At 35.1% G+C, this 72,089-nt stretch overlaps 3 protein-coding genes and 1 long non-coding RNA gene across 11 annotated transcripts; 2 read left to right on the top strand and 2 right to left on the bottom strand.

Annotated features, from left to right (window-relative positions):
- The first annotated feature begins 25,681 nt into the window (after window positions 1-25,681).
- LOC131609227 (uncharacterized) lies at window positions 25,682-27,703 on the top strand. 4 transcript variants are annotated; one of them, XR_009286031.1, is made up of 5 exons: window positions 25,682-25,967; window positions 26,079-26,197; window positions 26,514-26,804; window positions 26,889-27,488; window positions 27,575-27,703. It is a non-coding gene; the product is annotated as an uncharacterized LOC131609227 (long non-coding RNA). The 4 variants fall into 4 exon arrangements; XR_009286032.1 differs by having other exon boundaries at window positions 25,682-26,197; window positions 26,889-27,163; window positions 27,252-27,488; XR_009286030.1 differs by having other exon boundaries at window positions 25,684-26,197; window positions 26,889-27,034; window positions 27,245-27,488.
- A 4,237-nt stretch (window positions 27,704-31,940) lies between these two features.
- LOC131611662 (F-box/kelch-repeat protein At3g23880-like) lies at window positions 31,941-34,802 on the top strand. Its single transcript, XM_058883585.1, has 2 exons — window positions 31,941-33,290; window positions 34,411-34,802. Exons 1-2 carry the CDS (start codon window positions 32,023-32,025, stop codon window positions 34,454-34,456), a joined length of 1,314 nt encoding a protein of 437 aa, XP_058739568.1. The 5' UTR covers window positions 31,941-32,022; the 3' UTR covers window positions 34,457-34,802.
- Window positions 34,803-38,813: 4,011 nt separating this feature from the next.
- On the bottom strand, window positions 38,814-43,221 carry LOC131609225 (F-box/kelch-repeat protein At3g23880-like). Of its 3 annotated transcripts, none has more exons than XM_058880897.1 (2): window positions 41,708-43,221; window positions 38,814-39,871 (listed from the first exon to the last, which is right to left on the bottom strand). In XM_058880897.1, exons 1-2 carry the CDS (start codon window positions 42,961-42,963, stop codon window positions 39,862-39,864), a joined length of 1,266 nt encoding a protein of 421 aa, XP_058736880.1. In that variant the 5' UTR covers window positions 42,964-43,221; the 3' UTR covers window positions 38,814-39,861. The 3 variants fall into 3 exon arrangements, with proteins under 3 accessions (XP_058736880.1, XP_058736879.1, XP_058736881.1); XM_058880896.1 differs by lacking the exon at window positions 38,814-39,871 and adding an exon at window positions 40,370-40,529; XM_058880898.1 differs by lacking the exon at window positions 38,814-39,871 and adding an exon at window positions 40,370-40,529 and having other exon boundaries at window positions 41,847-43,221.
- Window positions 43,222-66,732: 23,511 nt separating this feature from the next.
- On the bottom strand, window positions 66,733-69,287 carry LOC131611661 (F-box/kelch-repeat protein At3g23880-like). 3 transcript variants are annotated; one of them, XR_009287078.1, is made up of 3 exons: window positions 67,892-69,287; window positions 67,240-67,297; window positions 66,733-67,151 (listed from the first exon to the last, which is right to left on the bottom strand). XR_009287078.1 is itself a non-coding variant. In XM_058883584.1 (2 exons), exons 1-2 carry the CDS (start codon window positions 69,157-69,159, stop codon window positions 67,109-67,111), a joined length of 1,311 nt encoding a protein of 436 aa, XP_058739567.1. In that variant the 5' UTR covers window positions 69,160-69,287; the 3' UTR covers window positions 66,733-67,108. The 3 variants fall into 3 exon arrangements, 1 of the variants encoding a protein (XP_058739567.1); XR_009287077.1 differs by having other exon boundaries at window positions 67,240-67,300; window positions 67,892-69,285; XM_058883584.1 differs by lacking the exon at window positions 67,240-67,297.
- Window positions 69,288-72,089: the final 2,802 nt, after the last annotated feature.

Genomic DNA, 72,089 nt, shown 5'->3' with positions numbered 1-72,089 from the left:
ACTAATATCTTTCTTTTGATTATTTTTTATGTCAAAAATTGGATTAAGAGTCTAAATATTAGAGAAGGAATTGGTTTAGTTACTAAAAGAAATTAGTAAAAAAACAATTAAAATTAAATTGAAAACAAGAGAACAGGGGGGTGCGGTGTGAAAATATGAGTGTGAAGAGAAGCTGGGGGCAGGCCCGCTGGTATTGGCCCGCAGAGTTTTTTTGCAGTATTTTGTTTGGCCAAAAGATGACGCTATGGGCCTGAATGGGGGTGTGGCAAGTAATACGGCCCAAGGACTTTTTATTGTTTTGATTCATTTCAGTGTTTCCAGACTTTAAAAAAAAAACAACGGAATGAATAAAACAGATAACGCAAGTAGAAGAGGAAATTAGGTTAAATTATGAGTGACCTCTGAACTTCCTCTTGCAGCCCTCGTCTCTTTCTTCGCCTCTATGGACTCGACGGCGGCTCTCTCTCTCCCTCAAACGTGAAACGGCGGCGGCTCTCTTTCTCCGGTGACCTTCTTCTCTCTCGCGGTCTTTTCCTCTTTTGATTTCTTCTGCTGATTAATGGCGATGATGTGCGAATGGAGGTTGTTATGAGGTCGATTGAAGGTGAAGAGTAAGAGTGACGCCGATGGTTGTGATGCTGAGATGAAAGTTGGATGAGGCTCGTTCTTGGAGAATTTGCAGTGATGTCGAGGCGATACGAAAGCGAGGTTGTGAGGAAGATTGAGGTCTGCGGACTTATGTATGGATCGTAGTATGATGGAGGATTCTTGAAGAGGCAGTGTGACTTGAATAACTGAGGTAGAGGGGGATCGAAGGATTGTGCTGATTATGGATTGACGATGATGAAATTTTCAGGTGTTGATCCTTTTCTTCTCCTTCTTTAATTTTCTTCTTCAATTCTGTTATGTGTGGATTTAGGATTTGGCTTGTGATAGTGATGATGATGAGGTGCAGGTTTGGAGTTAATTCGATGAAGATTTGAGGTTGCAGAGTTTGAAGATGAGTGAGAAGAAGATGAAGTTTGAGGAAGGTGAATGAAGGGATCCGAAAATGGCGAAGAGAATTTTGTGAGAAAGATGGAGTTGTGGTGGAGAAATGGCGTGAAGGAGGTTGAAGCTAGAGGTTCTGAGAATTGGCGAAGAGGATTGTGAAGATTTTGGGGCTCTACCCTTCTTCCTTCAAAGTCTGCAAGCGAGACAATGATGAAGACTGATAGTGCTTAGGTGTTGTAGGTGGGTGGAGCTGACTATTTATAGGAGCAATCATTGGGTGATCATTAGGAATCCTTAGATGTGGGACTCAGCATTATAGCTTGCAAGGTATTTTTTCAGTTTCTTGAATGTGGGACTCTGTTTTAAATTGTATATTTATGGACTAGTTTTGCTTGGCTACTGTTTTGGTTATGGACTGTAAATGGTTGAATGGTAGCATAGTGAATGGATGTGTGGTATAGATATTGCAGGGTTGATGATTAGAAACTATTTGAATGCTGTTTGGACTGATTTTTGTATGTATTGATGCAGGGTATGGATTGATAGGAGCATGGGTCAGTTAACTGCTGCTTGAAAGTTCTGCTAGGGACCATGTTTGAAAGTTAGGGAATTAGTTTTATACTGAATATAGATGGGCTGGACATCCTTTGCAAACTGACTTGTTGCTTTGATAAACCGTGTTGAACTTGAGTTGAATCATTGAATGCCTTGGTGATGCAGACAGATATCTTGTGAATGTGTGATGACATTGTATCATGGAATCGGTGTTATATATGATAGGTCTGGATGGTAGTCGTGTAGGGACTGGTTTGAAAAAGCCTGAATCTGAATGTGGTTTTCTTTTCTGAACTAATGCAGGGTTTTCCTTTTTTTTTTTTTTTTTTGCAGGATGCTATTAGCAGCAGGCTAAGTTTCATGGCGCAATTTGAACATGAGTGTAGCAAGACGCACAGTCGGATGGCGGACGACTTCGATGCAAATGAAGGGCTTGAATGGAAGTGTTTTGGTAATTGATGTAGAGGCACTGTTTTTTGGAAATGTGTGGATGGACTGTTGGTGTCTAGATGTAGATGTATGTTTAGAAATTTGGATTTTCCTTAATGATAATGCTGTATGTATGCACCTTGAACAGTATGGGCTGATGTTAGTTATAGGTTAGAAGGATTATTGGTTGGCTGTTGTATTATTTGAATATGGTATGTGATGGTTTGCAAGGCTGTAATGCCTTTACATTATTATTTTTTTTTTTTTTGAATTCACACTGGTTGTAAATTGATGAATACAGATGTTGATTTGTACTGGTTGTAGCAAAACAGACTCCACATCAGAAACTATTTTCTGGAGCTGCTGCCTCTATTTTTTGAGGGCAACATATATCTTAAAAAGGATGAGTCTGATTGAGTTGAGGAGGGGAGAGTGGAAGGCACGACGTAAGCATCCTTAGGAGAATCCTTCTTTCCTTGTAATGTGGCATGTAATGGAATTGTGATATGTAATCTCCTTGTAATGACTTTCTGTGTAACATAATTTGTAGATTTTTGTAGACATTTATAAACACAGTATTCTTCTCTTATCAATACTTTACAAATAGTCCAAAATAACTTAGCTGAACTAATTTGAATTGATGAAATGAATCCGAATAACTCCACTTCTTCCTCTGGCGTAAGCATTAAAACCAATTAATAATCCATGTAATCAAGCGATCAAGTGTCTTTCGTAGACCATGAAACCCACTTTGTCATTTATATCTCGAATCTTATTCAATAATTAATAGTGAAGAGTAACCTTTGAATCACCACAAATATGGGATATAAAACCTGGTTTTTTATAAACTTCAATGAAGGAGATTTTGCAACCTTGAGTGAAGATGAGAGTCTTAAAAAGAGAAGTCAAAACTATGACTCTTCAAGACCTTAGATCCCTCGCTCCAGATATTTATATGATTGATGGATGCATGAGTTTATTTATGACCTAAGATGTAGATGAAACGAGAAACATAAGCCAATTAGGAATAAAATTAGGAGGGCAAATTTTGGGGTGCAACACATTTGAGCACTTGTTATTCTTATAAATTGCATGATTGGTAGAGAAGATCAATCAAGTGATTGATACATTGTTCTTCTATTCAAACTCTTATACAAAATCAAATACTTGTTGTATTCTTGTTATCCAGGATTGTTGGAAACAAGTTAGACACTTTGAGAGGATTGTTCTCATAAGTGGTCTTAGTGAAAAATCCAAGAGGATTGTTCTTGGTCCAAGAGGATTGTTCTTGGTGTTTGGTTAGGCTTGTACAAGATACCAACTATATTGAAATCTCTTACTGCGTAAGGGGACTAGAGTACTCTCGGTTTGTGAGGGGAACCAGGATATATCCTTGTGTCATTTATTTTTCTGCACTTTACATCTTTTAGTAACATTACCATAAACCAGAAAAATAATCACTTTACACCATAAAATCGAAAAAGTTATAAAGTACCGAATTCACCCCCCCTCTTAGGCATATCTGATACTTACACCTAACTATTGTCCCATACACTCCTATTTATATGAGACTCCCAGGGGAATATTTACTAAACCAACTCCTATTTATTTGGTTTGGACTAAGGCCCAAACCAACATCCTAACACATATCACCTTCATTCCTTCCAAACAAGTAGCACAAGTCTCACAATTTATGTATTGCCCATGTACTTCAGTGTTTCCATAGTATTAGTCATTTTGGATTTGTCAACTGAGTCCATAAATTAGTATGATATAAATTTATATGTTCTATGGAGTATTTCTATTATGGTAAGAATTACGAACACTAAATCTAGATTTCAAATTTAGCATTTGATACTAATGCTCAAAACCCATGATCAATTATGACGGATCAAGGGGTTATAATTGCATGCAGAGGGGAGTTAATCTAGTGAAATAAGCTAAACAATGAAGTAGGCATAACCCAAATGATAACAACGGTTTAATTCGTGAATAATTCTTTGGGTTCATATCTGGATGCAATTAAAGAAGCAAAACAATTTAGTGTGTTATTAACCTACTGTCCAAGTTTGAGCCTGATCCAACGGTAGATGAAAGCTTATTCTCAATTGTATTGAGACAGGTTTGAGAAAAACGAGATTGATGGCTATCACGTTTCTCTTTCTATTTCCTCTCTATGTGTTTCTCCATAAGCAATTTTTTTTTCTTTTGAGCCATTGCATGCAATCCTAGCTTTACATTATCACCATACTATCTTGTAATTCAAGCTCACAACACCCCCAACATTTTCATCCATTCTCTCCTCTTGTTGTTACAATCCATCCTCATTAAGGAAGAGAAATGAACATCCTCAACTTTGGCCAAGTATTGATGTGTTAAAGGGTGTAGGAAGTTGGACAAAGAATGCCATAAATTTTGCATTTTGCAGTCCCAATAACTTGACCATGTGATTTTGTTCAGACCGTTATAATAATTACTCAAAAACATAGGGCAGATGAATCAAATCATATTTAAAGGGAAGGGATCATGATCTCCATAATTGATTATTTCGCCTTATTTCATGTTTTCTTATTCGTTTTATGTGACCTAATGACCTACTATGACCCTTGCCTCCAAAAAGCTTATAACCAATGAATTAACACTCCGTCCTAATTTGCATTTTTCAAAATTCAAAGGGATTAATTTATAATTTATGAAAATGAGTTTCAATAGTAAAGACAGCTACATGCATTACGATAAGCTGCACTCACATGCACCCACCCACCTCCAGTGTTAGGTTACACTAAGCTACCATAAATCTAAATTGCATAAGAAGATAAAAGCATATGAAATAACTTTTCAGATTTTCATTAAACAACCAACAAGATAGGTCATACAATATATAGCTAGGGTTTAGAGGAGTTATTGGGCCATGGGCCAATTAACCCAATACAATAAAAACTATAACTTAAGGCCTAATATTAATAATACTATTAATAATGATAAAAGTCTTTAAGTAAAATAGATTCTTTTCTTTCTCTAATGGGTTTGAATCAAGGGTTTTAATCTGTACAAGAAAGAAAATTTCTACACCTTAGGCTCAAAGGGGTTGACGAGGGATTACCATCCTTATATCTCCACTGTTTAGGAATTGAAACAACGCCTGCACATCGTTAGCATAGTCTGTTCAAAAGCATACTGTATGAGGTTGTGTTATCATTTTCGTCATCCTCCCTCAAAAGACTTACGGCTTATCAGGAGTTGAACATCACGACATAAGTAAAGACACGATTTAAATGAGTGAAAGCGAAGTAATTTATTCAAGACAAACATATGCAATGCACTAATGATGATTATTGAAACAGATAATGTCTATCATAAGTCGAATGTTTAAACAAACAGAAAAGAAAATTTGCAAATAAAAGTAAATCTAATGATTCGAAAGACATCCTTCTAGCCATCCACAACATCAGCAGTCTTGTTGTGATTAGGCATGGGAGCAGTGATCACGTTTGGGGTTGCAGGAGGTTCGAACTCAATTTCGCCTGCGTCGATCATATCTTGGATCTTATTCTTCAACGGCCAACAATTCTCTGTGTCATATCCAGGACTATTAGAATAATATGCGCACCTCGCATTGGGTTTGTAGCTAGGAGCAGAGGTGTTAGGATTCTTAGGAGGATCCCTCAGGGTAACCAAATTTGCCTTTAGCAGATGTTGTAAGGCTTGAGCTAGCGACATATTGATCTTTGTGAATTGACGCCTGGGTGTGTCTTGTTTGTTTTGACGACCTTGTTGAGGCGCCGGTGTGGAGATCAGAACTGTCCCAATAGATTGGTCATGGTTTCTCCTTTTCTGCCCATACACAACATTGGATTCTGACTTCCCATTGAAATGCTTCTTTGTAGCACCTGAGGATGGAGCCACTTGAACCTTACCACTTCGGATGCCACTCTCGACACGTTCCCTAGTCAGTATAAGTTCAGTGAATCCAGATGATGAACTTCCCAGCAAATGACTATAGAAAGGACCAGTCAGTGTACTCATAAACATATCTACCAACTCTCTGTCAGCTAAGGGAGGTTGAACTCTGCCGGCCAGGTCTCTCCATTTTTGAGCATACTCCTTGAAGCTTTCGTTAGGACCCATAGACATGCCTTGTAGTTGCATGCGGGTTGGCGCAAGATCAACATTGTATTGATATTGCTTATAGAAAGCACCGGCCAAGTCTTCCCATGTATGAATGTTGGCACCATCCAGTTGATAGTACCATTCGAGTTGGGTTCCAGATAAGCTCTCTTGGAAAAAGTGGATCCATAGCATCTTGTCAGCAGTATGAGGCTGAATCTTCCTCACATAGGACTTTAAGTGCAGTTTAGGACAGGAGACTCCATCATACTTAGCAAAGGTCGGAGTCTTGAATTTTGGAGGAATGATAACCCCTGAGATGAGTCCTCTTTAACAAAGTTGAATTCCACCACATCCCTCGAGATGAGAATCAGATGGCTGATGCATTAGCCACATTGTCCTCCATGTATAAGGTGAATTTCCATAATGAGGAGCCTCGGATTACAATCAGGCGTCTTGATAGACCTGCTCATGTGTTTGCAGTTGAGGAATTAACAGATGAAAAGCCTTGGTATTTTGATATTAAGCATTTCCTTCAGACCCAAAAGTACCCACTTGGGGCATCAAATAAGGATAAGAAAACTTTGAGGAGATTGGCTGGTAGTTTCTTCATCAATTCAGATGTTTTGTATAAGAGAAATTATGACATGGTTTTGCTCACATGTGTGGATAGACACGAAGCATACATGTTGATGCATGAAATTCATGAAGGTTCTTTTGGTACTCATGCCAATGGACATTTGATGGCTAAAAAGATGCTTAGAGCAGGTTACTATTGGCTGACAATGGAATCTGATTGCTACAAGTTTGTAAAGAAGTGTCACAAGTGTCAAGTGTATGCTGACAAAATTCATGTGCCTCCGACACTTCTCAATGTTATTTCCTCTCCCTGGCCTTTCTCTATGTGGGGTATTGATATGATTAGCATGATTGAACCCAAGGCTTCGAATGGACATCGATTCATCCTGGTAGCAATTGATTACTTTACCAAATGGGTAGAAGCTGCTTCATATGCTAATGTGACAAGGCAAGTTGTGGTCAGATTCATCAAGAACAACATCATCTGTCGATATGGTGTGCCAAGCAAGATCATTACTGATAACGGCTCAAATCTGAATAACAGTATGATGAGAGAACTGTGTGAAAGTTTCAAAATTGAACATCACAACTCTTCGCCTTATAGGCCAAAGATGAATGGAGCTGTTGAAGCAGCGAATAAGAATATTAAGAAGATTGTTCAAAAGATGGTTGTTACATATAAGGACTGGCATGAGATGCTCCCTTTTGTTTTGCATGGGTACCGTACATCTGTTCGTACTTCAACTGGGGCAACTCCCTTTTCTCTGGTTTATGGTATGGAAGCAGTGCTCCCTGTTGAGGTTGAGATTCCATCACTGAGAGTTTTAATGGAAACCAAGTTATCTGAGGCTGAATGGTGTCAGAGTAGGTTTGATCAATTGAATTTGATAGAAGAAAAGAGAATGACGGCTTTATGCCATGGTCAGCTATACCAGAAAAGAATGAAGAAAGCTTTTGATAAGAAGGTTCGACCTCGTGTGTTTAGAGAAGGCGACCTCGTGCTCAAAAGGATCTTGTCTTTCACCTCCGATTCAAGGGGCAAGTGGACTCCTAATTTTGAAGGACCATATGTTGTTAAGCAAGCCTTCTCTGGCGGTGCATTAATTCTTGCAACCATCGATGGAGAGGAGCTCCCACGTCCCGTGAATGCTGATGTAGTCAAGAAATACTTCGCCTAATAATAATAAAAGAACAGCTCGCTAAGTTGAAAACCCGAAAGGGCGACTTAGGCAAAAAAGAGCGTCTCGGTGGACTGAAAACCCGAAAGGGTGGTCCAGGCAAAAATTAGAGACATAAACAGAATAAAATACCCGGTGGATTGAAAACCCGAAAGGGCGGTCCAGGCAAAAGTTAGGGATTCATGGCAAGTAACTACATCAGACAAGAATTGATCATCAGCAGTCATCGGTTTATCATGAAAAGTTCAACACATTTCAACGGAAGCCTTAGATCAGGGATTCAAAGTTGAGAGAGAGGATGGGGTCATTACACTTCAATGTACCTTTTCCACAAAATTACCACTTTCCAAACTTTGTAATCATCCATGGGGTCTTGCCATTTGCAGGCTAACATTCTATTAATAAAGTTTGAGCCTTTACCCATTATTTGCAATCTTATTTCTTTCATATCTCTTAAATGTCATTTATTATTGATAGTAATTTTTGAAACAAAAAGAATGGTGATTTCAACAAAATCCTTTTTGAAAAATATAAAAGAAAGTTTATTTTGATTCATGAGTATATTACAAGGAATTGATATGTTGATGTATTCATGTGCAAAAGAGGAAGAATGTATTCCAGTTGGTGTACCTTTGGCCTGGTTCGAATATGATGTAGAACTCAGCTATCATGTTCTCTCAGCTCTGATGTTTCCTCAGTATTGAGTAGCATTTATTCCAAAGCCATCAAAAAGCTTGTTGTGACAACTCTCTGTTCATATTTGTGGATGATACCTCGAGTGTTCAGCTTGAGACATGCTTGATTATGTTATTCTTATACTCTATCTCTTGAGTTAATCCTTGTGCTAAGTTTTTGGCAGCATATGCATCATTAACATGCATCAAAAATAGTCATGCATTCACATTTGCTATCATGAAGTTTACTGTCAATCGGATTTCTCTTTCATTTAGAGTGTCTTTAGGCAGAAAATACTCACTTTCCTTGAAATCCCCACTGAATTTGTTTCTATGTGGATAATATGTTTCAGTTACTTTGTTCAAAATGCGTATGGACATAAATCCAGTGAGTTATTCCCTCACTTGATCCGGTCTTATTTGGTAGCTTCTTTCCATTTGGCCATGGATTGAATTTTGGTCGCTGGATGATGGATGTTGAGATTGTGCACTTGTGTTTGCACCCTCAATCCTTGAAAAGAAAAGCAAAATATTATTGATATACTTATTTTATATTTTCACCGTCAGTGGTACTTTGGTGCATCTCTTCTCACCTTCAGTGGAACGTTGGTGTATCTGGTTATATTTCATCGTCAGTGGTACAACGGTATATCTCTTTTCTACCTCTAGTGGAACGTTGGTAGCTCACCTTCAGTGGAACGTTGGTGTATCTGGTTATATTTCATCGTCAGTGGTACGTCTATGTATTTTTTATTCATACCTTCAGTGGAACGTTGGTAGCTCACCTTCAGTGGAACGTTGGTGTATCTGGTTATATTTCATTGTCAGTGGTACGTCGATGTATTTTTTATTCATACCTTCAGTGGAACGTTGGTATATTTTATCGTCAATGGTACGACGATATATCTCTTTTCTACCTCCAGTGGAACGTTGGTAGCTCACCTTCAGTGGAACGTTGGTATATTTTATCGTTAGTGGTACGACGGTATATCTCTTTTCTACCTCCAGTGGAACGTTGGTAGCTCACCTTTAGTGGAACGTTGGTGTATCTGGTTATATTTCATCGTTAGTGGTACGTCGATGTATTTTTTATTCGTACCTTCAGTGGAACGTTGGTATATTTTATCGTCAGTGGTACGACGGTATATCTCTTTTCTACCTCCAGTGGAACGTTGGTAGCTCACCTTCAAGTGGAATGTTGGTGTATTTTATATCCTCACCGTCAGTGGTACGATGATATATCTCTTTTCTACCTCCAGTGGAACGTTGGTGTATTTTATATCCTCACCGTCAGTAGTACGACGGTATATCTCTTTTCTACCTCCAGTGAAACGTGGGTAGCTCACCTTCAGTGGAACGTTGGTGTATCTTGTTATCTTCATCGTCAGTGGTACGTCAATGTATTTCTATTCTCACCTTCAGTGGAACATTGGTGTATCTTGTTATCTTCATCGTCAGTGGTACGTCGATGTATTTTTATTCTCACCTTCAGTGGAACGTTGGTGTATCTTGTTATCTTCATCGTCAGTGGCACGTCGATGTAGTTTTATTCTCACCTTTAGTGGAACGTTGGTGTATCTTGTTATATTTCATCGTTAGTGGCACGCCGATGTAATCTATTCATATCATCAGTGGAACGATGGTGTTTTCCTTTTATATCTTCAAATAAAGGATTGGTATCTTTGATTCTCTAGTGAAAGGTGATATATTTTCTCATCCCTAGTGAAAAAGGATGCATTCCTTCTCCACCTTCTTTGAAAGACGGTGTATTTTCTCATCCCCAGTGAAAGGTGATGCTTTGACCTCTCTGGTGCGAAATGTTTTCCCCAACGAAGTTTCTCTTCCCAGCAAAATTTCATCACCCCAACAAAGTCTTGTTTTCCCCAGTGGAATTCTTCCCGCAAGACATTTGTTTTCCCCAGCGGAGTTCCTTTTCCTCCCAAATGGTGTCTTGTTTCATCATCATCAAATGCATTCATTAAGCATTGCATTGCATCTTAGGTTCAAAAATTGTGTGTTTTATACATTTAAGTCTCTTCAATCTCGTCAAAACGAAGATTTTACAATCATCATATCACCGGATCGAAGAAACTTAAATAGAGGCATCTGTCATACCCCAATTTTTGACCCTAAGATCATACATCAATTGCATCTTAAGCATCAATCAAGAGCACCATTGTGAAGTTCTATCTTTGATACTGTAATTGTCTCTGAGGGGAATCATCAAGCATTTCTAGCTTTTATTTGTTTTATACTAACAAAAATCCAAAAATATGTATTTTGTCTCTTTTGTTTATATTTTACAGGTAAAAGATCGGGCAAAAATCAAAACAGTGCAAGAAAAGCAATTTTTGAAAATTTCACTATGGAAATCGATTTACCCATATAGGAAATCGATTTCCCTGGACGAAATTTGAAAAAAAGAGGGAAGCATGACATCATTTTGACACCAAACATATTTTCCTTGATTATTATTAACCATTTACCAATATTCCACCTCACCACAAATTAATTTCCTTCATTAATCTCACTTTAACCCCACTTTATCAAGTTAAACACAAATTAATTACCAATTGCATAATTACCAAATTGCCCACACCTCTCTCTCCAATACTATAAATAGAGGCCTTCACCTCTTCATTTTACAAGCTTGAAGAGCCAAATAAACTCTTGCAATTTCTCTCCTCATCCCTATCAAATTCACCTAAAGCTCTTTCTTCTTTCATAAAGTTGGTGAGTTACATCTTGAACCTCACTAACTTTAAGCTAAACCATCATCCATCTCACTTTTTTCTTCAATTGTTGAGAGATCAAGACTTGTGTTGGTTGTTCTTGAAGTGGATCTAAGTTTTTTTTCAAGAATTGGTAAATTTCACCATTCTTTTTCATCTCTTACAATGTGATTCTTTTGTGCTTGTGTGTGATGCATCTTTGATGCTATATTGGTGACATTTGGTGAAAATTTGATGGAAAATTCGTGTACATTGTTATATGAGATCATAAGGTGTTTGTGTTATTGTTTGAACAAGGTTTCATGCTTCTATTTGCTGATTTTTGAAAAACTGCGCGAAGGAAATCGATTTCCTACAGAGGGAAATCGATTTCCACTCTGTTTTTTGCGCCAGATTTGAATAATGCAGGCAGGAAATCGATTTCCTACAGAGGTAAATCGATTTCTAGTGAGGCAGAATGCTTGTTTTTGCTATTTTTGGCTTATTTTTGGTTCTAACTCTTCTTCTACTCCATTCTTTTGATATTTTCTTTGAATCACAAGTTAGATGCCTAATTTCTCTCTAATATCAATGGACTTAGGGCGTCGATAGGATGAGAATCCAAATCCGCAAAATTAAGTGATTGAAATTATGGATGAAAAGAGCTTTTGAATGTGGTTCTATCTTTTACTTCTTTTTATTTTGATCGATGAAAGTCTTTGATACCTTGAAAATTCTTATAGATTCTTGGTAAAGACGAGATTGTTACCTATTTTTTTTCGTGCGGTATTGCTTTCAGAGAATGATCTACATATCGCTTCTCTCGCATGCATTAGCATATAAAGTTTTGACCGGCCTCGTTGTAGGGTGATTTCTACATAAATCACTTGGCGATCTGCTTAACATAGCGCAATATTTCGTGTCCCGAATAAAAAAGATCAAACATGGAAAAGAATTGTATGCGGTTGATTTATGACTTATGAAAGTTTATCGTGTAGTCGGTATGATCTTATCAAACTTCTGATAAAGTTCCATTGAATTTAAATCCGAGAACATCCTTCACTCACCATCGATCTTTCTTACTAACTTTGATAACATACTTGACAAGTTTCAAGATGGTTATCTTTAACATCTAACAATTGACTTTAATTTCCGCACTTTATTATATTGCTCTTTATTTTCCGCTTTATTGCTTTATTTTATCATTTCATCATGTTTATGTTTCCACCATTTTCTCTTTGTCCATTTGAACGTTTATATTCCGCTTTTTTCTCTTTGTCCATTTGAACATTTTGTTTATGTTTCTGCTATTTTCCTTTTGTCCACTTGGACCATACTTTATTTTTGTGCTAAAACGCTAATAAATAACGAAAAATCTAAAAAACACTTAAGGTTATCTATGGACTATTGGTTACTATCCCGAGCATTTTGGAGATATAGACTTGTTGGACTTAGTACCTCTGGACTCTATTATTCTGTTGTTACTCTGTTGTTATTCTGTCTGTCTGGCATTGGATTGTTGTCTGTTTGTATGTGCAGGTATTTCCTTGAAAGCCCTTGATGGTTAATTCCAAGGCGTTATGATAAGGATTTTACCCGAAAACAGCCGTTACTCTGCCCGATTTTCGTCAAAATTTTAATGTGCTTAATGCGAAGTTATGCTAAAGACAATAAGTTCACCTGGATCCCCAAGTGGTAATGCTCCGGTTTAGTGTTAGTAGTCCAAAGGATGGGAAATCTACCTTGACTCATAATGTCAAGTGTTGACTTCTTTTTCGGTTAGACCGTTTCTTTCCTTAGCTTTTATTTTACGCACTAAGTTAGCCTCTTCATCTCCTCCCCTTCTTAGATTTTCAAAATCTTCTCCCTTTTTCAAAAAATCTTTTATGTTTGTAAAACCTCTTTTAAAACCTTTTTCTTTAAAAATATCTTTTGCCCTTAGTGGCTTTTTCTTCAAAAGTTTAGACATGATTAATTGTTGAAATGAGTTGCGATACCCCACGATTTTGAAATTGATTGATATAATGAGATCTTTTCCGTGTGAGAGAGCTAGTGGCATACTCGTTGATTTCTATCTGAGTTGGAGCCCTTCTTTCATTTGTGATGCAAATAACTCATTTGTTCTCATGCTCAAGATCAATGGCTGAGTATTCTCTCCGATGACGATAAAGTGTTTATTCCTTTTTAAACTGTTTTTCCTTTTAAGCGGAACTACATTAGCTCTGACTTCTCCATTGCACCGAGGAGGTATGTAGACACAAGGCTTTATGCTTTGCCGAGCTTATTTTAAAAATGAAACAAACCCTTTTTTAGCACACACGACACAGATTTTCAAAAAGGTTCCTGCGGAGTACCACATATATGAGGGGTGCTTAAAACCTTCCCCTTGTATAATCAACACCCGTACCTAAGATCTTTTCTTTTTATTTTAAAAATAAACTTTGGGTTTTCTTCGTTCTTTTCCCTTTTCCTTTGGAAACAATAAAGCGCGGTGGCGACTTTCACTGAAATATTGAGTCAAGTCAATCTATGGCTTCGATCTCAGATTTTCCCCGCTACAGATTTAAAATTCAAATTCACACAAAGTCACAAATAATCCAAATGAATGAGATACGACAAATGCAAATGCATGTGGTACCTAGGGCTTCAGCCCCCATCACCAATTGCCAATAATTAGAGGCATTCCAACAAGCATATTATTCTACTATTTTGATTTACACACCCCTAAGGTCTCAACATCCTTATTTTATAAGTCAACTATTTCTCACAACAATCACACCCGACATTCCTAAACACGTAGAACACTAAAACAGCACATCAATTAAATAAATTAGTTAAATACAAAACAGGGCGTTACATGTTCCAAAGTGGGCCATAAGCATACTTTTGCTATAAAACACTGGTAGACAGCCACACATGTGTTAGGGTTTTAAACAATAGATTTGCAAACTCAAAGTGGGTGGCTAAGGGTGTCGTTAAGAGAATGCAAACATGTGAATTGATTAGAATTAGGGATATCATGCAAGACATTAGACAAAAATTTTAAGTAGGTATAACTGTTGCAAGAGCATGGAAGGCTAAGCTGCTGACAAAGAAGATAATTGAAGGTGATGCTGATATGCAATATGCTGCTCTATGGAGGTATCCAATTGAATTAAGAAGGGTAAATAGTGGAAACACTGTGAAGATAAATGTGGAAAGGCCAAGCCCATCTATCCAACCTAGGTTTGGTTCATTTTATTTCTGTTTTGATGGCTGCAAGAAAGGTTTCATAAATGGATGTAAGCCATTTGTTGGGGTTGATGGATGTCACTTGAAAACTAAGTATGGTTGCCAACTTCTAATTGCAGTTGGAAGGGATCCAAATGATCAATACTTCCCCTTGGCATTTGGTGTGGTTGAAACTGAAACAAAGGAAAGTTAGAGATTGTTCATTCAACTCTTGATGGAAGATATTGGTTAAGAGAGAATTTATGTCTTTATATTTGATCAATAAAAGGTACTGGTTATTGATTTTTGCCTATTGGTTTGTTTCCTAATTGTTTGTTGGGCCTTTAATTTCAAGGACTGGTTGATGTGTTTGAGGAGATGTTTGACAGGGTTGAACATAGACTGTGTCTCAGACATTTGTATGCTAATTTCAAGAAGTTTGGTGGTGGAACCCTGATAAGAGATTTAATGATGGGGGCTGCTAAGACAACATACCATTAAGGTTGGTACAAAAGATGAATGAGCTGAAGAAGGTTGATTTGAATGCATGGAATTGGTTGATGGATGTTCCTACCAAGTGTTGGTGTAAGCATGCCTTTAGTTTCTATCCTAAGTGTGATGTATTGATGAATAATATCTCTGAATCTTTTAATGCTACAATTTTAGTTGCTAGAGACAAACCAATTCTTACTATGTGTGAGTGGATTAGGAAGTATCTCATGAATAGGGTAGCAACATTTGCAACCAAACTTGAAAAATGGCAACATAGAGTTATGCTAATACTTAGGAAGATATTGGATAATGAAGTGTTCAAAAGTGGTCATTGGCTACCAACTTGGTCTATGGATGAGAAATTCCAGGTGAGACATAGTTTCAACACCCAAGAATTCATTGTTGACATGACAAAAAAAACATGTAGTTTAACTGTTGGGACTTGGTGGGAATTCCTTGTAGACATGATGTAGTTGCTTTAAGTTACAGGAAACAAATACATGATGACTTTGTTGATGAATGCTACACAAGAGAAAAAATATGCACATTGTTATGGCTTTTCTATGTCACCTATCAATGGGCAGGACATGTGGCCAGAAGTTGAGATGGATGAGTTATAACCCCCAGCTTACAAACAAGGACCTGGTAGACCAAAAAAGGTAAGGATTTGAGAAAGTGGTGAGGAAGGTACAAGGAAAAGAAGACCTGGCTAGGATATAATGAATTGACCTGTAAGAGCCTCATACAGGACCTTGCTGCACTTAAAAGAAAGGTATTTTCTGTTATGTTTATTGGTTGGTTGGTTTATGTTTTTAGGTTATGGCTAATTTATATTATTTTGTGACTGTGTAGAGAAAGGTTAAAGCTGAGAAAAAAACCCCAGCTGTAGAGTCTCAACAAACTGTGGAGCCTAGTGATAATCTAACTGATGCACAGTCTCAACCAACAACTGATATGCCAACTGTGGAGCCTAGTGATAACCCAACTGATGTACAGTCTCAACCAACAACTGACATGTCAACTGTGGAGCTAAGTGACAACCCAAATGCTGCATTGTCTTAAGAAGCATCTGCCATGACAAATGTGGAGTAAGGTGAAAGCAATCTTGAAGTAGTGCAAAGTCAGACTCAGTCTGGTGTTGTAGACACAAGTCAACCTCATTCAAAAAAAAGAGGAAAGAAAGGTTACCAATCTTTGCATTAAGGAGGAGGAATGAAAGAGTGAAGTTGAGCTGGTTCAAGAAGCCAATTATAGGTCCAGGATCAATTGACCAACCAATTACAATAAGAGAACATGAAGAATCAACAAATTCTCATGAGTCTAACCGTGGAGTGTTCACTAGGTCTTTGAAGTCTTGGAAGAAGAAAAAAAGCATAGATTGATTAAGTAGTTATAGTTGGGATATGTTTTATTTTGTGCAACTGTTAAAGACATGTAATGTTATTTTATGCAATGGTTAAATGCCTAGACATCTTATTTTGTGATGATGTATCAGATGTAACAGACCTGTAATGGTAGTTTTCCTTATGCTTGTAACAGACCTACAATATTTGGTATGATGTATCATTTTGTGTTTGAGTTAAGTTATTGCTTCTACTGCTATAGCTTAAGTTATGCTTGTAACGTACATGTAATGTAAAATATGCAAACAATTTAAATGAAACACTTTCCACTGAACCAAAATACTGATACACTTCATAATTCAACTGATACAATTTTGAGAATAACCCTACATTACATTACATAAACTGATCCACTTTTGAAATCATTAACCTAAATTACATAAATTTATACACTAGTGAAAACAACAGCCAGGATAAAGTAAGTGCAACCATCATGTTATAGCTCATTTTCTTCTTCATTGCAAGTTTTTTCTTCAATCTTATAATCTTCTTAGAACTTCCATCTACTCCCCAATTATACTTAACAATTTCCTTCAAAATTTCCTTCAAAACTTCCTTTGTCATATCAGAGCATTTAGAGGTAATCAGTTCATTCCTCTGAACTTCATACAACTTTTCATCCCACAAGAACAAACCACAACCATTCTGCAAAAATATTTATCACATAAATATGACTAACTCATAATAGTATATAACTACAAACAATATCCAAACACTTACCAATGAATTTTTGCATTTCCATAATTTTCGATTAAGGTTATCAATGGTGTTTGAACACCATGTTAACTTTTTAAAGATCCAATTTGAACACCATATTAGCTTTTTTTCTCTTTAGATTTACATATAAAATGAACTGCTTCTTGGAGTAGGGGTGGCAAAACGGGCCGCGCGCCCGCCCCGCCTTATGCCCGTCAAAAAACGAGCGGGGCGGGCATGTCCGCCAAGTAAAATAGGCATCAAAATCATGCCCGCCCCACCAAGTGTTGAAAGTATTTGTGGGTAAATATTTTCGGTAATATATCGTATCCACAGGGATTGGTTAATATCACTGCCGTTCTATAGTTAGTTATTTTTAGTGAGAAAAAGTAATTGGATTTGTTTTATGATTATAATACTATCAAATTTAAACAATAATTTAAATGCAAATAATGAACGTTTGTTAACGATTAAGGAAGTATGTTGAGCTTTAGGGTTCATCAACCTATTCCTATACAATTTATCAATTAATTCACAATTGAACAATCATTTGAATTACTATCTTCACTTATCCTCAAATATGATTCCATGTCTGCAAATCAAATTAGATAGACTTTTACCGGTATGAGATTCGATCTCTCCAAATATCAATATCGATAATAGTAATAAGGAACGATAATTATGAAAACTCAATCACAATTCCATCTCTGCAAATTGAGATTGAATCAATATAGTAACCTAGGGCAAAAGTTAGAATCTTTTCTTTCGATCAAAGACTCCACAATAATTTAATATAAAAGCAAGGTTTCTTATTGATAATAAATTCAAACAATTGTTCATAGGAAAGAATCAATGGTATTGTATATTCATGGGTTAATTACTACCTTAAACTCAACAAGAGGAATTTAGCTCTCCATAGACATGGAGAACACACAAGAATTAATAGAGGGATTCATCTTCATCAACGAAATGTCTTCAATTGGTAAAGATTTGGCCTTCGATTGTTGTTCTCGGCTTCAAACTCAGAATGCTCTCCTAATTTCGCTCACAAAAGATCTGTCTTTACTTTGAAATCTAGGGCTTCTATTTATAAGTTTTGGGCTTTTAACGCCGAGGCCGCGGCGCGGCAACAGATGTGCGCGGCGCGATCAAAAACAGAAACTTTGGCGCGGCGCTGTCTAGAGCTTCCACGGCGCGCCCTTGTCAAACTTCATCTTTTTGCTTTGCCTTTGAGACGTCCAGCTTTCTTTCCTCTTCATGTTTTCCTAAAGCTCCATTTCAGCTCTAAACCTGCATCAATAATACCCACAAGTGATTCGATTTGCTTTACACATGAACTAAACCTTTTCAGTTCAATTCTCACTAAAAACCTATGGATCTATCACAATTTGCATTAGTTTAGAAAAGAAATTACTTATATTAACACATGAAATTACCATTAATTCACTCCTAACAAACTCTCCCCAACTTAGAGTTTTGTTTGTCCCTAAACAAAATTACTTACCTCTAACAAAACATACCGACAGTCATGCAACAAGTTTTTCAAAAAGTTTTTCAAGTGGTTCAATTCAGTAACCAAGTCAAATACTCCTCCTCTTCCTGCAAACTCAGAACATACACACGAAACAAGTTTTGAAAGCAAATTACCTCCAGAAGTTCAAAACATTACACAATTGTAATTGAATCAGCACTAATCACTCTCATCAAAAAGTATGATGAACAACAGAGGGGTTCAACACTCATCCAAACAATTAAATCAACAAGAATCCATATCATACGTTCACCAAATTGTTAGCATCAAGTCCTGTGGAATCTGAGAATCAGAAGGTCTTTCTCGGGTTGTAATGCGGTTTAGATTCAAAGAAAAGAAGATAATCAAGGGTTGTTCCTAATCTAGGGAAGCATCCGAATCATAACACATTCCTCCTTCTCTATAACTTTCGCTTTCTCACCTGGTCATCTTTTCTCATTCGTAGCTCGGTTTTTCTTTTTCTCTCTTTTTTTTTCAACAACCGTTATATTCAAACGTTGTTCTCCCTTTTTTTTTCATATATATAAATTTTTTTTTTCGAGCTACGAATTTCTTTTGTCCTTCACCGCTTACCACTTGTACTTACTTTTCTTTGGATTGTGATTCTCCCCAACTTGGAGATCAACCTGTACTTAGATTATGTGAATGCTCCCCTACTTTCTAAGAAAGGTCAAAGAGAAAAACACATCACCCAATTTTATGGTTGATGGTTCGAAACACAATTTTTTTATTGAGATCAAAACTCACCAGGTTTTTCCTTGGTGCATATGATGTTTATCTTGACCTCAGGCTCAAAGAATGGTTAGCAAAAGATCACACTCTCACAGAAGAAAATAAGTTTTAAAGAAACTCTCAGATTCAAACAAGTGCCTAAATCACTTTCACAGACTTCCACAAACGATGCGACAAACGGTTTAGCATGATACAAACAAGTCAAAACAATTGATGGTCTCATACATATAGTAAACAATGGAAAGCTTTCTTCACAATGGTTAAGGCTAAGCTGATCCAATAAAACAGTGTACCATAAAGAACTTCTGTCAGTATTTACTACCAACCTACATTTCATGCACACATTAAGAGTTTAAATTCGAAAATTCATACCTGCCTTGTAATTTTTTTGAAAATTTTTCACTCACTACCACTTTCATACATGTTGCTCCATTGTTGGTACTTTGCTTGAGATTTTCATTTTGTTGTGGTAATACTCATTCTAAATTGGGGACAACACAAATAAAATTAAACTTAAAACAAATATTATCAGATCAGTGATCATAAACATAACAGCTCACTATCCTCCTTCAATGCCCCTGGAACTTATCTGGTCGCGCGCCTGCCACCCCCCAGAAAGAAAGAGGGTTAGGCTCCGGTTAACCTGCAGTACACAAGAGATTGGAGGTAGATTTGTTTTCGTACCACCGCGGTGCGACAGGATCAACCGCGGCGCGCGAAAGCTTCTGTCCAAGGGTCGCAGCGCGGGCCTTATTGGCGAGGCGCGGTGATGCGTTTTATGCAGATGTTGTACTTAGTCATGCACACTGGTCAGATGAAACTAAAATGAGAGAGGAATGCATAAAAAAAACTTACTGCATTGGGTTGCCTCCCAACAAGCGCTTTGTTTAACGTCGTTTGAGCTCGACGATTCATGCTTTCAAGGTTTTAGGAATGGTGCATGTTGCTCCACTCCCCCGAAGTAATCTTTTAACCGTTTTCCATTAACGGTTCTCCTCTCTTTTGTCAGCGGATTCTCTACCATAATGGCACCGTGGTCGCATATATCTTTTACTATCAGTGGTCCAGACCATTTTGTTGTTGCTTTACCCGAGAGACATCTTAGTTTTGAGTTGCACAGGAGTACCTTTGTCCAACTTGGAAGTAGCTCGGAGTTTGAGTTTTGTCTTCCTTGGTTGCTCCCTTAGTTGCATCGATTTGGAAGATATCACTCTTGTTCTTAAGATGCTTCTTGGCCTTGAACAGAGTAAACTTTACCTCTTCATCTTGCACCCTTATTTTCATGATCCCTTCATCCAGATCAATCATCATTCGAGCGGTTTTCATGAATGGCCTTCCTAGAATCACAGGTACCTCATGATCTTCTTCCATGTCAACAACCACAAAGTCTACCGGGAAAAAGAATTTGTCTACTTTAATTAGCAGATCCTGAATCACTCCATAGGGTGAAGTGATAGACTTGTCGGCCAATTGTAATGTCATACTAGTAGGCTTCATCATAATATTCCCTAGCTTCTTGACAATGGATAAAGGGATTAAGTTGATGCTCGACCCCAGATCAATTAACCCATCACCAGTGAAATTACCTCCAATATTTAATGGTAAGGTTACTCGCCCCGGATCGGATTCCTTTCTTGGAGTAGTTCTTTGGATTATAGCACTACATTGAGCATCAAGCACCACAGTTTCTTCATTTGTGCATCCCTTTTTCTTTGTGAGCATGTTCTTCATAAATTTAGCATATTTGGGCATTTGCTCTAATGCTTCGGCAAATGGTATGTTTATGTAGAGTTGTTTGAAGATGCTCATAAATCTGGTATATTGCCTGACATTGTCCTTCTTTGACGGAGCGTGGGGGTATGGTAGATGTTGGCTTGGTATCACATGATCTACCTTCTTTTTCTTAGAACTTTTTCTTTTCTCTGTCATCCCTCTTTCTTTCTTGGTCTCATCTATTTCTCTTTCAGCATCTTTGCTCATGGTGCTCACTATGATTTCATTCTCCTCATCTTCCGCAGCCTGATTATTATCCTCTTTCTCGGTATCATTGATTTCAACTTCTTTCTCAGCGCCTTTCTGACCGGTTCTAGTCACCACTGCTTTACAATGCTCTTTAGGATTATCTTGAGTGTTGGCGGAGAATGTTGCATTTGACTGAGTAGCTGCAATTTGTTTAGCCAGTTGCCCTACTTGAGTTTCCAGATTTTTAATTGAAGCTTCCTGGTTCTTCTGATTTGTCATTGACATTTGCATGAATTGATTCATGGTCTCTTCTAACTTAGATTGTCCTCCTTGTTGTTGTGGCGGCGGTTGAGTGTACGGTTGAAAAGTTTGTTGCTGATACCCTTGATTGTTGGGTCTTTGTTGATACCCTTGGTTGTTATTCCTCGGAGGATAATTCTGTTGATATGGCGGAGGATTTGGATATTGATTTTGCCTTGGTCCTTGGTTGTTATTCATATAGTTCACTTCTTCTGCCAAGACTGGTGGGCAAAATCCAGTTTGATGATCTCCCTTGCACAATTCACACTTAGCAACCTGATAAGAATTTGAAACTCCATTTAGCTCTTTGATTTGTTGTGGAAGTTTGGACATTTGTTGTGTTAAAAGCTCCACTTGTGATGTTAGAAGCTTATTTTGGGCCAGCAGGGCATCACTGTTGTTCAATTCTAATACTCCGGGTTTCTTGTCTCTGACAGTTCGATCATGGTTACCCTGACGATCATTCAGAGCCATTCGCTCAATTATTTGAGTAGCTTCAGCAGGTGTCTTGGACATAAGTGAGCCACCAGCTGTGGCATCCAAGAGTGTTTTGTTGGTCGGGGTGAGACCATTACGGAACATGTGGATTTGGTCAACCTCTGCGAAACCGTGTCCTTTGCACTTTCTCAACATAGCTTTATACCTTTCCCATGCTTCATTCAATGATTCACTACTACCTTGAGAGAATACCGCTATTGCCGTTTTTGCTTCAAAAAATCTGTTTTGAGAATAAAACCGCTCCAAGAATTTTTCCTCTAAGGTATTCCAATCGGTCATCACTGTTTCAGGTTGATCCAAGTACCAATCTTTTGCCTTAGATAGAAAAGAGTGTGGGAACAACCTCTTGAATAATGCTTCCTCATCAGCTTGAGCGACACCCGTGGTACCCGCTAACTCATAGAATCGAGTAAGATGCGTGTATGGATCTTTGTGGTCCAATCCGGCGAAAGGACTCGCACATATCAACTGGATGATACCGGTCTTCAATTCTGAAGTCCGCCCGTTGGCGGCAGTTCTAGCGAACTGTGGGTTGAGTCTTGGACTATTTTCACATGGACCAGGAGCAGCCATGTTGACAACAGTTGGTTGTATAGTGACTACCTATTCTTCTTCCGCAAATAGTTCGTGAAAGAAAAGTCCTTCTTGCGATTCGTCAATTGTTTCAAGTTGTTGTTGTGACGATGTCGCAGTCGCGTTGTCTCTTGCTTTTGCTATGTTTGCTCTTCTTCGTGCTTTGCTATTTAACCTCCTAGCGGTCCTTTCGATCTCGGGGTCAAAAAGAAGTTGATCACTGGGAACTTTGCTGCGCATACACGAACTTCTGCAAAAACTAGTAAACAAGTGAAACAACCAAATCGAGAAAATAAAAATTAAAACTCAAAATAAGACTATTGCAATGCGTGCAATATTGACACCAATCCCCGGCAACGGCGCCAATTTGTTGAAAGTGTTTGTGGGTAAATATTTTCGGTAATATATCGTATCCACAGGGATTGGTTAATATCACTGCCGTTCTATAGTTAGTTATTTTTAGTGAGAAAAAGTAATTGGATTTGTTTTATGATTATAATACTATCAAATTTAAACAATAATTTAAATGCAAATAATGAACGTTTGTTAACGATTAAGGAAGTATGTTGAGCTTTAGGGTTCATCAACCTATTCCTATACAATTTATTAATTAATTCACAATTGAACAATCATTTGAATTACTATCTTCACTTATCCTCAAATATGATTCCATGTCTGCAAATCAAATTAGATAGACTTTTACCGGTATGAGATTCGATCTCTCCAAATATCAATATCGATAATAGTAATAAGGAACGATAATTATGAAAACTCAATCACAATTCCATCTCTGCAAATTGAGATTGAATCAATATAGTAACCTAGGGCAAAAGTTAGAATCTTTTCTTTCGATCAAAGACTCCACAATAATTTAATATAAAAGCAAGGTTTCTTATTGATAATAAATTCAAACAATTGTTCATAGGAAAGAATCAATGGTATTGTATATTCATTGGTTAATTACTACCTTAAACTCAACAAGAGGAATTTAGCTCTCCATAGACATGGAGAACACACAAGAATTAATAGAGGGATTCATCTTCATCAACGGAATGTCTTCAATTGGTAAAGATTTGGCCTTCGATTGTTGTTCTCGGCTTCAAACTCAGAATGCTCTCCTAATTTCGCTCACAAAAGATCTGTCTTTACTTTGAAATCTAGGGCTTCTATTTATAAGTTTTGGGCTTTTAACGCCGAGGCCGCGGCGCGGCAACGGATGTGCGCGGCGCGATCAAAAACAGAAACTTTGGCGCGGCGCTGTCTAGAGCTTCCGCGGCGCGCCCTTGTCAAACTTCATCTTTTTGCTTTGCCTTTGAGACGTCCAGCTTTCTTTCCTCTTCATGTTTTCCTAAAGCTCCATTTCAGCTCTAAACCTGCATCAATAATACCCACAAGTGATTCGATTTGCTTTACACATGAACTAAACCTTTTCAGTTCAATTCTCACTAAAAACCTATGGATCTATCACAATTTGCATTAGTTTAGAAAAGAAATTACTTATATTAACACATGAAATTACCATTAATTCACTCCTAACACCAAGATGGCGGGTTGGCGGGTGGCGGACTTACCCGCCTATTTTTATTTATATTTTTTAATAGATTAATATGTTTTTTTACCTTTTAATTAAACTTTTCACTTATTTTTTAACACAATTTTTTATAAAAGTAATTTTTTAACAAATTTACTCTAAAATATATTACATATATTTATAAATAAATGTATAAAATAAACCATCAAGAATTGCAATTACTAGAATTAACTAAAAAAAGAGTGAGTTTTGGAGGAGGAGCAGGTTTTGGCGAGCGGCGGGCTTTGGCGGGGCGGTATGGCGGGCGGCGGGTTTTGGCGGGGCGGGCTTTGGCGAGCGGCGAGCCTAAAATCCCAACCCAACCCGCTATTTTTTGGCGGGTGCGCAGGCGGTCTGGCGGGCCCCGGCCCGTTTTGCCACCCCTATCTTGGAGGATAATGACATTATTAATTCTCCATTTACCAGAAGAAAAAAACTACTCTGGAAGGGTCCAATAATCTAATTTAGATAATGACGCAATGTGTTAACCATAATCTTTGTAATAAATTTGTAAATAGTGTTACACAAGCTATGAACCTGAAATCTTTAAATTTTTTGGAGCAGTCTATCTTAAAAATTAATGTGATAAGAGTCTTAAAAAGAAAAGAATGCAAATTACTTCTTACAAAAGTATTTGTTATAAGATGGAAAACATCATGTCCAACTACTCTCTCTGTCTCACAATGAGTGACCCATTTGAAATAAAATGATGTCCCAAAAATGAATGATCTATTTCAATTTTCAATACACTTTTTTCAATCATACCCTCTAATTAATAAAAAATTTACAATTCCCAATACATGATAAGAGTACGGTAATAAAACAATATTCTCTCATTTTTATACACTTTTCTTAATCGGTATAAAATGGTGTGCCAGATCATTCATTGCGTGATGGAGGGAGTAAATCTCAAAACTGTTTAAAGAAAATATTTTAAAATCTATTAGTTTCTTTCAATTTTCTTTTGAGAAAATTTCTCTTATCTATTATTAATATATAAAAGCAAAAGTACCTGGAAATTACACTATAAGCCCTCTGATAAAATTACTAAAACTTTTCTTATTCCATGGGTAAAAAAGACTTTTAGCAAAATAACTCAATATTATTTATTTGACATTTATTACTGGTGATGTGGCACAACCCTAATTTTTGTTGATTTTTACATTATTTTAATTCTATAAATGTTCCAATAAACCCTGATTATATATTACACGTTAAATAATTATACAACATTAATGCTGGCGGTAGAATATGAGCAGTCGGTCAAATTTGGATGCATTCTCAAACCTTTCACGTTCCAAACCAAAGCGTCCTTTCCCAAGACCAAAATCATTCCCAAAAGCAAAATCATTGATTTTCTGTTGAGTAACTCTATTTTATTACACCCAACTATTTGTTGTATTTTATATTTTTTTAATTGCATAATAATTAATAAACCTAATCATTCCAAGCATTTATATAATACACAAAGTTGCATTTGGGAATGAAAAACACAAAGTTGCATTTGGGAATGAAAAAGCACAAAGTTGCATTTGGGAATGAAAAAGCCAGCCGAAATTCTTTGAACTTCACGCACACGATAATCCACACAATTTCTTATTTCAATACCATTATTGCAGATTTTCGTTTTCTATGCTTGGTATCTACCATAAAAATCCTAACAATTAAAACTTCTCATCTTGAAGCTATGCCAATGAAAATCACAATTTCTCATCTTCAAGCTTCAATTTCTCCATCTCAAGACAAAACCTTCGTATTGCTACTGTTGGCTAATGTCGTCTTTGTCTCCATCACCTCTGTCTCTAACTTCTGTTTCATACTGTGTACCTTCATCTCCATTTGATTCATCTTTGCTAATTAACTGATATCACTACTATTCTTGCAGTGTTTGAAGCTGAAACATGTCTCGATAACACTGAACGTATTCATTATTTGTGTTCGCAAGTTCCGATTGAGTTCACCGATTACTAAAAATCCAAGTAACTGCTTTTTGTTCTTCATCAGGTATGCATTTTGGAAACCCTATGTTTATAGACTTTATTGAAACTTCAATTTAGTTGAATCTGCATCTGAATTTGCAAATACTATTTACTTGAAATATGAACCTAAGGCGGAAGAGTGAATCGTGTCGGCGCGGCAGAAGTTGAATCAGCTTCTATTTATTTTCAATTCTTGGTCATCAATGAGCTTTTTTGATATATTTTTGTTATTCTTTGATGTATCTTTCTTCCTACCGTTCCTTCTCTCACTCTTATTTTTGTTCAATTTTTTATGTTTATTCCTCTAATTCTTGGTCTGCAATTTATTTTTTTGTTCACAGTTCTATTTGATTTTGTTTAACTTGGAGGCTATACAATGAGAAGTTACACGGTTAGACATATTGCATTAGATCTTCAATCCAACCTGCTATCAAATCGCTCTGGCTATTAGAGTTATTAGAGTGGAGGAGAAGACCTTGAAAAGGGTGGTATTAGAGTTATCCAGATTGATGAGGCTTCCTTGAGAGAGGTGCTTCCATTGAGGAAGTCAGAACATGCTCACTACTTGGACTGGGATATCCATTCCTTCAGGATCACCATTCCCCAATGTTGGTGTTCAGTATTCCACTCATGTATGTTTACCTTTCCAGTATTATATTCCCATTTTTCCACTGTCTATTTTCATACATTGTTATAATAAGCGTTCATGTTTACAGATCCACACTCACATGTACTACTCATACTTCAACGACATCATTCACTCCATCATTGATATGAATCACCATTGAGAACTCATATTCTTACGACAAGCTTTTGTCAATCTTCTGTGAAGGAGTTGTATATGGTGTTGGAATTGGACCTGGTATGTATGACATCCACTTTCTAAGAGTACCACATACTGTATAGATTGTTGACAGGATTAATATTAATAAGATGCTTTATGTGCTTGAGAAGAACATTTTGATCCAGGCTATTGTTCCAATGAAGTAGTGTGAGTATGGATAGCAATAGTTGTGAACTTATGTATAGATAGGACCAAAACTTAACTCACTTGAAAAGGTTTTTTTTATAGTTTGCAGTTATTGTGAGAAGATTAGGAAAACTGCTAATAAAATCAGTGGGAAGGAGAAGATTAGATAGATTGGAACCTGCAGTAGAAGTTCCATTGCTTTGATGTCACTGTTCGGGAACTTCGAAGACTTGAAGAAGGATTGCCCATTTATACTTATTGGCAGAAATAAACAGTTATCCATTACACTCTGAAGAAGGATTGCCCATTTATACTTATTGGCAGGCTATTGTTCCAATGAAGTAGTGTGAGTATGGATAGCAATAGTTGTGAACGTTGTATAGATAGGACCAAAACTTAACTCACTTGAAAAGATTTTTTTATTGTTTGCAGTTATTGTGAGAAGATTAGGAAAACTGCTAATAAAATCAGTGGGAAAGAGAAGATTAGATAGATTGGAACCTGCAGTAGAAGTTCCATTGCTTTGATGTCACTGTTCGGGAACTTCAATTGCTTCTATATTCTTCGCACAATTTATATTGCATATGTTGGACCTGTTTGTTTTGCATTATTGTTATTGGCTTTTCACCTTTGTAGGTGAGACTATACAACTTATTTGAGTTTGTTGTAGATTAAATATGGTTCAAAAGATGTGTGACGTTTAGAGACACACATAATCTATTTAAATTTAAATAAATAATAGTAGATTCTTTTTTAAATTGAATAATTAAAAGGTATAAAATGATTCAGTTTTTTGGAAAATTGATTTTTTTTTTAGGAAAATTAAAAGACATTAGGTGTGTCATTAAAGTTGCACATTCAAAAGATATAAAATGCTTTAATTTCCATTGATAGTAGATTTGATTCAATAAAAAAATTAATTATGTGATGAAACGTATCCGTTCCAAATAAATTAATCATATTTTTTTGATTTTATATTATAATTAATTATTATTTGTTAAATTAAAATAAGTTACTATCTTTTAATAATGATATACGGGTTTCTCTGTAAAGTTATTATATTTTAAAAATTATAATAATTTCAATAAGTAAAATTTAAATAGATAACAATTATTTAATAAATAGAACAAAATTTTAAAATTGAAACGTTCATGACATTATTAGCATTATTGTAATAAAATAATATAAAATAAATTATATTAAATTTAAATAAACAATAATTATCCAATAAATTATAATTCCAAAAATATGAACTGTTTTAATTTTGAAAATCGAAACGTTTAATCATTATTATGACACAAATCAGACTTTATGATATTTTATTATTATTATTGAATTTGAAATGTTCAATCACTTTATGTCTCTTGATTATATTGTAAAATAAATTAATATTAGGATGGTATGTCAACTCTTTATTGGTTGTTTTTGATTTTGTTATATATTATTGTTATTATTTGTATTATTATTTTTATTATATTTTGTATTGAAAGAAGCATCTACTATTAATACCTAACCATATATAAACCCTAAACTATAGCTTTTAAATGCCTATGTGGTTAACGTTATTTGATTGTCTTGGTTAACGTTATAAAATAGAAGATGTAAAGTGTAATAGTCAATTTTCTTGGTTAACGTTATAAAATAGAAGATGTAAAGTGTAATAGTCAATTTTCAATAAAATAAAGTGTAACTTTTTATTTAGATTATATACGTTATTTGATTGTCTTGGTTAACGTTATAAAATAGAAGATGTAAAGTGTAATAGTCAATTTTCAATAGAATAAAGTGTAATTTTTTATTTAGATTATATGTCACTCTCTATTTGTCAAAAAAAAATATTACCCTCTAAATTATATGTCACTCTCTATTTGTCAAAAAAAATATTACCCTCTATATGCCAATTTTACCTAGAAAACATAATTATCAGATTTTTTTTTTAATATTGTTATAATTATAGGAAGAAATAATTAAAAGTCAGTTTTTAATTACTAATGCCATAACTATATTGGACTATGGGTAATGATAGTACTTTAGATTAAACGTCACTCTCTATTTGTCAAAAAAAAAATATCAAAAAAAATATCACTCTCTAAATTATTTGTAATTTATTTGAAATATAGTCGTTTCAATGTTCAAATAAATATGAATATATTTTATGTATTTAATACAAAAAATTATACCTTTTAAATTGATTACAAAATCAATCATCATTATTATAAAATTAAATAATATTTATTGATTATTATTATTAATGTATATTAATGTATATCATCAAAATAATTCTAAGAAGTTACAAATAAAATAAATTTCATTTACGTGTTTTTTATCATCCTAACGTAACATATATATATATATATATATATATATATATATATATATATATATATATATATATATATATATATATATATATATATATATATATATATATATATATATATATATATATATATATATATATATTAAAATTATGTTTAAAATGTGTCAATAATTCATGAAGTTAAAGGCTAATGGAACAGACATACATGGGCAAATGACTATTTAATTATCATAGCTATTAAAACTCATGTTTTTAATTTTTCATGTAAAATCAATTTTTCGTTGCTCAATGCAATTAATTTGAAAGGTCAGATGAAAAGTTTCTTAATGCAGATACGACAACTCAAATTTTTTAGTTTTTCATTCAAAAGGTAGACTTTTTTAAATCTTAAATTCAATTAAATGATAATTATAATATTAAATGAAATTATTATTATTGAATTGAAAACTAAATAATTTCTCATAATTATTAATTTAAAATTTATTTATAATATAACTAATTTGTTTATACTACTATTTTGTTATTTTATTTAATTTTTTTATTAACATTAAAAGTTCTAACTTTAAATAAAATATATTTTGTAATCATTTAGATTATTAGAAAAGGTTAATAAAAACAAATCTAAATCAATAGAGATAAAATTTATAACTTTTTACTACAACTTATAACTTTTTTTATTCCAAAGTTAAATATTTAGTTTTCCATTATAAAAATATAAGAATAAAATTATTTTGTAATTATTTAGATCCTTATTTGAGATAAAATTTATTTTTAAATTATTTAGACTTTTAAAGAAAGGTTAATAAAACAAAATAAATTTAATTGAGATTTTGTAATTTTTGTAAACTTATGAAATAACTAAAACTTCTCAAAAAAATTCAAATTAACTTCATCATTTAATCGTGTTAAAAATATGTTAATGGGTAGTCATGAAAATTCAATGATAAATGGTAATCACAAAAAATAATGATAAATGATAAAAATTTATTAATATAGTCAATATTATAAATTGAACAAACTACGATCGTTTTTGCATTTTAAATTTGAGATTTTATATTTATTACACTATCCAATGAAGACTCCTTAATCTGACTATTTTAGATATATAAGAAAATATATATATTATTTACCATACATAGGTTTTAAATTTCTATTTTTTTTTTATAATTGTAATATTCAAGATCTAATTACTCTATTAACATATTCATATTTTTATTATTTATTTAATTTTTAAATATTTTAAGTATACATTAAACGTAGAAACTTTTAATATTTGACGGAAGATGTCATACATTTTAGGTTTGAAAAAAATGAGCTAATATCTCAAATAGATTTAATAAATTTTATTCTCTAACTATATTTAATTTCTTAATTACAAATATATTTTTTTAACTTATAAAATTATATATTTTTTATATTATAATAATATACGTAGAAACTCTTAAGCATTTAATTGGAGTTGTTATACATTTTACGTTCGGGAAAATGGGCTAATATCTCAAATAGGTTTAATGAATTTTTAGAATTAACTCATTTGGATTCAACTGGGGTTTCTTAACTCATCTGAATTGACGGGTAGATGTGAACGTATCTATGAGATACCAGTGACTGACGTTTCTTGACTCATCTGAATTGACGGGTAGATGTGAACACATCTATGAGATACCAGTGATTGAAGGATCATTTTAATGTCTATCTTTTAACTATTTCTTTTGTTACTGTTTTATATATATTGAAGTTATAAAATTAATTGACGGGTAGATGTGAATGTATCTATGAGATATCATTTATTGATTGAAATTACGTGAATATTTATGAACTGTTATATTATGTTTGATATTCCAAACACATGAATTAAATTTTGATAAATGATTATAATGTATAAATATATTAATGTTATCTAACTGAAAATATCATTGATATGTGTAATATGAATACATATGTTTATTGTTTATATTTAAAGAGCTAAAAAATTTGATGTATTATTAGCTCTTTCATTGGGAATAACATTGACTAAAATTTGTTTGCATTTTGGTTAAATATATATGGTTGATTTATATAGAAGAACTTTACAAGTGATATTTGGATACATGTAATGTGAAACCTCGACCTGACCCGTGCGATAGCACGGGTTTCCTACTAGTTTTTTTATAAAATAATTATGCTGTTTAAAGACTTGCACGACTTGTAAAAAAAAATACACAAATGTTAGGGTGTATTTGTTTCAAATTTAGAAATAAGATTCCATATATCAATAAAAAATGTGTATACTCATGTTTATTACAAGAATGAAAATAACTTCTCATATTCTCATGAAATCATTCTCATATGAAATCATTCTCATGTAAAAGGATGGGAATGAGATTCCCGTGAAATTTTAAAAAATTAATTAAAACTATAAATTTTTCTAAAAATATCAAAATGTTTGCGAAACAACTTTTCAAAATAAAATTTCTTATCTTTATTTTTCCGGGTAAATTACGAGGGTTTCAACTTCAATACGTTGTATCTCAATTTTAACATCAGTGCGTTCTTACCGGCACAGACTCAGTAGCCGTTCATGAATTCACCTCAGGTGAAGTCTCCGCATTTAAACGGCGCTCCGCCGTCGTTGTCAGTCCTCCTTGATGAACTCATTTCAGAAATTCTTTCGCGGCTTCCTGTCAAAACTCTCATGCAAATGAAATGTGTTTGTAAGTCATTGAAAACCCTAATCTCCGGTCCTGCTTTCGCCAAATTGCACCTTCAGCGATCGCCAAAAAATACCCATTTCTTACTGACACCAGAATGGTCTATGCCTGACGAGGATTCGGATTGCAGTGTCGTACCCTTTACCGTAACTGATTTGATAGAGAGTCCATTGCTCATCATTGACAACTATCGATTGAGGCGTATCACTAATTCCTATGATCCTCAGTCTCACTACCGATTGAGGAATATGGATTGCTGGAAGATAGTTGGTTCATGTAATGGATTGCTCTGCTTGCTCGGTGGTTTTTGGGCTACCAAGAATAAAATATTCTGGCTCCGTTTTTGGAACCCAGCCACGAGGACATTATCTGAAAAATTAGGTTATCTAACTGACTTTTGGAGATTGGCATTTGGTTATGATGTTTCAGCCAACTCGTATAAGGTGGTGGCATTCTCTCCAAACAAGGTGAAAGTTTTTAGTTTGAGTGACAATGTTTGGAAAAACATTGAGTGTTTTCCAACGGTTCCATTTGGCCTTCATCCTAGTAGTCCCGGCCGTTACCCATTTGTGAATAGTGGTGTTTATGTAAGTAGTACTATTAACTGGTTGGCTATTCGAAATAAGACTGAATATGATTGGAATGATATTACCATCGACCAATTTGTGATTGTCTCGCTCAATCTTGGCACGGAGACTTACCAGGAGTTGTTGCCACCTCGGGGTTTTGTTGAAGTACCACCTGTCGAGCCATCTGTAAATGTGTTGATGGACTGTCTTTGTTTTTCTCACCGTGCCAAGGGAACTCATTTTGTTATATGGAAGATGATGGAATTTGGAGTTCGAGAGTCTTGGACTCTATTCCTCAGCATTAGTTTTCAAAGTCTTCGAATTTATCATGGCATTGATGATTGGCTGGCATATGGTTCTCAATTGTTTCTATTTCCTTTGTATTTTTCTGACAGTAGCGACACACTGATTATTGCAAGCAATCAAGAAGGTGATGGTTTTTACAACCAACCGGCAATTCTCTATAATTGGAGATATAATATAGTAGAGGAAATTACTTCAAAGCACACCGAGATATTGTGGTTTTATACCAAGGATTATGTTGAAAGCTTGGTTTCGACCTGTCCAAAGTAAGTTTCTCTTCAATGATTTAATTGTTTGGTTTTTCTTTTTGTTGTAGTTTCATGTATGATGTTTTAAAATCTTAGCTAGTGCGGGTACTCTCTTTTCAGTGGCTTAGGATTTATGTTGTTTCTTTGTTTAAATATTATTACTATTAATATTATTATGACTAGAAGTTGATCCTCCCAAAAGGAAATTTAGTAACTCTTGAATGATTTTATTTGTTATGTCTTTTCAAACCATTTTATACAAAACTAAAGTACGAAGATGTCCTTAATTTGGGATAATGTTAAAAAGTGGTAGAGAAGAGAGTGTAATGTTAATGCCAGAAACATGTCAATGGGTTGGTGGTGACACATGTGACATATCTCTTGACTTGGACTGATTTATACTTATATGAGAAAAGAAAAACATTAGTTTCTCTTGAAACTTTTAATGTTTTTGGTTAATGCTAGAAACATATCGATGGGTTGGTGATGCATATGTGACATATCTCTTGACCTAGACTGATTTATGATCTATAGATCTATACATATATGAGAAAAGAAAAACATTAGTTTCTCTTCAAACTTATAATGTTTTTGTTTACTTCAAACCAAAAAGAAAAACATTAGTTTCTCTTCAAACTTATAATGTTTTTGCTTACTTCAAAACTTTGTTATAGATAATGAACGTATTTGTACTTGTATTCTGTATTGTATAAACGTTCAAACTAGCTGAAGGTATGTTTGTCAACTCACCTACTTGTATTCTGTATTTGTACAATGTTTTTTATACTATTCCTATTACAATATTTACATCTAGGTGATCTATATAGATATTAAGCATTAAAATGATTTTACAAATTATTACACACATGTATAAATTATTATATATGGTTTAGTTTTGTTTATACCAGTTCAAGTATATCCAATTTTTGGAAGCTAGGATTAATTTATTTTTGTACTGATGATGATATTGCAGTAGTACTGGCTTGTAATCAAGGTTGAAACTAATTTCTTTACTTTTTACTTTTTGTATTTTTATGTTTCAATCTCAAGGTTGAAACTAATTTCTTTACTTTTTATCTACATTTTGTATTTTGATGTTTCAGTCTCCTGTCTAATATGGTTCTTTTTTGAATCACAGGACCACACCATCAACTTCAAGCACATATGGCATTATTGATGGTTGATGGCTTGGTAGGAAGAAAGGAAAAAAGTATTATTGGAGCTCTATATTTTCTTTAGTTTTAGTGCTCATTTGGTATAAGATGTTTATGGCTCTATTGGTTCCTCTTTAGGACTACTTTGTAAACGTCGTAGAATTTACTGCAAAATATGTTGTTTTACAATTGTACTCCTATTTGTGTAAGAGAGCCACTGGGAAGAATTATTGTTGCATAAACATCCAACTACTTTACGATGATATCAACCTTGGTTTTGGCTAACACAAATATTATTATGTACATGTGATCCTCCCAGGCCCAGCGTTGAGACACATTTAGTTTTTGTTGCAGAAGAATGAACTCTAAAACTTGTCTGAGCACAATTGCAGTTATCTTCGGATTGCATAATAATCTGTCTAAAAGTACATTCTTAAAATATTTTTCTCATCATTTAAAATGACACTGTTTGGTATCATATTGGTGATGGTAATGTTGTTTATAATGACGAGTGTGTGAGTTGGCTCAACTTGAGGGAACCTAACTCGGTGGTTTATATATTCTTTGGGAATTTGTATAGTCTCGTTAGGGAGCATTATTTGGAGATAGAGAGTTGGATTGCGGTGTATGGTTCATTTGGATGATGCTTGAGGATGACGATGGGTTCTGTGTGGTTGTATAGGGTTTCAATTTCAAGAGAGGGATGTGTTTCACACAGGTTGATCTCGAAGCACCCTGCAGTTGGAGAATTCTTAATTCAATGGTTAAAATTAAGTTGCGGAGGGGATAGGCGCTGGAGTGACCATTATCTAATCTTCGAGAGATTTTGTCCACTTCATTGGCTTAAAACACAACTGGATTTAGGTGAAACCTATATCTAATGACTTTCTAGATTTGTTTGCTCTAGAATTTTCAAAAATGTCTTGAATTGAAATTTCCTTACCATTAACCATAACATCTCCAATCATTGGAATATCATATAAATAATAAGAAGGAACAAGAAATAGAAATTTAACAATATTTCTTGCATCTAATTCAGTTTTATAACATCTAATAAAAAGGAAAAATTTCGAACTTTTTGAATTCAAAAAGTTAACTCAACTTTTCACTTCTAAAATTCCTCGGAAAAAACATCCATATCACCTTCATTCCTTCCAAACAAATAGCACAAGTTTCACAATTTATGTATTGCCCATGTACTTGTTTTCACCCGTGTTTTAAAAATCGGATCGGACATTAAACCGGTGAGGGTATTGGGTCACTGATTTATTGGTCGAACCACTGCCTCACTGATCGAACCGCATGACTAAACTGGATTAAACCGGATAACTCGGTTGAATAGATCGGTCGTTATAACAAAATTATATAGGTATAAAATTTGTCAAACTGGATGATTCAGTCTCTACAAAATATAACTAGCACTTAAATTTTTTGAAAATATCATTTTATAAATAAATTCACGAGTTCATAATTTAAATTCAAATTTTAAACATAGGTATCACACATAATAAAAAAGTACAAAATTACAAAATATAATTGCAAACAAAGTTTAACCGCAACATAATCTAATTGAATAATTTATAACAAAATAATTACATTGTCTACTAAATTTAATTCAAGAAAGGAAAAATCGTTTCAATGTTGGAATCTCCTTCTTCAATATCAAAATCATCGGTAACAAAATCAACCGCATCTGTAACATTTTTTATTTTATTTTATTTATTTTGTTTTTTATTTTAATTTTTTATTAAAATAATCAATACGACGTTGTTTTAATTTTTTAAAATTAAAAAAAATTAAAAAATGCACTTAAACTGCCTGTTCAGAAAAATCGTCGGTTTTCCTGGTTTTAGCAGTTTACATCGGTTTTGACCGGTTCACACCGATTCAATAACATTTTCAATCCAGCTATTGAACCAGACCGATTATCTGACCGGTTCCCATTTCAACCGACCGGTTTGATCCGGTTTTTAAAACATTGGTTTCCACATTAGTCATTTTGGTATCACCTTCATTCCTTCCAAACAAGTAGCACAAGTTTCACAATTTATGTATTGCTCATGTACTCCAGTGTTTCCACAATATTAGTCATTTTGGATTTGTCAACCGAGTTCATAAATTAGTATGATATAAATTTATATGTTATGGAGCATTTCTAGTCATTTTGGATTTGTCAGCAGAATTCATAAATTAGTATGATATAAATTTATATGTTACGGAGCATTTCTATTAGGCTTTGTTTGCGAGTTTAGAGGGGAAGAGAGGGGCAGATTTTGGAAAATAGGAAAAATTAGATGAAAAAGATAAAAAGATTTTGGGTAGGAGGGTTTGAGTTTATTCATAACACCAAAAATCCCATAAAATGAGAAACTCAAAAATTGTATTGAAGAAGGGTTTTGGAGGGCTTACATAAAATTTTCAAATATCTTTTAAGTTGTTATAGTATTTTGAAAATTAAAAATTTAGTAATGATAATAACTCTTTATATTCTAAACAAAATAATTTTTTCAAAAAATGTCAAATACTTTTCTATATTTTTTTAAAATTTCCTTTTCGGAAGTCTTCCTCTCCCCTCCAAACTCGCAAACAAAGCCTTAGGGAATTTCTCAGTACACTCATATAGAGTGAAAAACATCCATGAAAACTAAAAAATATCTTTCGAATATACATATCCAAACGCACCCCAAGAAAATAAACCAATATCCCAAATTTCTTTTGATTTTATTTTAAAAAGATATTCATTTTAAATATAATTATAATATAATTAAAGTGAGTTAGTATTAATAAAGAATAACTTAAATACAAATTGTCATGAATAAGAAATAAAGAGATTAAATAAAATTTTAATTTTGTAATAATTTGTTTGTCATAAATTTTTTTAAATTATTAAAATAATTATTTTTTAAATGATTACAACATTATACATCATAATTAATGAAATTATATGTTAAAAATATTCTCCTATTAACTTTATAATTTTTAATTTATATTAGCTTTTTTTTCTTTAATTAATTTTATATGAAAATAATGTATTGATTTAAATATTTAATAAATTGATATTATTATTATTATATCTTGATTATAATGACATATATTTAATTTTTTTAACAAATATTGATTTATTTCGGATATGCATATTCGAAAAATTCTCCCCTAAAAAATTGGATTATTTCAAATATGTATCTCCGAAGACACAAAAAATTATAAATTTGGTACGTTCGAAGACGCATCTTTAAATTCTAAGAGTAAAAAAGAAATTTCGCCAAAAATATATTAGTCTATAGAGAAATTTTCTTTCTATTATATGGTAAGAATTACGAACACTAAATCTAGATTTCAAATTTAGCATTTGATACTAATGCTCAAAAGTCAAAACCCATAACCCATGATCAATTTATGATGGATCTAGGGCTTATAATTGCATGCAGAGAGAGTTAGAGCTCGTTTGGCCCGACTTTTTTAAGTCTTAAAAGTTATTTTAAAGTTAAAGTTAAAAATAAGAGCTTTTAAAATTAAGTTAAAGTTGTTTGGTTATGATTATTTTTTAAACTTTAGAGTTATTTTTAATTTTATTTTTTTCATTAAAGTTATATATATATATATATATATATATATATATATATATATATATATATATATATATATATATATATATATATATATATATATATATATATAATGCGTATTGATTAATTGTTGTATTAACATCTATAATATAGTGTATAGTATAAGAAATTAATAATATTATTATTGAAAATCATTATACAATAAATTAAGATATAATATACAAAACGAATAAAAAGTTGGACAAAACTAGTATCTACAAAAATGATGATGTAAACAGAAGAAGAAAAAAAAATTAAAACATAACTCTAGATGTTATGAACCGTAGAAAAAATTAAAAAATTGCCGTTTACTGCACTAGCGCAATTTTTTTTAAAGAAAATGCTTTCGTTGGGATTCGAACCGCGACCATATGTTTTAAGCTCTGAAAAAGTTGGTTTCAACGCCTTTTTTACAAGCTCCTTTTATTTAATTTTTTGCCTTGAAAAAAAAGCTACTTTTTTTCATAAGAGCTTTATAAAAAATGTGTTTGGCCCTCCATCTCCTTATAAGGAGAAGAAAAGTAGATAAAAAGTTGGGCCAAACACTACCTTAATCTAGTGAAATAAGCTAAACAATGAAGAAAGCATAACCCAAATGATAACAACGGTTCCATTCGTGAATAATTCTGAGTTCATATCTGGATGCAATTAAAGAAGCAAACTTTTTTTTTAACAGCCAAAAGAATAAACTCTTTATTAATGAAACAAGGCATAAGAAATGCCATTACAGTCTAGTTACTGGTAGCCATAAAACTCTAACAGAACTAGACAAGTCTCCTGCTAGAAAAAAAAAACTAAATTGTAACAAAACAAGTGGTCAAGTGGAGATGTATACAAAACAAGCAAACTAATTCAATGTGTTATGAGAAAAACGAGATTGATGGCTATCACGTTTCTCTTTCTATGTCCTCCCTATGTGTTTCTCCATAAGCATTTTTTTTACTTTCTTTTGAGCCATTGCATGCAATCCTAGCTTACATTATCACCATACCATCTTGTAATTCAAGCTCACAACACCCCCAACATTTTCATCCATTCTCTCCTCTTGTTGCAAGCCATCCTCATTAAGGAAGAGAAAGGATCCTCTACTTTGGCCAATTATTGATGTGTTAAAAGGGTGTAGAAAGGTGGACAAAGAATGCGGTAAATTTTGCATTTTGCAGTCTTAGAATCGAATAACTTGACCATTGTGATTTGATTCAGACCGTTATAAAAATTACTCAAAAGCACAACAAAAAATAATGGCAGAGAAATCAAATCATATTTAAAGGGAATTATATCATGATCTCCATAATTGGTTATTTCACCCTATTTCATGTTTTCTTATTCGTTTTATGTGATCTAATGACCTACTGAGACTAGAACCAATGAATTAACACTCCATCCTAATTTGCAATTTTTAAAATTCAAAGGGATTAATTTATAATTTATGGAAATCATAGATGACTAGTTTATATATATTTTTTAAAATAGAGGGTCAATTTGAAAATTTTAAAAAATATCGAAGCCAAGTAACAATTCACCATATTTTCTTACCAAACCATGTGGATTTTGATTTTTAAATTCTATCAAAAAAATTATTTCTCACATTAAAACTATTCATCCAAACATATTGTTAAAGAACTTGACAATCCTTCTATTTCATCATGATGGCCAAACAACTTAATAAAATGAGTTTCAATAGTAAAGGCTCCACTCACATGCACCCACCTCCAGGCTCCACCCCAACTCCATGCACCTTTGTCACCAACCTCTTATTGGAAAACTGATCACTAAATCTGGGTATGCAAATCAACTATAGTACCAGTACAGTAGCTGATAGATAGATATTTAAGGATCTCTGCAACAACATCAAAGTCATTATACAAAAATAAATACAATCAGTATAAATTGGCTTTTAGGGCTTACTCCAACAAAACTCTTCATCATCCTCAGGAACCTCGATCCTACTCCTTATCAACAATAAACTACATGAGTAACTACTAATCTCTCAAAGTTCTTTGAAAGTGCAGCCCTTCCTAATCCTACTTAGGTAAGGCATTAGGCACGTGATATGAAGTAATGGTCCTCCAAAATTAAAGCTGGTCTTATAAGAACATGTCCTATATTTTCATGCTTCTTGGTGATTAAAATGTCTTGCTCTTCCATATACTTGGTAGTTGCACTCTTTTTCTGCACTGTCTCTCTCTTTAATATATGCTATAACATGTCTCTATTGTGTTAGTGTCTAGTTTTATGAATGAGCTAAAGTAGACTTTTAAGATGTATGTAGTGTACCTTTACAGTTGCAAAACAACACAAATATTTTGGAATAAATTTCTACAAACGCTTTCAAAGAGGTCCAAAATAGGCATCAATAGAACTAAAAACATCTTGTACAAATTGAATTCTAAAACAAACAACATTGTAGATTCAATAAGCCTCTTTTTCCTTTCTTCCTACCATCCTACCATCAACCTTCAAGAGCGCCATATGTGCTTGAAGTTGATGGTGTGGTCCTATTATTCAAAAAAGACTCGTATTAAACAGGAGATTGAAACATCAAAATAATTAAATTAGTTTCAACCTTGATACCGACAGGCCAATTCACAAGTGATAGGAATTACTCCTTCTGGTCTTATTTATAAGAAAAATTTTACTTTTTAGGTTCACTGAAAAGACAATGTATCTGACTCATATATTGTCTAAATACATTAGTTATTCAATGTATTTAAAAAATATTTTTTCTTATATATAAGACCATAAGAAATATTATGGTAGTAAAAATTAGATACCTCGATAATATCATTATTACTACCAGAATAAAATAATCCTAGCTTCCAAAATTAGTGGAATATAATTGAATTGGCATAAACAAAACTACTTATTCAATCAAAATAAAGTTGGTCCTTTGTACTCATAGGCTTCATTAACCAAGAAGTAACAAGGTTCACAAACATAGGCTCAGCCAGTTTGAACATTTCTACAATACAAAGTACAAGTACAGACACACTCATTATATATAACCAAGTTTTTAAAATGAAAATAACATAAGTTTGAATAGAAAATAATGTTTTTCCTTTTCTTATCAATGTATACACCGAGACTATGTTCTTTTGATCTTAAATCAGGAGAAGTCAAAAGATCTATAGATTTCAAATCAGTCCAAGTTAAAAGATAATATCATGTGTGTCACCAACCCATTGACATGTTTCCAATGAAGCACGAAGATGATAAAAACGACACAGACATTGTCATGTCAACACCGGTAATAATTTGAGAAAAATAATAAATTAAACGTAGTTATAAATGTTGGTGTCGGTTCCGGACATCGACACTAGTACAGACACACATTTTTTCAGAGGTGTCTGTGCTACGTAGTTTCCGAATTCCGACTACTATGTTTTAAGTTTTTCTTTACATTTCTATTCTAAATAATGTATATCCTCTAAAGTCGAGGACAACTTCATACTTAAGTTTTGTATAACATGTTATAAAGACTAACTAAATAAAGATCATTCAAGAGTCATTAATTTTTATTTGGGAGAGTTGACTTTTAGTTATGATAATATAAAAACAAAGAAACAACAGAAGAGTACTCACACCATCTATTATGAAGAAATGACTAGTATTTTAAATCAACATACATGAATTTATAACGAAGACCAAACAGTTAAATCATTGAAGAGTAACTTACCTAGGACAAGTGGAAACCAAGCTTTCAACGTAACCCTTGGTAAAAAACCACAATATATCATTATAGAAAGATGTAACTAGGTCTACTCTGTTATGTTTCCAATTAAAGAGAATTGCCCGTTGATTGGAAAAAACATCACCTTGTTCATTGGTTGCCATTATCAGTGTGTTGCTCCTCTCACAAGAACACAATGGTAGCAGGAACAATTGAGAATCATATGCCAGCGAGTCACTAATGCCATGATCAATACGAAGATTCTGAAAGCTAATTTTGAGGAATTGAGTCCAAGACTCTTGAACTCCAAATTCCATCATCTTCCATAAAACAAAATGAGTTCCCTTGGAACGGTGGGAAAAGCATAAACAATCCATCAACACAGTGACAGATGGTTCAACGGGTGGTACTTCAACAAAACCCTGAGGTGGCAGCAATTCCCGATAAGTCTCCGTAGCTAGATCAAGCGAGACAATTACAAATTGATCTACGGTAATATCTTTCCATTCATATTCGATCTTATTTCTAATAGCCAGCCAGTTAATAGCTCCACTGACATACACACCATTATACACAAATGGATGACAACTGAGACGCGTAGCCTCAACGTCAAAAGGAACAACTGGAAAACATTCAATGTTTCTCCAAACATTATCACCAAACCTGAAAACTTTCACCTTGTTGGCAGAGAAAGCCACCGCCTTATAAGAGTCTGTTGAAATGTCATAACCAAATGTGAACCTGCAATAAAAGTTAGTTTGATACCCTAATTTTTCAGATAATGTGTTGGTAGCTGGGTTCCATAAACGGAGCCAGGTGGTGTGATTCTTAGGGGCCCAAGAAGAACCGCGCAGGCAGAGCAAGCCATTGCATGAACCAACTACCTCCCAGCAATCTAGATTCTTCAATCGGTAGTGTGGATCATCGGGAATGGCGTTGATTTCCCTATATGTATAGAAAGGACTGAAGCGAACCTCTAGCAAATTAGTTACAGGAAAGGGTTCGACACTGCAATCCAAGGCCTCATCAGGATTAGACCAATTTTGTATTAGTAGGAGGTGAGTGTTGCGCGGAGATCGCTGAAGGTGTAATTTGGCAAAGGCGGAATCGGAAATTAGGGTTTTCCATAGTTTGCAAACACATTTCATCTGCATGAGAGTTTTGACAGGAAGCAAGGAAAGAATTTGTGAAATGAGTTCATCAAGGAGGACCGACGGCGGAGCGCCGTTTAAATGCGGAGACTTCGCCGGAGGGGAATTCATTAGAGGCAGATGTGTTTATATATGCGGGTAAGAATGTACCGATGTGGTTAGACTTAGAATTGAAACAGAAAGTGTTCAAAAGACCATGTTTGTGGAAGTCTCTGTATTTCTGCGCTAGAGACTAGAGACTAATCTTCCGTGTAGATCTATAATAGACAAGTTTTCTCTCAAGAGATTTGACCTGCTGCATGTTCAAGACTCAATTCAAACCCAAATCCTCTAAGAGCCTTCTACCGTCTACTCTTGGGTTGGTTCAATTTATAAAAGGGGTTGATTTATTTTAGGTGACCGTTTTATTCCTTTCATTATAACTGCTCCAATCACAGTTATTTCATTTTCATCCATTTTCATCCTTTGCCTTACATTGCCATATGGCATTAAAGTGGTATAAATTTCCGATTCATCGATCTCAAAATAAATGTGTTATAGTTGACATTTTAATACAAATTAAAAAATAATAATAAATAAAAAAAATGATAATTTTATTAAATTATTCTCATTTATCATTGGTGTATTCTTTTTATCATTAATAACCTCGGTTCTTAATTATAAGCTTCTCTTGAATTTTCTTCTTGTTTTTATTCAACTTTCAAAGTGCATTAATTTTTTTTCTTTCAAATACACCCCTAATCATATCACATCTTTTTCTGCATGGATTGCTCTTTCCTAAAGATAAATTTGAAAAATTGTACAAATAGTCAATAAATTTAATACTCTAACCAACTTTCTTAATTATCATAATTTTGTGTACACGGTCTTATATTTAGGGACGGAGGTGGTAGTAAATTTTTTTGACCAAAAGATAGTAGTAAATTAAGAGTCTATTGTCAATCTATTAAAAGAGAAGTACATGAAAAAACCTCATTTACCCTTCTGAATTTATGTTTTAACTTTTTTAATTCTATGGGCATAAGTGACTAATTACACACCTGCTACAATTTTATGCATTTGATCAATAATACCACCATTTTTTGTTACATTTCTTATTTATTTTAATTTCACATATCTATTATTATCATACAATAATTTAGTGGGCCCATTATAAATTCCATTATTCATATATTGTGTTACGAGACTAGAAATTTGAAAAGCCATTTTGAAAAAATAAAACCACTAACTTCCCATATGCAATTATTATTGAGACTTTTCAATTTTCTATGTTTCCTGTAAAACATAAAAACACATGAAATCCATTTCAAAACAACAACATCTCATCTTCCAAGTTTCAAGTATGCACCACTCATGTAAGCTTCCATCATCTCATCTTTTTTTCTCTCTTTCTCTCTCTCAAGCTCGAAAGTTTGTTCAATTTTCTACAAACGTATAACTTGAAAGTTTGGGGTTTATCAATTTTCTGCAAGCAATCAAACATCAAAATTAGAATAAAAAAGTCACCCCATTGAAACCCAATTCTAAAACATCTGAAACAGATTTCAAACTTTTCAATTTCCAAAACACAAAAGCAGATTTGCCAAATTCATCACTTAGTCCTAACGAAAGGAACTGCTCGATTTTTCACAAATTCGGCAACAACTTTTATGTGAGCTTTGTGTATTTGCACGTGATCTGCTTCTTCAATGTCTCTGAGTTCCAGTTCTAAGTTATTGAGTAAGAAGGTTATGTGTGTACCGGGCTGTGGAGGTTTTTTGTGTGTGATTTTTTGATGATGATTTTTGTTTCTTTTTAGATATGTTGTTGTTACTTATGGGGGGAATGAAGGGGATGGAATGCGTGATCAAGGTGTGAGTTGGCTTGAGGGAAAAATGTGAACCAAAACTTACAAATATTTCTTTTGCAATTTTGTTTGTTCTGTACCGTAATCTTCATTTTACTAATGTAAAGTACTTCCTTATGCAAAGCTTGAGTATAATACTTTATTTATTATTGAGGTAAATTCAAAGGAGATGTAATATTAGAACTCTAACAAATAAAATCACTAATGTAACTTTGATTGATACGGTTGTTGTGTAAATTCTTATACATATCTTACTGATATAACTAACTGAGATGGTTGAAATTGGTTTTGCTTCAGAAATTATAAGCTTCCAATACAAATTTATTGCATTTGGTCTATGAAGCACAAGGTTTTTACTGATTCTAATTTTGTTTTTACTGATTTAGTTCATGCTTAGATGATTTGAATAGATTTTTCTATTAACATATTCTTCAAAAATGTAAGTTTTTTGCAAGTAGAAACTAATCTACAGTTGATGGATCTCGTGGCACTGATATCCCATCAAATATTCTTTTGGCTTCACTCACATTTCCTAACTTCCCATACCCAGCTATCATTGCAACCTGTGTGACCATGTCCTTGCCACTCATGACATCATACAATTCCTTGGCAGCCTTCATGTATCCACAGTTTGTATACCTAACAACCATGGTAGTCCAAGTAAAAGAGTTTTGTTACCCCATTTTACCAAACAACAACCTTGCATCAACCATCTTCCGGACCTTAGCATACCAACAAATCATAGTCGTCCATGCAGCAACATCTTTCTCAACCATTCCATCAAACACATCTCGTGCATAACACTTTCATTTGAAATTAATTAATATTCATTAATTTTAAATATTCTCTCCTATTATTTAGAAAATTTCTTTATCAACCCCCATGTCTTCTTGGTCACCTCTGGTGAAAAACCCAAACTACCCCTAACTTCGGAAATGCATTTCCGAAATGCAAGAAAAAGGTGTTTTCGGAGATGCATCTCCGAAAGCGCCTTTTTTTTTGAAAAAATTGTCTTATTTCGGAAGTTCATTTCCGAAAACAGCATTTCGGAAGTGCACTTCCGAAATACTGCGCGTTCTGCAGATTTATCAAAACACTCCCCCTCCCCCATTCATTTACCCTAACTCAAATCAAAAACAAGCAAAGGCAAAAATTTGTGCAAACACACTTCCAAGGCTGCATCAAGGCTCCAATCACATTGCTATACAACATTCAAAAGCCCTCAAATCACTCAATTTGTAAGTTTTGAATTTGTTAGATTCATTATTCAAATGCATGTTATTTAGGGTTTCAATTGCATAAATGATATATGGGTAGGTTGTTAGTAGTATTTAGGTTGTTTAGAAGCATTTTGAATTGGTTTTATGTCTGATTTTGGGGTCTGCCATGGAAGTTGCAGAAAACTCCATCACAGGGGTGTTTCGGAAGTTCATTTCCGAAAACACCTCCATCCCAGTTTTCGGAAATGAACTTCCGAACTGTATCAGAAGTGCATTTTTTTTTGTTTTTTCATTTGTCTCGCATATTAATCGATTTCGATTATTTACAGGAACATGTCAGGCAACCAACCAGCACGCATCAGACAAGGGAGATAGTCTCAGACTGCGTCGGCTAGACGCGAGCGGGCGGCGGCGCAGCTGGCGTCGACCCAGGGACGGGGCAGGGCCAGGGACGCCGTGTGCGAGTTCCCGTGGACGTGGGAGAGGGTACATCTGGTTCAGGATCTAGGAGTCGGCTGGCTCGGGCATCTTCTTCCCGCCAGCGAGAGGAGGAGGTGGCGGCAGTGACTTACCACGAGCCGGAGGGGGTACCGGATGTTGACCCTCCAGCCGGAGAGGATGATGAGCAGGAGGACGGCTATCCGGGAGGGCCCTTTGACACCTCCGTGCTGATTAGCTACCACGATCACGTCGCTCGGCGTATCTGGGAGGGAGAGGTATTTTTTATAATTTAACCGTTTAATTGTCACCATTTTTTATAATTTAACCGTTTATTTGTCGCTTATTTGATATATGTTGCTTATTTGTTTTTTTTTGTAACAGGAGCGAGAGCTGTTGAAAATGGTTAACCACGCTTGGAAGATTTTCAGTCTGTTTAAACCAACAGCTGAGTGGTTTAACGACCATGTGCGAGGTTCAGGGCTTAGCGGGCTCTGCATGACGGGGTACACCACCATCAGCACCGGCATGCAGGGGGCATTTGTGGAGCGCTGGCACAAGGAGACGTCCTCTTTCCACTTGCCGGTTGGGGAGATGACGATCACCTTGCATGACGTGCAGTGTCTTCTCCACCTGCCGATTAGGGGGCCGCTACTCACCCACTCCAAGATCCAGAGGGTCGAGGCCATTGAGTGGATGACGCTCTATTTGGGCATGGAGCACGAGGTTGCTCACTTTGAGTGCGCCACGACATCTGGGCCTCATGTCCGGTTCACCACACTGAGCACTTATTTTGAGCACCACCTGGACGCGGCTGCCGAGGGTGAGGGTGACGAGCTATTCACACAGTATCACCGCAGCTGCGCTCTTCGGTGCTGGTACATGCATGTGGTAGGCGCTGCATGCTTTGTGGACAAGAGTGCCAGGTACGTCGACGTGACCTACCTCCGCTACTTCATGGACCTGGATACCGTTCACCAGTGGAACTGGGGGGCAGCTACTCTGGCATACCTCTACCAGAAGCTGAATGAGGCCTCCAACTAGAGGACGAGGCAGTTGGTCGGATCCTGCACACTACTTACGGTACGTTTTATTTTAATACATTATCGTATTTATTTATTTATTTATGTTTCGTATTTATTTTTAATACATTATCGTGTTTCTGTTTCAGAGCTGGATCATCTCCTACTTCTCCCGCATCCACGGCTTTCACATCGATCCTGCATACGTGGACGCCATGCCCAGGGCCGCCAGATACGCTCTTCAGAGGGGGAACGATGCGGTGGGACCATACCGTTTATACTTGGACCGCACGATGCACGACGACGTCACCTGGAGGCCATTCAGCGACTACGCTCAGATTGTCCCCTTTGACGGCATTGCTCTATATTCAGGCTGGCTGGCATGCGGGACCGGCATCATGGTCCGGTATCTCCCTGAGCGGTGCATGCGTCAGTTCGGATTCGTGCAGCGGATACCCAGGTCACCCTTTGAGGCTGCTCCCGACACAGTGACCCGAGTGCAGCTCACTGCCATATGGGCGGACTGGCAGCATCATGTGGTACCGCAGGAGTACCGTCTCACTCGGGTCACACAGGACTGGCACAGTGAGGAGGGGTACGTCACATGGTTCTACCGGGTGTCCCATCCTCTGCTGAGACCCGACGTTCCCGGCGCACCTAGGCCAGCACACGAGGAGATCCTGGAGAACCAGCAGGCCGAGGATGACCACGCCATTGATCTCATGCCGATCTGCCAGCGGATAGAGATGCTTGGGCGGGACGCGTTGGATCGAGGTATCGTTGATCAGGGCGGTCCAGAGGCAGTCACTGTGATGGAGATGATCGTCACTGATGCGGGCCGTGCAGCGGGGTACAGGCGGCAGAGGAGGGCCCAGGGTGAGAGGGTTAGGCACACCCAGTAGTGGTCGAGTTTATTTATTTTTTTATTACGGATTGTATCTTTCGCACAGTGTTATTATTATTTTCGGTTTGTATATATTATTTGGATTGGATTTATCATATTAGTATTTTCAGTTTATCTGTTGCTTATTTTATTTGGCGTTTGCGTTTAATTAAAATGCGAGACTTAAGAAAAAACATAAAAAAAAAACACAGTTTCTGCATAATTCGGAAGTTCATTTCCGAATTCACCCCCATGAGGTGTTTTCGGAAGTTCATCTCCGAAGACACCCCCCATGAGGTGTTTTCGGAAATGCACTTCCGAATTGTGAAAATTTTTTTAAAAAAAAAGCGCTTCGGAAGTTCATTTCCGAAGCAGGAATATTTTGGGATTTTCGCTGGGGGTGACCCCCATAGGGAGGTGGCTAAAGAAATTTTCATTATTTAACACTTTCATTTGATATTGAATTCAATCATTATTTATAATTGCGGCTATTAATGTGAATTATTTGATTTTCTATGCAGTCATGAGTAAATTGATTCTCTATTAATGTAAATTGTTTGATTTTTTATGCATTCATTGTTTCATTCAATTCTTCTCAATTTTGAAGGTATTATAATATTTATGTTACTTAACAACAACAATAAATATCTCTATTAGTTTTAATTAGTTATATTAAATTTTTATATTTAATTTAAATTAATTTTTAATAAATATTTATTACGATTTGATTTATGTGATAGGTAGGTAATAATGAACAACAATAATTATTTAAATTTTTAATATAAGTTATAAATTTTATTTTAATATCCAAATTAGGTTAATAAAACAATTATTTCAATATATTTTTTTAGTTTTTTTGTGATAATTACTGTAAATTTAAAACAAAAAACTATTTAATAATTTTAACATAAAAACAAGAAAATAATAACAGTTTGCTTTTTCAAAATAGTTATTTTGAATGGAAATTTATTTATTTTGAAAACTATATATTTAATACGTATAAATAAAAATTAACCATAATTAATATTTAATTATTTATTTTAAACTTACAATTACTATTTAAAATTGTTTATTCAACCTATTAATATTATGGTGATCATTTATAATTAATGCAAATTAAAAATATATAATAAATGAACTAAAAAATGTGTATAATAGTATCATAGAATTTTATTAAGTAATTATTAAAATTTTAGAGTGTTTTTAATATTTATTAATATTTTTTTGACGCTAATAATAAGTAATTATTAGATTTTATTTATATGATAGGTGGATAATAATGATCAATAATAAGTATTTAAATTTCCAATACAAGTCATAAACTTTTTTTAATTAATATATAAATTAGATTAATCAACAATTATTTTTATTATCTTTTTTACAATATCAAAATTTATTTATTTTTTAAATTGGAGTTTGATAAACAATTAATTAATTTTTAAAAATTTATTTTAACAATATTATTTTGTTTCTATAAAAAATGATTCAATCCACTAAGTATGGTTTTGTTTTATGGATTTTTTGAATAAAAAATTACATATTTGGGTCATATATTTTTATTTCAAATTTAATAAATAACTAGAAATATGTATTTAATTTTTATATTTAATTTTATATAAATAACAAATATTTTTAAAGAATTCATCTTATTAGTAGCATTATTATCATTATAAATGTCATATGAAATTATATTTCATATGAGTACTTATTATTTATACCTTACCAAATATATTTTTTAAAATTAATGAAAATATTTTCATAATTTTTAATAAATATTTTTTTCCAAATAATTTAGTAATAGTGAACTTTTTTCTTAATTATTATAAAAATATATTATTTCCTTAATCATTTACGTCTATTAATTTTTACATAACCAAAAATAAACATAGATTTTTTAATTATTTTGAATTATTAAAATAATATATAATATATTAATTATAATATTTAATTCTATTTCAATTCAATATAATATATTTATTAGAAAATATGTAAAAATGTTTTTTTTAAGAATTTATTTAGAACTTAAATTTAACGGGAGTTGTCATATATTATAGGTTTGTAAAAACCGTAAATATGATATAATAAAAAGGGTTTAAAACTGATATTTGACGGGAAGCTGTTATAAATTTTATGTTTGAAAAATTGACTAATATCTAAAATGTAATTTATTTGAATAGGAAAAATGATTTTATTCAAATTTGTAGTTTTAAAATTAACTTATCTGAATTCAACTGAGTTTTGTTAACTCATCTGAATTCACGGGTTTTTAATTATACTAAAAATATTTCTTATATGAAATTTTTGAAATAACTATTTAATAATTTAATACAGCCAGATAAATTCAAAGACAGACTCTGCTCCGCCTTTATTGAAAAAAACTATATTATCTTGAAATATTTAATTCATATATGTATTAATATAAAAAAATATTTTGCATCACACAATTTTTTATTTTCCTATTGACTATTACATATAAAATTAGTTTTTTTCGATTTCTTTTACCATTACATAGAAAATCAGTTAAAAAAATTGACAGGTTAATTCCTGTAAGTTAAACTCTTTAAGTAATGAGATGCAATTTTATTTTATTTTTCAAAATTTATTTTGACAATATTATTTTGTTTCTATAAAAATAGATTTAATCTATTAAGTATGATTTTTTTTTATATATTTTTGTATAAAAAAATCGCATATTAAGGTCATATATTTTTATTTCATATTTAATAAATAACAAGAAATATGTCATATGTGAAAATAAATTTTTTAAGTATATTGTAGGTTTGTCATATATTGTAGGTTTGTAAAAATTGTAAATATGATGTAAATATATATAAGAAGGATTTAAAACTGATATTTGACGGGAAGTGTAACATCCTATTTTTATTAGATTTAATTAATTAGGATTATTTGATAATTGATAATTGTTTATGTGTTTTATTTAATTATTGTTTGCGCGATAATTATTTAATTGGATGACAATATGTTATTTAGCTAATTAATAAATGGTAGAATTTTATTTGAAATTAGTTAAATGGGCTTAGTTGAGTGAGAAAGAGTATTAGGTGGGTTAAGCCCAATGAGATAATGAGAGTTAGGAGAGAATTTTATGAGTTAACCTAAATTAGATAGAAAGATAGAAAGAAAAGTAGAGAAGAGAAAAGAGGCAAAAGAGTAGAAGAGAGAAGAGGAGAGGATTGTAGATTCTTGAAGTTAGAAGGAGAAATTCAAGAGGTAAGGGTTTGAATACAAATTCTTGTAGAATCTATGATTGGGTAATGTTGTATGTGTTAAAACATGGGATTTCACTTTGGGTATTTTCATAATCCATGAGATTTGTGTTGTTTGATGTTGTTTATGCTTGGAATGGGTAGAAATAACATGTAATTCATGATTATTTACTTGATTCTATGGGTGGGTTTTGATTTATAACATGTTGGATGAAAAGAATGTAAAAACCTAACTTTGGGATTTGGGTGAAATTCATGGATTTGCATGATTAATGAAACTTTGATGAATCTAAGGATACATATGGGTTATGTGTATATTATGTATGTGAAATTCGTGTGCAAATAATGAACTGAACTGTGAATTGAGTAATGAAATGAAAAAGAGGGAACTGTGCTGAGTTTACACAGAAAATTCATTTTTCGCTACGTTCGCGACGCGAACGAGAGGTGGCGGCGCGAACTGAATGAATTCTGAAATGATTTGGTTCTGCCTTGTACTTCGCGGCGCGCACATGTGGATGCGGCGCGAACTGAATGCATTTTTGAGATACCTTGTTTTTGTCTGTTACTTCGCGGCGCGACCAAGGGTTGGCGGCGCGAACTATATTCAAAAATATTTTCTTGTTTGTTTAAGACTTGGCTTGCATACCTATTACTTCTATATGTTCGATATGTGTTATTAATTGATTAAATAACATGTGTGAGGTGTAATTGAATGTATTATGTAATGGAATGCTAAATGATAATTGTGTTGAGATTGGATTGAATTGCATGTTGTGTAATGTTGTGCAAGGTTGGAAAGATGTGATTGTGTAGTTTAAGAGATAGAGAGATCGTCTTAAATGCATGAGTCTTGTTTTGTTGCACACGTACACAAGCATGAGTCTTTGAAAGTGGCAATGTTGGGTAATCTCGCGAAGGTTATTTACTTGTCCCAAACCTAACGAGTACGGGGTTTGAAAGCTTAACGAGTATGGGGCTTTGAGGTGGTTATCTAGTCTAGAGAGAATGACAATCGGCATGACCGGAAATGATAACGGAGGGATCCACATGCATATCGCATAGAGTCACACTTGAGTCGCACGTGTCGGTGTGAAATGTTGTTATGTGTGATTATGTGGTATGAATGTGTGGATGCGAATTTGATTGATATGCATATATGTGGAATGATGAATCATTTGATATGAATTACAGCATGTGATGAGAATGAGATATACGTGATTGATACATATTTGATGTGAAATATGAAATATATATGTATGAGTGATATATGTGTATATATGTAAATTGGCAATATATGAGGTTGTAAACTAATGGTGATGATTAATTGAGTTGAACATGTTAACTTTATATTGGAGATAAATACATGTTTTGTGAAGAGTGATGAATTCTCGAAATGTATGCTTACTTATGTTGCATTTCCCATTATTATATTTTCTATTTAGAATTTGAATTCTCACCCTTCTGTTTGAATGTTATCCTTCGTTGATAACGTGCAGGTTCCGACGAGTAGTAGCTTGTCCGAGGATTTAGCCGAGGAGCTCCTGAGTTTGTTATTGGATTAGGTAGCGAGTCATATGCTCTGATTATGTAACACTTGGGGGGATTTTATTTAGACTTATGCTTATGTTTGGATATTGCTATTTCTTATGTTTTGTTGGATATTCGGATGTATTTGTTTGAGATTCCGGATATGTTGTTTGAGGCTATGTGGCCAAGATTGTGGATTTAAATGTTAATTCGATATTGGTAGATGAATATAGTATGAGATATATTCATTGAAATTTTAATAGCAATTCTATTGTTTTCCGCAAGCGTTTATGCATAATGTATGAAAGCATGAGATTTACATTGTGTTACAAATATGATCTTTGCATATTAAGAATGTTGGATGTTTTGCTTTAGGTTTTCATTGTGATGAAAATAACATGTGACTCCCTTTTCCTTATGCATGATTACTCTGTGTGATTGTATGATATATTTGGGGTTAGAAAAGGGGTGTTACATTAGTGGTATCAGAGCATGGTCGACCAGTTGGTCAGAGTCGTTAATGTCTTTAATTCCGTTGTATTAGATTTGTGTATCTGACACGATCGATACTGTTTTGTTTGTTTTGGGTTGTTGGTTGTCGTAGGACGATGGTGGCTGGAAGGAATGATGATGCCATTGCTGATGCATTGAGGATGTTGGCTGGATCTCTTGGCCAAATGCCTCAAGCTAATGCTGGAAATCGGAATGGTGATGATGATGAGTACCGTGCTTTAGGGAAGTTCCAGAGGAACAATCCTCCTATCTTTGAGGGTGAGCATGAACCGGATAAAGCTCAAGCTTGGTTGAAGGCGATTGAGAAGATTTTTCGAGTCATGAATTGTACCGATGCTCAGAAAGTGCAGTTTGGTACTCACATGCTGGAAAAGGAAGCTGAGGATTGGTGGGGCAATATGGCTCAAAGATTTGATGAGGAAGGTATTCAAGTTACTTGGGATCGTTTCCGCGATGCATTTTTGGAAAACTATTTTCCGGAAGATTGCCGTGGAAAGAAAGAAGTGGAATTCCTTGAGTTGAAGCAAGGAAATGGTACCGTGGCGGAGTATTCTGCTAGATTTCAAGAGCTTATCAAGTATTGTCCTCACTACAATACTATGAATGCGGAGAGGTCAAAGTGTTTGAAGTTTGTCAATGGTTTGAGACCGGATATCAAGAAGGCGATTGGTTATCAATAGATTACCCGTTTTGCTGAGTTGATCAATAAGAGTCGGATTTATGATGAGGATAGTAGGGAGAGTGCTTCTCACTACAAGGCGATGAATGACAAGAAAGGTCAATTCCGTGGAAAACCATACGACAATAAGAAGAAAGCTGGTTTTGGCGGAAAGCCAAGTGGGGGAGGATCTAGTGCTCCGATTAAGTGTTTTAAATGTGGAGTTGAGGGACATCGCGCTGTTAATTGTCCCAAAGTCGAGGTAACATGTTTCAAGTGTGGCAAGAGTGGTCACAAAGCAAACGAGTGTAGAGGTGGTTCGAAGGTGACTTGCTACAATTGTGGAGAGCAAGGTCACATTAGCACCAAATGTGATAAGCCAAAGAAGGAACAAGCGAAAGGGAAAGTGTTTGCATTGTCTGGTGCGGAGGCTTCTACCGATGATAGGCTAATCCAAGGTACGTGCTTCATTAATGGTACACCTTTGATTGCTATTATTGATACCAGTGCGACACATTCTTTCATTTCTTTGGATTGTGCTAGGAGATTGAACCTTGTGTTATCAGATATGCGTAGGAGTATGGTTATTGATACACCTGCTATGGGTTCTGTTTCTACTTCTTTTGTGTGTTTGAATTGTTCTTTGAGTATTTTTGGTAGAAATTTTGGGATTGATTTGGTCTGTCTTCCGTTAGAGCAACTTGATGTGATTTTGGGTATGAATTGGTTAGAATTTAATCGTGTGTATATCAATTGTTTTGATAAGACTATCATTTTTCCTGAGATTGGTGTTAAGGAAGATTTGTTTTTGTCTGCAAAGCAAGTTGGTGAATCTGTTCAAGATGGGGCTGAATTGTTTATGTTATTGGCAACCTTAGATGTGCATGAGAAGAGAACTATTAAGGAATTTCCAATAGTTTGTGATTTTGCGGAGGTATTCCCTGAGGATGTAAGTGATTTACCGCCTGAACGTGAAGTTGAGTTTTCGATTGATTTAGTTCCTGGAACTAGTCCTGTATCGATGGCTCCATATAGGATGTCTGCTTCTGAGTTGAAAGAGTTGAAGAGTCAACTTGAGGATTTGTTGGAGAAGAAGTTTATTCGTCCTAGTGTATCGCCATGGGGTGCACCTGTTTTGTTGGTTAAGAAGAAGGAAGGTTCTATGAGGCTTTGTGTTGATAATAGGCAATTGAACAAAGTGACAATTAAGAACAAGTATCCACTTCCAAGGATTGATGATTTGATGGATCAGTTGGTTGGAGCTTGTGTGTTTAGCAAGATTGATTTGAGGTCTGGGTATCATCAAATTCGTGTGAAGGCGGAGGATATTCAGAAGACTGCTTTTAGGACGAGGTATGGTCACTATGAGTATTCTGTTATGCCGTTTGGTGTGACCAATGCACCTGGTGTATTCATGGAGTATATGAATAGGATTTTTCATGATTATCTGGATAAGTTTGTGGTTGTGTTCATTGACGATATTTTGATCTACTCCAAGGATGAAGATGATCATGCTGAGCATTTGAGGATTGTGTTATCGGTGTTGAAGGAGAAAAGGTTGTTTGCTAAGCTTTCGAAGTGTGAATTTTGGTTAAAGGAAGTGAGTTTTCTTGGCCATGTGATCTCTAGTGGAGGTATTTCTGTTGACCCGTCGAAGATTGAAGCTATATCTCATTGGGAAGCTCCTAAGTCTGTTTCAGAGATTAGAAGTTTTCTTGGTTTGGCTGGTTATTATAGGAAGTTCATTGAAGGATTTTCTAAGTTATCTTTGCCGTTGACGTTGTTGACTAGGAAAGGACAAGCTTTCATTTGGACTTCGCAATGTGAATCGAATTTTCAAGAGCTTAAGAGAAGATTGGCTTCTGCTCCTATTTTGATTTTGCCAGATCCGTTTGAACCGTTTGTGGTGTATTGTGATGCTTCATTATTGGGTTTGGGAGGCGTTTTGATGCAAAAAGGGCAAGTGGTAGCTTATGCTTCAAGGCAACTTAAAGTTCATGAGAGGAATTATCCGACACATGATTTAGAGTTGGCCGCCGTTGTGTTTGTGTTGAAACTTTGGAGGCATTATTTGTTTGGATCAAGGTTTGACGTTTTCAGTGATCACAAGAGTTTAAAGTATTTGTTTGATCAGAAAGAGTTGAATATGAGGCAACGAAGATGGTTGGAATTCTTGAAGGATTATGACTTTAGTTTGAACTACCATCCTGGAAAAGCGAATGTTGTAGCCGATGCATTGAGTAGGAAATCATTGCATATGTCTATGTTGATGATTCGAGTATTGGAATGGCACCTTTTGAGGCTCTTTATGGTAGAAGGTGTAGGACTCCTTTGTGTTGGTATGAATCGGGGGAGAGTGTTGTGGTTGGACCCGAGTTAATTCAAGAGACTACGGATAAGATTAAGATGATTCAAGAGAAGATGAATGCTTCTCAAAGTCGTCAGAAGAGTTACCATGATAAGAGGAGGAAGGCTCTTGAGTTCGAGAAGGATGATCATGTGTTTCTTCGAGTTACGCCAATAACGGGTGTTGGTAGAGCATTGAAGTCGCGTAAGTTGACGCCGCGTTTCATTGGTCCTTATCAGATTTCGGAGAGGGTAGGTGAAGTGGCATATCGGATTGCATTGCCACCGTCTCTTTCTAATCTTCACGATGTGTTCCATGTGTCTCAATTGAGGAGGTATATTTCGGATCCATCGCATGTTGTTCAATTAGATGATGTTCAAGTGAGGGATAATTTGACGGTTGATACATCACCTATGCGAATTGAAGATCGAGAGGTGAAGAAGCTTCGTGGTAAAGAGATTGCTTTGGTGAAAGTGATATGGGGTGGAGTGGCCGATGGTAATATCACTTGGGAACTCGAGGATAAGATGAAGGAATCGTATCCGGAGTTGTTTGTTTGAGGTAATTTTCGAGGCCGAAAATCTTTTAAGTGGGGGAGAGTTGTAACATCCTATTTTTATTAGATTTAATTAATTAGGATTATTTGATAATTGATAATTGTTTATGTGTTTTATTTAATTATTGTTTGCGCGATAATTATTTAATTGGGTGACAATATGTTATTTAGCTAATTAATAAATGGTAGAATTTTATTTGAAATTAGTTAAATGGGCTTAGTTGAGTGAGAAAGAGTATTAGGTGGGTTAAGCCCAATGAGATAATGAGAGTTAGGAGAGAATTTTATGAGTTAACCTAAATTAGATAGAAAGATAGAAAGAAAAGTAGAGAAGAGAAAAGAGGCAAAAGAGTAGAAGAGAGAAGAGGAGAGGATTGTAGATTCTTGAAGTTAGAAGGAGAAATTCAAGAGGTAAGGGTTTGAATACAAATTCTTGTAGAATCTATGATTGGGTAATGTTGTATGTATTAAAACATGGGATTTCACTTTGGGTATTTTCATAATCCATGAGATTTGTGTTGTTTGATGTTGTTTATGCTTGGAATGGGTAGAAATAACATGTAATTCATGATTCTTTACTTGATTCTATGGGTGGGTTTTGATTTATAACATGTTGGATGAAAAGAATGTAAAAACCTAACTTTGGGATTTGGGTGAAATGCATGGATTTGCATGATTAATGAAACTTTGATGAATCTAAGGATACATATGGGTTATGTGTATATTATGTATGTGAAATTCGTGTGCAAATAATGAACTGAACTGTGAATTGAGTAATGAAATGAAAAAGAGGGAACTGTGCTGAGTTTACACAGAAAAATCATTTTTCGCTGTGTTCGCGACGCGAACGAGAGGTGGCGGCGCGAACTGAATGAATTCTGAAATGATTTGGTTCTGCCTTGTACTTCGCGGCGCGCACATGTGGATGCGGCGCGAACTGAATGCATTTTTGAGATACCTTGTTTCTGTCTGTTACTTCGCGGCGCGACCAAGGGTTGACGGCGCGAACTATATTCAAAAATATTTTCTTGTTTGTTTAAGACTTGGCTTGCATACCTATTACTTCTATATGTTCGATATGTGTTATTAATTGATTAAATAACATGTGTGAGGTGTAATTGAATGTATTATGTAATGGAATGCTAAATGATAATTGTGTTGAGATTGGATTGAATTGCATGTTGTGTAATGTTGTGCAAGGTTGGAAAGATGTGATTGTGTAGTTTAAGAGATAGAGAGATCGTCTTAAATGCATGAGTCTTGTTTTGTTGCACACGTACACAAGCATGAGTCTTTGAAAGTGGCAATGTTGGGTAATCTCGCGAAGGTTATTTACTTGTCCCAAACCTAACGAGTACGGGGTTTGAAAGCTTAACGAGTATGGGGCTTTGAGGTGGTTATCTAGTCTAGAGAGAATGACAATCGGCATGACCGGAAATGATAACGGAGGGATCCACATGCATATCGCATAGAGTCACACTTGAGTCGCACGTGTCGGTGTGAAATGTTGTTATGTGTGATTATGTGGTATGAATGTGTGGATGCGAATTTGATTGATATGCATATATGTGGAATGATGAATCATTTGATATGAATTACAGCATGTGATGAGAATGAGATATACGTGATTGATACATATTTGATGTGAAATATGAAATATATATGTATGAGTGATATATGTGTATATATGTAAATTGGCAATATATGAGGTTGTAAACTAATGGTGATGATTAATTGAGTTGAACATGTTAACTTTATATTGGAGATAAATACATGTTTTGTGAAGAGTGATGAATTCTCGAAATGTATGCTTACTTATGTTGCATTTCCCATTATTATATTTTCTATTTAGAATTTGAATTCTCACCCTTCTGTTTGAATGTTATCCTTCGTTGATAACGTGCAGGTTCCGACGAGTAGTAGCTTGTCCGAGGATTTAGCCGAGGAGCTCCTGAGTTTGTTATTGGATTAGGTAGCGAGTCATATGCTCTGATTATGTAACACTTGGGGGGATTTTATTTAGACTTATGCTTATGTTTGGATATTGCTATTTCCTATGTTTTGTTGGATATTCGGATGTATTTGTTTGAGATTCCGGATATGTTGTTTGAGGCTATGTGGCCAAGATTGTGGATTTAAATGTTAATTCGATATTGGTAGATGAATATAGTATGGGATATATTCATTGAAATTTTAATAGCAATTCTATTGTTTTCCGCAAGCGTTTATGCATAATGTATGAAAGCATGAGATTTACATTGTGTTACAAATATGATCTTTGCATATTAAGAATGTTGGATGTTTTGCTTTAGGTTTTCATTGTGATGAAAATAACATGTGACTCCCTTTTCCTTATGCATGATTACTCTGTGTGATTGTATGATATATTTGGGGTTAGAAAATGGGTGTTACAGGAAGCTGTTATAAATTTTAGGTTTTGAAAAATTGACTAATATCTAAAAATTAATATGATTTGAATTGGAAAAATAATTTTATTCAAATATGTAGTTTCAAAATTAACTCATCGGGATTCAACTTGGTTTTGTTAACTCATCTGGATTCACGAGCAGATGTAAATGTATTTATGTGTATTAGAGTATTATTCTGTATTGGGCTGGCCCACACTTGTTATTAGGCCTTTGCCTATAGGCTTTACTCTTACCTTATCCATCTCTGTTGTTAGCTTGTATATATGTGGATAGTATTGTAGCTTGTAAGACTTGATGCATTGTAACAGAATAACAGAATTCAGTTGAATATATCATCTTCTCTATGCTATGAATTTGCAGAACATAGCTCTATCATGGTATCACTCTCCGCCGTTCCGATCTAGTCTTCCGCTGCTCACGGTTCTCAATCCTTCGCTTCTTATCCATCTTCAGAAGCTCGTCTTCTCTCGCTTAGAGAAGTGCTCAAAATTCTGTTCAAGATATCGTTACATCACTTCAGAGAAGTGTCAGCCATGGATGCATCCCAAGAACACCCTGGTTCAAGATCACCACCGACCATCACCATGTCTTCGCCGTTCACCACCGCCTCCAATCACGTCGTCTTTGGCCCCAAACTCTCTATCAAACTGCAAGAAAAGAACTTCCTTCTTTGGAATCAACAGATTGAAGGAATTATCATAGCACACAAACTTCATCGCTTTGTGGTTAACCCTCAAATTCCCCAAATGTTCAAGACTGAAGAGGATCGATTAGCTCAGATTCGATCTGAAGAATACGAATCTTGGATTGTCCAAGATCAAGCTATTTTCACTTGGCTATTATCCACGATCTGAGTCCGTCTTGCCACGCGTTCTATCTTGCAAGCACTCATATCAAATTTGGGAGCAGATACACAAGTATTTCACTGCAGTGATAAAGGCGAGAGTACATCAACTTCGTGCTGAGCTGAAAGTCACGAAGAAAGCAAATCGATCCATTTCTGAGTTTGTGCTTCGCATTCGAGCAATAGCTGATGCGCTTCTTGTTGTAGATGAACCAATCACTGAACGTAATCAGATTGATGCCATTCTGCAAGGTTTATCGGAGGAGTACAATCCGTTCATCATGATGGTGTATGGGAAGCTTGAACCACCTACCCTGTATGAGATTGAAGCCTTGCTATATGTTCAAGAAGCACAACTGGATAAGTATCGGCAAGAGCTTTCACTGGTGAATGCTACAGCAAACATTGCTCACACTGATGAAACTTTCACCAACAAACCCACCAGAGGTGGTCCTCAGCATCAGAGAGGCAGAGGTAATTTCAGAGGAAGGAGTCGTGGCAGAGCCAGGTCAACTTATCCTTCAGGAAGCAGACCAACATGTCAACTCTGTGGTAAGTATGGTCATGCAGCTATGGATTGCTGGCACAGGTATGATGAAAATTTTGAACCTGTCCCCTCAAAGAATCAAGCATCAAATTCAACTTCTGAGTCTGCTAAAGGTGACAAGAAAGAGCAAGAATCTGCCACTATCCAAGCTTCAGCCTTTCTAACACACCAAGGAGATCTTGAATTTCCATCACATCTAAAGTCTCAAGCTTGGTTTGCCAATTCAGGTGCATCTCACCACTTAACACCTTATATTAGTTGCTTGCAGAACTCTCATGAATACAAAGGCACTAATCAGGTTCTAGTGGGAAATGGGCAGAGCCTTAAGATCAATAGTGTAGGATTAGCTAAAATTCAATCCACTTTGCATCCTCACACACCTCTATCACTGAATCACTTATTACATGTGCCAAACATTACTAGAAATTTGTTGTCAGTGTCCAAATTTGCTAGAGATAATAATGCTTTCTTTGAATTTCATGCTAACAAATGCTTTGTCAAATCTCAGGTATCTAAGGAGATTCTCTTAGAAGGTTTCTTGGATACTAGTGGTCTCTATTGTTTCTCACCTCAGCCATTGAAGTCCTCAAATGTCAACAATCTAGGGTTGTTACCAAATGCTCAGATTTCTGTATTTTCTAGTACTTGTTCTAATCAATTTTCTCTTTGGCATAATAGATTAGGTCACATCAATACTGTACATCTCAAGTCAATATTGAAACTCTGTAATCTTGCAATTCCTAATAAAGAAAGTACTGAGCTTTGTAGATCTTGTAGTATTGGAAAATCTCATAGATTACATGCCCCACTTTCTAATACTGTATATTCAAATGCTTTTGACCTTATTCATATTGACCTATGGGGCCCTTCACCTAATCCCTCAAGTCTAGGTTTCTCTTACTATATGGCTATAGTTGATACATATACCAAGTACACTTGGATCTACTTCTTAACACACAAATCTGAAGCCACAAGTCTCTTTAAACAGTTCCTAGCATATGTTAAGACTCAGTTTCATACTAATGTCAAGGTTGTCCAATCTGATTATGGGGGAGAGTTTAGACCACTTACAAAATACCTGAATGAACTTTGTATCATACACAGGCTGACATGTCCACACACTTCACACCAAAATGGTTCAGTGGAGAGAAAGCATAGGAGCATAGTTGAAATGGGTTTAACACTATTAGCCCATGCTAATATGCCTATGGAGTTTTGGGACCATAGCTTTACACATGCTGTGTATCTCTTGAATAGAGTACCAACTTCTACTTTTCCAACCTTTTCTTCACCATTTAATGCTCTTTTCAGATCTTTACCAGACTATAAGTCACTCAGAACATTTGGATGTATCTGCTATCCTCATCTTAGACCATTCAATAAGAACAAACTACAACTTAGAAGCTCTGGTTGCATATATCTAGGCATTTCTCCACAGCATAAAGGACACAAATGCCTTAGCAGTGAAGGAAAGATTTACATCTCTAAAGATGTTGTTTTTGATGAGACTAAATTCCCATTTCAGGCTGTCACAAATAATTCTCATGAGGAAAACAATACTACATCTGTTTACCCTATCTCTTCATCTAGATTATCCCTACCTAGAGTCAATGGTACACATCACATGTCACCTAACAAGTCACAGGTTGCTCAGCCAAGTCCCATTCAAAACTCTGCTAGCAGACTGCAGCCTGAGACCACACAAGGTCAAGTCCCTTTCATCCAGTCTGACAGTCCTGCTATTATCCACCAAGCTTCACCTAATAGTCCCAACACAAACTTCTTGGATGTCACTTCTGCTCAAAATACCACTCAATCTGAGGGAGTTCCACTAGCTAACTCTACCTACTTGCATAATTCTGATACTCCTACATCTATAAAGCCACCATTAGCTACTCTGAATTCAAACTCAGTAACACATCCTAATCTCATAACAAATAGTCACCCCATGGTCACCAGGGGCAAAATAGGGAATTTAAAGCCTAAGGCTTTCTTAGCTCATACTGAGCCTACCACTGTCAAACAAGCCTTGGCTCATCCTAAGTGGTTTGAAGCTATGCAGCAGGAATACCAAGCTCTCATTCATAAGAATAGTTGGACACTTACCTCACTCCCTGCACATAGAAAAGCTATAGGATGCAAGTGGGTTTTTAGAATAAAAGAAAATTCTGATGGCTCTCTTAACAAGTACAAGGCCAGATTGGTAGCCAAAGGCTTCAATCAGCAGTATGGCTTTGACTACAATGAAACTTTTGCTCCACTGATTAAACCTGCCACCATCAAAATCTTACTTACATTGGCTCTCACACATAAGTGGCATATTGAGCAGATTGACATTAACAATGCTTTTCTGAATGGGTCTCTTGAAGAGGAGGTTTACATGACTCAACCACCAGGTTTTGTAAATGAAAATAAAAAGCTGGTGTGCAAACTCAATAGAGCTCTTTATGGCCTAAAACAGGCTCCAAGGTCCTGGTATGACAAACTTTACAAAACTCTCTTCCAATTTGGTTTTGTAGCTAGCAAGTGTGACCATTCTCTGTTTATATACAGTCATCAGGGCATTACCTTATATGCCCTAGTCTATGTTGATGACATCCTTGTCATAGGTTCCTCAAATGATCTAATTCACAAAGTGATCTCCAAGCTTCATCATGAGTTAGCTCTGAAACAGCTAGGTAAACCAGAATATTTTCTTGGACTTGAAGTGAAATACCAATCCAATGGCTCTCTTATACTTACTCAAAGAAAGTATATCAGAGATCTCCTCAGCAGAGCTAACATGGAAGAAGCAAATGGGGTTGCATCACCCATGTTCAGTCATTGCAAGCCAAGTAAATTTGGAACTAATGTCATGGCAGATCCTCAATTGTACAAATCTATTGTAGGGGCTCTACAATATATCACACTTACCAGGCCTGACATAGCCTATAGTGTGAATAAGGCTTGTCAGTTTATGGCCAATCCTCTGGATACTCATTGGAGCATGGTTAAAAGAATATTAAGGTATCTAAGTGGCACTGCAACCTTGGGTCTTATGCTAGCTCCTGCAGTGGTCAATCAAGCTCTCTCCATTAGAGCTTATAGTTATTCTGATTGGGCTAATGACCCTGATGATAGGAGATAACTTCTGGCTCTTGTATCTTTGTAGGCCCTAATATCATATCCTGGAGCTCCAAGAAACAATCATTGGTGGCCAGATCGAGTGCTGAAGCGGAGTACAGAGCTTTAGCACATACTACCTCTGAGTTACTCTGGCTCCAATCTTTACTTGTAGAATTGAAGGTATCATGCTTAGCTCCCACTCTTCTCTGTGATAACCTTAGTGCAGTGATGCTGAGCCATAATCCTGTACTTCATGCACGCACCAAACATATAGAGTTGGACATTCATTTTGTAAGGGAATGAGTGGCAGCCAACAAACTGAAGATTCAACATGTGCCTGCCTCTGCTCAACTTGCAGACATCATGACCAAACCTTTGCCAACTGCTGCCTTCACAAGCCTTCAAAGCAAGCTCAAAGTTGTACCATTGTTACCTCTTTGATCTTGAGGGGGAGTATTAGAGTATTATTCTGTATTGGGACGACCCACACTTGTTATTGGGCCTTTGCCTATAGGCTTTACTCTTACCTTATCCATCTCTGTTGTTAGCTTGTAAATATGTGGATAGTATTGTAGCTTGTAAGACTTGATGCATTGTAACAGAATAACAGAATTCAGTTGAATATATCATCTTCTCTATGCTATGAATTTGCAGAGCAAACATAGCTCTATCAATGTGATACCAACTGTAGGCTGTTTATTTTAATGTCAATCTTTTAAATATTTCTCTTGCTATTGTAATATAATTGAAGTTAGAGAATCAGCTGTACGATTTATTATAAGTGTGAATCAATGCTAAGAAGTTGGTGTGAATTATTAGTATATATTTGTAACTATGTCAATGTTAGCCAATTGAAGAATGAATTCAAACTTTACAAATGATAGTTTGGTAGTCATGTGATGTGAACTCAGACTAGACCCGTGCGATAGCACGAGTTTCTTATTAGTAGTATTAATTAAAAGATATAATTAGAAGATAAAAAATGTTTGTAAATGTGACATAAAATTTAGGGTCTGTTTGGTAAAAATAGCGGTTGACTGATAAGCTAGTTGATAGCTTATAGCTTATGACTGATGGCTGATGACTGATGACTTATAATTTATAACGGATGGTTGAGACTGATAGCTTATAAGCTCATTGAAGTGTTTGGTAAAATTAGCGGTTCAATTAACTTATAAATGTAAAATGACATAAAAGATATTTAATATATAATTATTTAATTTTAAATTAAAATAAATTATAAGGGTTAAAAATGAATTTTAATTAAAATAATAAGGATAAAAAAGGAAGAAAAAATAATAAGTTATAAGACATAAGCTAAAACGTTATTTGAAATAGCGTCTGAAAAATAAACTATAAGCTAGTAAAATAAGCTATAAGTTCGTTATGAATATGATGATGAACCTGTGTGATTGACGATTTCTGATATTGAATGAGACTCTGATTATGAGTCAGAATCAGAAGATGACTCTAAAGCTGAAGTCGAGTTTGATTCTGAAGTAGCTTCCGAAGATGAGTCAGAGTCAGAAGATGATTCTGAAGCTGAAGTCGAGCCTGATTCTGAATGAGATTCTGAAGATAGTCAAAATCAGAAGATGATTCTAATTCTGAAGGTGAATCTAATTTTGATCCAGATTCTGATGATGATCTAGAAATTGGTGGTCAAACCTCTAAAGGTGAATTAGAGTTTGAAGGAGACTCTGAGGGCGACTTTGATGGAGACTCTAGAAGTGATCCAGACTCTGAAGGTGGTCCAGACTCTGGGGGCAAACTTTTGAAGGTGATCATGTTTCTGAAGGTAGTGTTTGCGGAGGAGGTCTAGAAGCTAACACAGTCCCAGGTTCTATAGAAGATTCAGAACAAGTTCAAAGACTACAAAGAATGAGACAAATACTTAGAAGATTTGCAGCGTTTGACATGTTACGGAATACTGAAATAAACTTTGAAGGCAATGTCATTCAGTGTGCCATGTTAGTAGACTCTGAACCTGTGAATACAAAATAAGCACTCAAGAAGAAAGTTTGGCTGAAAGCCATGAAACAAGACTTTGGAGTTGGCTAAGCTTCCAACGGAAAAGAAAGCCACCAGCATCAGATCGGTCTTCAAGGTGAAGTTGAATTTAGATGGATCAATTGTAAAACACAAATCAAGGTTAGTTAGCTAAAGGTTTTCTTCAGAAACCTGAACTAGATTACTTTAAGGTATTTGCACCGGTAGCTAGACATAAAATAATCTGGTTGGTGATTATTATAGATGCTAATAGGAATTGGCCTGTGATACATCTGAGTGTTAAATATGCATTTCTAGACGGCCCTTACCAAAAGAAGTCTATGTGTACAACCTCTTGGATTTGTGACAAAGAATCACGAAAGGATGGTGTACGAATTTATGAACACTAATAACCACTCCGAATCCAAGTGCATGGTGCTTCAATATCAACCTCAATGAAACCCATCCCTCTCTTGAAGTTGAAGCCTTATACAAAACTCTTCATCATTCGCAGGTATCACCCAAATGAACCATTTCCCACACACCTCAATCCTATTTACTATCTCCAAATATTGTTCCTAAAGCATAAATAAACTTACACACTCATCATTATAAACAACATTACCATCACCAATATGATAGCAAACAGCCTCATTTAAAATGAGAATATTTAAAAATGTACTTTTAGGCAGATTATTATACAATCCAAAGATAACTACAATAATATTCAGAGAAGTTTCAGATTTCATTCACCTGCAACGAAAAACAAAGGTGTCTCAACGCTAGTGGTTTAATGAATTGTTGGGTCTAGGGAGGATCACATGTACATAGTAACAATTGTGTTGCCAAAACCAGAGTTGATATCATCAGAAAGTAGTTGGATGTTTCAGCAACAATAATTCTTCCCACTGGCTCTCTTACACAAATAGGAGTACAATTGTAAAACAACATATTTTGCGGTAAATTCTATCGACACTTACAAAGTAGTCCAAAAGAGGAACCAATAGAGCCATAAACATCTTATACCAAATGAGCACTAAAACAGAAGAAAATATAGCTCCAATAATACTTTTTTCCTTACTTCCTACCAAGCCAACAACCATCAATAATGCCTTATGTGCTTGAAGTTGATTGATGGTGTGGTCCTGTGATTCAAAAAAGACCCATATTAGACTGGAGATTGAAACATCAAAATACAAAATGTAGATAAAAAGTAAAGAAATTAGTTTCAACCTTGATGCCTGATGACAAGCCCGTACCACAAGTGACAGGACAGTTATGATTCTAGATACTACTGCAATATCATTATCAGTACAAAAATAAATTAATCCCCATTTACAAAAATTGGAAATACTTGAACTGGCATAAGCAAAACTAAACCATAAGTTGGAAGGTGAGTTGACAATTATGACAAACATGCATTCAGCCAGTTTGAACATTTATACAATACATAATACAAGTACAAATACGTTCATTAGTTATAACAAAGTTTTGAAGTAAACAAAAACGTTATTAGTTTCAAGAGATATGTCACATATGTGTCACCAACCCATTGACATGTTTCTGGCATTAACACTACACTCTCGTCTCTACCACTTTTTAACATTATCCCAAATTGAGGACATCTTGGTACTTTAGTTTTGTATAAAATGGTTTGAAAAGACATAACAAATAAAAATCATTCAAGAGTTACTAAATTTCCTTTTGGGAGGATCGACTTCTAGTCATAATAATATTAATAGTAATAATATTTAAACAAAGAAACAACATAAATCCTAAGCCACTGAAAAGAGAGTACCCGCACTAGCTAAGATTTTAAAACATCATACATGAAACTACAACAAAAAGAAAAACCAAACAATTAAATCATTGAAGAGAAACTTACTTTGGACAGGTCGAAACCAAGCTTTCAACATAATCCTTGGTATAAAACCACAATATCTCGGTGTGCTTTGAAGTAATTTCCTCTACTATATTATATCTCCAATTATAGAGAATTGCCTGTTGGTTGTAAAAACCATCACCTTCTTGATTGCTTGCAATAATCAGTGTGTCGTTACTGTCAGAAAAATACAAAGGAAACAGAAACAATTGAGAACCATATGCCAGCCAATCATCAATGCCATCGTAAATTTGAAGACTTTGAAAACTAATGCTGAGGAATAAAGTCCAAGACTCTCGAACTCCAAATTCCATCATCTTCCATATAACAAAATGAGTTCCCTTGGCACGGTGAGAAAAACAAAGACAGTCCATCAACACATTTACAGATGGCTCGACAGGTGGTACTTCAACAAAACCCCGAGGTGGCAACAACTCCTGGTAAGTCTCCGTGCCAAGATTGAGCGAGACAATCACAAATTGCTCAATGGTAATATCATTCCAATCATATTGAGACTTATTTCGAATAGCCAACCAGTTAATAGTACTACTTATATAAACACCACTATTCATAAATGGGTAACGGCCGGGACTACTAGGATGAAAACCGAATGGAACCGTTGGAAAACAGTCAATGTTTTTCCAAACATTGTCACTCAAACTAAAAACTTTCACCTTGGTTGAAGAGAAAGCCACCACCTTATAAGAGTTGGCTGAAACATCATAACCAAATGCCAACCTCCAAAATTCAGTTAGATAACCTAATTTTTCAGATAATGTCCTCGTGGCTGGGTTCCAAAAACGGAGCCAGAATTTTTTATTCTCGGTAGCCCAAGAACCACCGAGCAAGCAAAGCAATCCATTACATGAACCAACTATCGTCCAGCAATCCATATTCCTCAATCGGTAGTGAGACTGAGGATCATAGGAAACGGTGATACCCCTCAATCGATAGTTGCCAGTGATGAGCAATGGACTCTCTATCAAATCAGTTAGGGTAAAGGGTACAACACAGCAATCCGAATCCTCGTCAGGCATACACCATTCTGGTGTCAGTAAGAAGTGGGTGTTTTTTGGCGATCGCTGAAGGTGCAATTTGGCGAAAACGGTATCGGAGATTAGGGTTTTCCATGACTTACAAACACATTTCATTTGCATGAGAGTTTTGACAGGAAGCCGCGAAAGAATTTCTGAGATGAGTTCATCAAGGAGAAAGAACAGTGATGTTGAAGCGCCGTTTAAATGCGGAGACTTCGCTGGAGAGGAATTCATGAACGGCGATTGAGTTTGTGCCGGTTAGAACACACAGATGTTCTTGAAATGGAAATAGACAGTATTGAAGTTGAAACCCTAGGAGGAGATTTGCTGCCTTTATTACTGTGTGCCTTTGATGCCTTTAGTTCATTTAGGAGACAATATACTATCTATCTACTATCTTCTACTATCTACTTTACTATCTACCCATTATTATAAGATTGGCCAAACTCTCTAAAATACCCTTTTCTCAAAAATAATTTACAAATTGGATATTTTAGTAATTAACAAAGTAACTCTTCACTTTTTCATTCTTGCACCAAATATTCCATTTTTATTGGTCTATATTGAAAAACTTATTTCCCCCCAAAACACTACTCCTCATTTTTTTTCTCTCTTTCTCTCTTTCATTCCTCCAACTCTAATATTCACTCGCCCTCTCTTTCTTTCTCTCCCACCGAGAATTGGAAAAGCTTTGTATCAAAGCAACAAATTAATGTGAAAAAATCCAATGAAATTCATGTAAAGACCGATGACAAAGATGAGTTAGTGAATCACATTGGTCTCTCACATCCTAAACTTTTTCCGATCTGTTCCCTCTATAAACCTTCTGAGATCCATAGCAAAGTGCATAAACTCATGTCAAGATCGAAGACAAAGATACGAAGAAAACGGCAGAAACCCATAACCACACTAATCTTCGTCTCCGATTCTATGGTATCTTAGAAACCCATCTTTCATTTCAATCTCTCTTTCACTATTTCTCACTGCGAGTTCATAGTTGGAACTTAGATCTATTCTTAGATCTTGAAAAGAGTTTACGGGAAAAAGTTTATCAGAATAGGTCTTTAATTAGTAGATCTATGGTGTTTTTATTTATTTTTGCTAGGATTTTAATTTCAAAAGAAAAAAGCAGGTAAGCAACAAATCTTTTCTTACACTAATAGTTGCTGCAAATTTTATTACATATGTCAATTGATGTTGCAGAGTACAATTCTTGTTAGCATTGAGATAGCTCAATTTTCTCATGTCTCAAACTATGTTAGCAAGGCATAACTGGGAACAAATGCAATTTAGGAAATGAAAGAATCAAGAATATTGAAGATACTTTGGGTGCTGCCAGACTAAACTATCCTATGTTTGATATACTTTTATTTGTATTTCTCACTGTTCGCAGCTTATTTTTATGTGGATAGTTTTCAACTTTTTCTATCATTGTCTGAGTTAAGGACCAAAATATCTAAGCATGGTACTGCTGCTGATAAACACAATTTTTGCTTTGCATCATTAAAGTTTAATTAAGACATGTTTTATTATGTTGATACTTGAATTGTGTTGTTTTGTGATGAATTCATAGCCAACATCAGAAAAGTTGGAGTAGTTTATGATCGTACCTGATCAGAAGAATCGTCACAAGCTGCTCGGAACTGGGTCTTCGAGGAGTGAAAGGGGGGGTGTACCTGCAAGGTACTCCGATGCCAAAGTAAGGAAACGAGCAAAGGAGTGCAAGTACAAGCTAAGAGTTAGAAAAGAAGTGAATACCTGACCCTCTAGTGAAAGAGGATATTTATAGCCCCCAGCGCTGGGCCATGATCTCGCTATTTGGGTTGGATGCCCAGGCCCAATTAGGAGACTGCCAGGTTTCCTAGGCGGAAATATCGGAGGTGCGTGAGTGCCCTCTGTCCTGGTTAACCGCTCTGAAGTTTACGGGAGACGCGGTCTTTTAGGGACCACGTGGACTCTGCGTTGTTCGGGGGGTTGAATATGAAGGAGCCCTACGAGGAGCAGGGTCCTCGGCAGAGAGGATGCTCGCGGGGAGCATCTTTGCCGGGCGTCAGACAGTTCACGAGGAGCATTATGCCGAGCATAGTGGAGACACTTTATCCATGCCGGGCATAGTAGAGACGAGCATTCCAAGCCCAATTATGGAGCGCAGAGTGGTTTGGGTCTCTAAGGCTAAGTGGGCCGAAAGTAGATTGGGCCTAATCTTGGCCCAGTCCAGAACAGGAGCCCCCCAAGTTGGAGTTTTCTGGTCAAGAAGCTGCGACTTTGATGATGCTCGGCTCCGGTGGGAAGGATCCTCGTCGATTGGATATGCTCGGATGGAGTGGTACGTGGGCTAAAACGAAAGGTCGCACGTGTATAGCACGCGCTGACGTGGCATAGGCAATGATTGCCCAGGGTCTAGGTGGCGGTGTAACACCCTTCTAAACCCCACGGAAATTAATAAAATAATTCAGAGTAAACATGAAAACAAGGGTGCCACAATTCAATTTAAAACAAATTATCATAAATTCATTGTCATGCTTTCACTAAGGAACAATTCATCATAATACATAAACATGTTTCTACACAGCGGAACATTAATCAACGGATAAGCATAACATCATCAATGCAGTCTCTCACAAATTTACTCCAATAACAACAAAATGGAGTATCATCATCAACTCTAAACTAGCGTTTCCCCCAGTGTTACAATATCAGAGCATGACACCGACGCTATACTAAACAAACGGACTCATGAGCTAATCCTCACCGAGTCAAAAGCCGTTATCCTCAATCTGAAAATATCAACAGTAAGGGTGAGTCTCATTCACAATTAACAAATGTTATCGAATCATAAACAATAACACATCATAGTCACATTATTCATCCAATTTCATTATATCCAGATTGTCAGGAAGTACTCATCAACACACAACAACAAATAGCATACATTACTAGGAGACAACACCATAATTCACCCAAACAAATCATAACCATTACACAATCATCACATACTATAACATTGGACAATCTTCCATTCATGTTATAATAACACAAGTAACCTAATGCAAATGCAACTATATGCATGTGGTACCAAATCTGGGATAACCCATCTCACCGATCCACCATCGTCAAGGATACGACAACACCCACTCACTAATTCCACACAATGGGAATTAGCT

The sequence above is a fragment of the Vicia villosa genome, linkage group LG6, assembly GCF_029867415.1.
Source record: "Vicia villosa cultivar HV-30 ecotype Madison, WI linkage group LG6, Vvil1.0, whole genome shotgun sequence".
Classification (NCBI taxonomy): domain Eukaryota; kingdom Viridiplantae; phylum Streptophyta; class Magnoliopsida; order Fabales; family Fabaceae; genus Vicia; species Vicia villosa.
This window is presented reverse-complemented; position numbering and strand designations above follow the sequence as displayed.

Bases quoted from the DNA above. Each gene is read 5' to 3' on its own strand.
- LOC131611661 (XM_058883584.1), bottom strand. From the start codon at position 69,159: ATGAATTCCTCTCCAGCGAAGTCTCCGCATTTAAACGGCGCTTCAACA. The intron at 67,152-67,891 runs GTAAGTTTCTCT...TTTGAATCACAG, and splicing joins TTGGTTTCGACCTGTCCAAA to GACCACACCATCAATCAACT.
- LOC131609225 (XM_058880896.1), bottom strand. From the start codon at position 42,963: ATGAATTCCCCTCCGGCGAAGTCTCCGCATTTAAACGGCGCTCCGCCG. The intron at 40,530-41,707 runs GTAAGTTACTCT...TTTGAATAATAG, and splicing joins TTGGTTTCCACTTGTCCTAG to GACCACACCATCAACTTCAA.
- LOC131611662 (XM_058883585.1), top strand. From the start codon at position 32,023: ATGAATTCACCTCAGGTGAAGTCTCCGCATTTAAACGGCGCTCCGCCG. The intron at 33,291-34,410 runs GTAAGTTTCTCT...TTTGAATCACAG, and splicing joins TTGGTTTCGACCTGTCCAAA to GACCACACCATCAACTTCAA.